The 72089-nt window shown below is 37.1% G+C and overlaps 3 protein-coding genes across 4 annotated transcripts; all 3 read left to right on the forward strand.

Annotated features, from left to right (window-relative positions):
* Window positions 1-3272: 3272 nt before the first annotated feature.
* LOC140816543 (uncharacterized) lies at window positions 3273-6914 on the forward strand. The gene is made up of 8 exons (XM_073175879.1): window positions 3273-3532; window positions 4368-4512; window positions 4592-4760; window positions 4986-5256; window positions 5528-5793; window positions 5873-6088; window positions 6394-6496; window positions 6617-6914. Exons 1-8 carry the CDS (start codon window positions 3382-3384, stop codon window positions 6679-6681), a joined length of 1386 nt encoding a protein of 461 aa, XP_073031980.1. The 5' UTR covers window positions 3273-3381; the 3' UTR covers window positions 6682-6914.
* A 21419-nt stretch (window positions 6915-28333) lies between these two features.
* LOC140817240 (thylakoid lumenal 17.4 kDa protein, chloroplastic) lies at window positions 28334-30080 on the forward strand. Its single transcript, XM_073176880.1, has 4 exons — window positions 28334-28533; window positions 28651-28775; window positions 29113-29359; window positions 29602-30080. Exons 1-4 carry the CDS (start codon window positions 28374-28376, stop codon window positions 29823-29825), a joined length of 756 nt encoding a protein of 251 aa, XP_073032981.1. The 5' UTR covers window positions 28334-28373; the 3' UTR covers window positions 29826-30080.
* Window positions 30081-33629: 3549 nt separating this feature from the next.
* Window positions 33630-35397, forward strand: LOC140816861 (glucan endo-1,3-beta-glucosidase). 2 transcript variants are annotated; one of them, XR_012114668.1, is made up of 4 exons: window positions 33630-33739; window positions 33820-34796; window positions 34907-35188; window positions 35282-35397. XR_012114668.1 is itself a non-coding variant. In XM_073176342.1 (3 exons), the coding sequence occupies exons 1-3, from the start codon at window positions 33652-33654 to the stop codon at window positions 35105-35107; spliced, it is 1266 nt and encodes a 421-aa protein (XP_073032443.1). In that variant the 5' UTR covers window positions 33630-33651; the 3' UTR covers window positions 35108-35245. The 2 variants fall into 2 exon arrangements, 1 of the variants encoding a protein (XP_073032443.1); XM_073176342.1 differs by lacking the exon at window positions 35282-35397 and having other exon boundaries at window positions 34907-35245.
* Window positions 35398-72089: the final 36692 nt, after the last annotated feature.

Genomic DNA, 72089 nt, shown 5'->3' on the forward strand with positions numbered 1-72089 from the left:
ACATGTGCAACAATCAAAGAAATTTGGGAGAAGCTAACCCAACTCTATGAGGGCAACGATTAAACCAAAGTAAACAAGCTAACTGTTGAAATCCAGAAATTTGACAATGCCAAAATGAAGCCCGGCGAAACTCTTAATGAGTTTGATGGACGGTTTACTAGTATTTTTATTGAACTAGCATATTTCGATAAGAATACTCTAACCATGAAATTATGTTGAAGGTTATGAGAGCATTGCCCAGAGAATTGAATGTAAAGATAATGACTATGAAGGAGTCCAAGGATCTCACCAAACTCGAGTTGCACGACATGTTTGCTGATCTTAAAGCCAATGAGTTTGAACTGAGAATCTGGACATAAGAATAACCATCCACTTATCAAACATATAAATCTCTAGCCACCAAAACCCCAATTTCAACCGCCAATGAAAAAGCTTCCAGCAGTCCTTATTTGTTAAAAAAGTAAATTTATGAAGAAAAATCAACTTAAATTAAATTCTTATTGTAAAAAGACCAAGCTGGTGATAATTAAGCTTGTTTTAATCGTGTAAAGAGAGGTCACTTTATTGCATACTGCAACAGGCCGAATAAAGAAGATAAGAAGTCATTCAAAAATATATATGGTCCAAAGATGACAAAAGATCTTTCAAGAAAAAGAGAGATCAAAGAGTACTTATTGCTGAGGAAACGAAGAACAAATGAGCCAACTCAAAATTATATCAATCAAGTTCAGAGATATCCTCATGTTAAAGTGATGATGATAAGATCTAGTGTCTCATGAAAGATGTTGAACCGGATACGTCATACATTGAGATGAAAATTGCTGATGACATGGTATAATTTTGATTCAGATGAATTCACACAAGATGATCTTGTCACGGTACTGTATGATATGGTAGATGAGTTTGAAAGACCCTCACAATTATTTAATTAAGCTAAGACAGAAAGCAAAAAGCTAACAGATAAGTAAAACATTTCTAGTTGTTTGAGCGAAAGGAAGTAAGTGAAAATCAATTTGCTAGCAGTTGAAAATGATGACATCCAAAGAATCATTCCAAGCAACTATCAATGAGAGTCAATTCTTGGAACAACTCTTCTATCTCCATTGAAAAGGTACACGAGTTGAAAAAACCAGCCGGTGATAGAACTGAACCATGGTTTGGCAATAAAGAGTGCAATATTTACGAGGTATGTACTCAATTGTGTCTAGACAAAAGCAAGTCTAAAATGATAAATTTTGTCCGATCTAGCATAGAAAATGAATATGATAAGTTGGAGTTCAACCTAGCCAGAATGCAAACTTTTGAGAACATGAGAAAGTACCATGGTTTAGTTTATATTGAACCACAGAGTTCTATGTTTAACCAAACATACAAAGAAAAGCCTGTCACAATAGCTCGAAATTAGTCAAGCATGACCACTTACATATTTAATCATCTGCCTAGTGTTTATCTTTCAGATTGCTGAATCCGACGTATACCTAGGGATGGCAATGGGCCGAGGCGGGGGCGGGGCGGGGCGGGGGCGGGTTTGCCATTCCCATCCCCATCCCCGAATGCCATCCCCACCCCCATCCCCGCCCCCATCCCCGCTTTTTCGGGTTCGGGGAATCCCCAAACCCGAAACTTCGGGGATCAACTTACTATCCCCGTCCCCATCTCCGTTTCAAAAATATTAATATGGCAAGACGATAACGGATTCGGAGATTTTCTCAAACCAAAACTTATTATTATCTATTATTATTATATATAATTTTAATATTAATATCAATATCAATATTAATAATAATAATAATAATAATATTATTAATATTTTAAAAATTATATTATTAATACTAATAATATTATTATTTTATTATTGATAATATATTTTCGGGTCGGGTTCGGGGATTTCGGGGATGGGGATAGTAATCCCATACCCGCCCCGAACTACATCGGGGATTTAAAAAAATCCCTGAACCCGAACCCGAAAAAATCGGAGATCCCCATCCCCGTTTCGGGTTTTCCCCGTGGGGCCTCAAACCCGCGGGGAAAATTGCCATCCCTACTTATACCATCTTAGAATTTACATGGATTAGCATGTGCGACGAAAGAAACAATTCCTGTTTCGTTCAGAATTTCCTTCGGTCATCCTCAAGTTTCTTAAATGTTCTTTTTTTTCGTAACCAGCAATCAATATTATTTATAATCCCTCCCTCATCATTCATCCAAGTTCACATCTTCAATCCAAATAAAGTCAACAAAATGAGATGGGGGAATCATTATATAAGTCAAGTTACATTAATTGTTTTCTCATTCAATATTTTACCAATTGGCCTAATTATTTTGTTTTGTTTATCCAAATAGCTAGTAGATCTGCAAATCGAGAATAATAATAATAACAATAATAATAATAATAATAATAATAATAATACAAAATGTGGGAAGTTGTATAGTTTGAGAAATGTTCATTTTCAAGTGTTATTTTGGCCACAAACTTGGGGTTAGGCTTTGTGTCGGTGCATTTGGTTCGATTCCCCCATACATTCTCTCATTTTATATTTTACCCATACAAATAATTTATATATATATATATATACATATTTATACCTCTGAAATTTAAAATGATAATTATACATCATAGTATCCCCATATTGATTTCTCAAGGTTTACTGTTGACTCTATTCATATAATTTTTTTTAAAAATGAATTTAGCTTGCGTTTCAGACTGAATGATTTCGATTTGAAAAATGACCCGGTATGGAAATGAAATGAACTCGAAATCAACTAAAAATAACTATTTGAAATCTATCGTCGATTGGATTTATCCAAACAAACATTAATCCAAATACAACATATTCGAAATTATATTATAATAATTAATGAAATTCAATATTTATTACTATCGATCTTTCGATCTGATATTAAAAATATCAAATTTAAAAACAAGATCTGACTCTCTAAGTCGATTACACCCATCCTAATAATAATAATAATATTATTATTATTATTATTATTATTATGTTGGTAAAAAAAAAATGGCACCGCCAATCAGTGGACAGTGATCATACACTTCTAAACCAACGGCTGAAATCCATAGATCGCGGAAATCTAAGATCTAAGATCCAATAACGACCTTCACCAACACACCGACACTACTTTACCAATGGAAATCCACCACGTGTTAAAAACGCAAAAATATGAAAAACGCGGTTTCATGTTCCTAGCTACTTTCACAGAAAACGCTTTATTGTGTGTATTGTGGCGTATTCGTGATATATATATATATATATATATATATATATATGACATTTTCCCAGCTATACTGAGTCTGCTGTCTCTGTGAATCTGCGATAAATATCTCTCAGTTTATCCTCATTTTCCGTGAGGAAGGAGAAAGGGAAGATGGAGCTGTTTTATTATCTGGTGTTTGGGGCTTTGGCTGCGGTGGTGGCAGCTTTGGAGCTGAGCAAAAGCAACAAAGATCGGATTAATACTTCCTCGGTCTTTGAATCGTTCAAGAATAATTACTTGCTTGTTTACTCGCTCATGATGGGTAGGTCAAATCTGTTGTGATATATGGGATCCGAGGAGTGATCGGTTCGGCATTTTATGTCTGAGTGTGATTTGATTTGGTCAATGTTGTTGCTTTGTGTGTGTTTTGATTTGATTCCCTTCTTTAGCGATTCAATTTCGTTTGACAGTTTGTGTGTGCTTGGATTTTCCTTTAGAAATGCTTTTGATCCACTCGATGTGGGGTTTGTGAGAGGTGATATTGGGAGAGTGAGCTGTCGATTTGTGTTTATTGTTAGTGAATTGGAGGTTGCGGTGGGTGATCTGATGTACTGAATGCTTGGACTTTTGGGATTCGAGCTATATGTTTTGAATCTGATGTTTGTGGGTGGTACTGAACTTGGTGGATCTAGATGTTGGTTTCTGGGTTAGTGATTTTGGCTGAGGAATGTATGTTGCTCAGAGTGTTGGATTTGTGGAATTTTATTTTGGATTTTAGGAGAGGGAGAGAAACCTTAATTGCTCGAATGATTGGTTTTGATGCTATGATTTATTGTAGTCAAATAGAGTTGAATATTTCATCCTCAAAATGCATTGAACTACTTAGTACTGATTATTTTAGTAGTTGTATAAACTATAATGAGGAATGTGATTCTGCGCTCAGATTTCATTGATCCTTTATGCTTTTTTTCCAAACAGTAATTAAGACAGATGCAATCTACATGATTCGCCCTTGGTGGGAGCTTAAGCAATTATCTTTTTGGTTCTGCGAAATATTTGTAGATTATGATTCTTTCTTTTCAATTATTTTGGTCCATTGAAATGTTTGCAAACATTTATTCTTGCTTGTTCTGACGTTTGATTTCCACGTGAAACAGCTGGTGACTGGCTGCAGGGTCCATATGTTTACTATCTTTACACTACTTATGGGTTTGGAAAAGGTGAAATTGGACAGCTCTTTATCGCTGGATTTGGGTCTTCCATGTTGTTTGGTACAATTGTTGGATCTCTGGCAGATAAACAGTATGACATCCTCTTCAAATAGTATATCTGTAATCATTCTGGGAAATTTTTTTATTCGATTATTATGTTGAAATTGCAGGGGGCGCAAGAGAGCATGTATTACTTACTGCATTACGTATACACTGAGCTGCATTACCAAGCATTCTCCTCAGTACAAAGTTTTGATGATTGGACGTGTTTTGGGTGGTATTGCCACATCGCTCTTGTTTTCTGCATTTGAGTCATGGCTAGTGGCAGAGCACTTCAAGGTGAGATGTCCATGTATATATGTGAATACAAGGAACTTGTCTGTACCTTTTCTATCATCTTGTTTCTCTTGCGCATCTGAAAAATTGTATTTGCTAACTTTCTTATTTACTAAAATCTTTATTTATTATACTTATCCAACTCTTTTGTTGTCGAGTCTAGAAATTACAGCCTTCTAGTTCTGGATAGTTATTGATTGAAATCTTTGATTCAATATATATCTGCAGAGGGGTTTTGATCAGCAATGGCTCTCATTGACTTTCTCCAAGGCAATATTTCTTGGCAATGGTCTTGTTGCCATTTTATCTGGGTTGTTTGGAAATCTACTGGTTGATACCTTGAATCTTGGACCAGTATCTCCCTTTGATGCTGCTGCCATATTTCTATCCATCGGAATGGCTGTAATATTAGCGTCATGGACAGAGAATTATGGAGACACTTCAGAGAGCAAGGACTTGCTTACTCAATTCAAGGGCGCAGCTGTAGCAATTGCCTCAGGTATTCCTAAATTCTTTACATGAAGAATCTTCTATTAATTAATCAGTAGCCTGTAAAGAGAAGTAAAAGGTTTCTGTTCTTGCCATCTTTCCATTTAATCACCTAAGAATTTAAAGAAGTCAATGCAGTAATCTGATGTCAATACCTTTCAGCGGCTCCCCTTGAACTTCGGTTGTTTATTTCATTTGTTTGCGACCACCAAGCAGCAAAACATGCTAAGATATTTTCATCTCTTGTTTAATTCAAGTCCTTGGAAATTGACATTTGTCAGATGAGAAGATTGCGTTGCTCGGTGCGATCCAGTCTTTGTTTGAAGGTTCGATGTACACATTTGTGTTCCTCTGGACACCTGCTCTTAGTCCAAATGACGAGGATATTCCACATGGATTTATTTTTGCGACTTTTATGTTGGCTTCAATGTTGGGAAGCACAATTGCAGCTCGTTTATTGGCCCGCAATACAGTCAAAGTAGAGAGCTACATGCAGATTGTTTTTGTTATATCTTCTGCTTCGCTTTTGCTTCCCATAGTGACCAATGTATGTCCTGGTTTCTTTTATTTTTTCACATGATTTTATATTGTTGGGCAATATATAACTTGTTACTTCTCTATGGCAGTTCTTCATAACTCCTTCAAATGTTATAGGGGGTGGTATCTCATTCTCAGGCTCTCTCCAGCTTCTTGGTTTCTGTACTTTTGAAGCTTGTGTAGGTATCTTCTGGCCATCCATTATGAAGATGAGATCCCAATATATACCTGAGGAGGCCCGAAGCACCATCATGAACTTCTTCCGCATCCCACTAAACATCTTTGTCTGCATCGTGCTGTACAATGTATGTCTGTTGCAATTTCTCCATTTGTGTCCCTAAACCCCCCACAAAAAAGAAAAAAAGAATTATTTGTTAGTTTTGTCTTCCCCACCCTGCCCAAATATCTTTGTATCTTAATCCAAATCAGTCTTCCTTCGAAGGTTGATTGCCACTTGCTGAACCAGTTGGGTTTTTAAAATAAAATGATATAAAATTTGATCTAGCTGATTTATGCGCGGATGTGAATCCAGATGACAAAATCCCATTTCAAGATTACGATTTTGATGTTGTGGCCGGCTATTGGAAGCTAACAATCTCAATATTTGTAGGTTAATGCATTTCCGATCACTGTTATGTTTGGTATGTGCTCCATCTTCCTCTTTGTGGCTTCAATCCTACAAAAACGGCTATCAGCAATTGGAGAGAAGCCAAGTAAGTAAAATGCTGCCTACAATTGACAACTCTTTCAAAGTCTATTGCAGCAAGTTTTCAAATAAGCGATAAAATCTTTATGCTCCCTTGTTCTGATGAGTTTGTTTTCCCCAATTCCAGAGACAGAAGAATGGACAGCGTTGAAAGAAAGAAACATCGAGGATGAGCCATTAGATTCTGCTTGATGATTTTATATCATCATTTTATTAAGTTGAAGCATCCATTTAGCAATTTTATCCAATACGTATTATTTTTTGATGATTTATTTTTTGTTCAAGTGTATAATATGTCAACCATTTGTTCACTCAAATGTTCTCTTCATATATACACTTTCAGATAATCTTTTATTTTTTAGAAAATAATATAATGATTTTGTTGAAACTAATGATGGGACCTTTTACAAAGACATGGTTGAACATTTTCTGGAGTCGGTCTGCTCTCTCTTTCAAAAGGGGGAGATTTTATGTCACTACACTTGAATGGCGGTTAACCGTTAATTTAATGTGAATATTGTATTATATATGTTGTGAAAAAGTAAAAATTTATGGTAAAAAGTAAAAATCTCAAACTCTCAAAATTTACCAAACTACACACTTTATAATATTTTTCTCTCTACTCAATTGTGATTTTCTTCACAAATGAGAGATCTATTTATAGAGTTTCATTACACATAATCCAAAAATAAAATACATCATTACCTACATCATCACACACAAATTTCTAACTTTACAACTCTTATTTTCAACATTCAAATATTCAACTATTACTTTTTCAATATTCAAATATATTATTTCAACACTCCCCCTTGTGATGATGATCATGATACGATAATGTCTTCATTACGTGTTTTGTACTGCCTCGTTAAAAACCTTACTTGGAAAAACCCATTGGGATAAAAACCATAGTAAGGGAAAAAGAGTGCAGTCACGTAAACTCCCCCTGATGTTGACATGAACAATTCTTCACAAATTTCGTAGATTGCGCATCCCAATATTATATATGTGCTTTCTGAATATTGACGTAGGAAGTGCCTTTGTGAAGAGATCTGATGAGTTTTCACTTGATTGAATATGACGAACATCAATACATTTATTCTTCTCAAGCTCCTTGGTGAATGCGAAGAACTTAGGAGGAATATGTTTAGTTCTGTCGCTTTTTATGTATCCTTCTTTCATTTGAGCAACACATGCAGCATTATCTTCATATAGTATCACAGGTTTCTCATCGAATGATAATCCGCATGAGATTTGGATATGTTGGGTCATTGATTTTAACCACACACATTCACGACTTGCTTCATGTAGTGCAATAATCTCAGCATGATTTGATGAAGTAGTTACGAGCGTTTGTTTCTGTGAACGCCAAGAAATTGCAGTGCCTCCACGAGTAAATACATATCCAGTTTGGGAACGTGCCTTGTGTGGATCAGATAAGTATCCAGCATCAGCATAACCAATCATACTTGAATTAGCATCTTTTGAATACAAAAGTCCCAAGTCTGTCGTTCCTCGTAGATAACGGAATATATGTTTAATTCCGTTCCAGTGTCTCTTTGTTGGATATGTGCTAAATCTTGCCAACAGATTTACGGCAAAAGATATATCAGGCCTTGTACAATTTGTAAGGTACATAAGGGCACCGATGACACTTAGATATGGTACTTCTGGACCAAGAATATCTTCATCATCTTCACATGGACGGAATGGATCCTTTTCTATGTTTAATGATCTAACAATTATTGGAGTACTTAAAGGATTTGCTTTATCCATATTAAAACGTTTAAGGATCTTTCTGTATAATTTGTCTGGTGAACAAACATTCCATATTCTTTTTGTTCAATTTGTAAACCCAGACAATACTTGGTTTTTCCAAGATCCTTCATTTCAAATTCTTCCTTCAAGTATAACACAACTTCTTGAATTTCCTTATTCGTTCCAATGATGTTTAAATCATCAACATATACAGCAATAATTACGCATCCGGATGTTGTTTTCTTAATGAAAACACAAGGGCATATTGAATTATTTACATATCCCTTTTTTATCAAGTGATCACTTAGTCGATTATACCACATTCGACCTGATTGCTTTAACCCATATAATGATCTTTGTAATTTCACAGAATAACATTCTCTGGGTTTTGAACTTTGTGCTTCAGGCATTTTAAATCCTTCAGGGATTTTCATATATACTAGCTACTCTGCACACGCACCGCGTGTGTGTACAATTTTTTTTTATAATTATTTATGGACTAAAATGAAATTTGACAAATTATCGAGGTACTAAAGTGCTATTTGAATAATTGTAATAAAAAAAATAAAATCAAAAATGTTTTTTGAAATTTAAAAAAAAAACAAAAATGTAATTTTGATATCAAATAGGGACAAAATAAGGAAACCAAAAACAGACCAAAGACACCAAAAACAGTTATTGTAATATGCTTAAACTTAATAAATAGTAAAAGATATTACTATCAAGTGATCCATATAAGTAAGCTGTAACAACATCCATAAGACGCATTTCTAAATTTTCAGATACCGCTAAGCTAATCAAATACCGAAACGTAATTGCATCCATCACAGGAGAATACGTTTCTTCATAATCAATTCCAGGCCTTTGAGAAAAACCTTGTGCAACAAGTCGAGCTTTATATCTTACTATTTCATTTTTCTCATTTCGCTTTCGAATAAAAACCCATTTGTATCCAACAGGTTTTACACCTTCAGGTGTAAGGACTATAGGTCCAAAAACATTACGTTTATTTAGCGAATCCAATTCAACCTGGATGGCTTCTTTCCATTTTATCCAGTCCTGCCGATTTTTACATTCACCAAAAAATTTTGGTTCATGATCTTCATTATCATTTATGATGTCGATTGTCACATTATAAGAAAATATATCATCAATTTCATCTATATCTTTTCGGTTCCATATTTTTCCAGTATTAATGTAATTGATAGAGATTTCATAATTCTCGTCAGTTTGTGGTTCTGACAGAACATTTGCATCATCATGTGTTTCTTCAGGAACATCATTCTCTATTTTGTGATCATCATGTGTTTCTTCATAAACATCATTCTTTATTTTGTGATCATCGTGTTTCTCTATGAATTTTCTTTTTCGAGGATTTTTATCCTTGGAACCGACTGGCCTTCCACGCTTCAGGCGTTTAATGACATCATGAGTATCTTCCATTTGTTTATTTGGAATTTCAATTCGAGCAGGGGCATTTGCAGCATATATATATGATTTAGTTACCCCTTTTGTGTCTGCAAATGCATCTGGTATTTGATTGCTATTCTTTGCAAGTGTACAATTTGTTGTACATCTTTTTCACATTGTTTTGTTCTTGGATCCAGATGTAACAATGATGATACATACCATGTAATTTCTTTTTCGGTATGTTTTTGTTCTCCCCCTAACATTGGGAAGATTTCCTCATTAAAATGACAATCAGCAAAACGTGCTGTGAACACATCTCCTGTCTGAGGTTCAAGATATCGAATGATTGATGGACTATCATAACCGATATAAATTCCAACCTTTCTTTGATGTCCCATTTTTTTTCGTTGTGGTGGTGCAATAGGCACATACACCATACATCCAAAAATTCTCAGATGAGAAATGTCTGGTTCTTTACCAAATGCAAGCTGCAATGGGGAGTATTTATGATATGCACTTGGTCTGATACGAATTAATGCAGCAGCATGTAAAATTGCATGTCCCCATATAGAAATAGGGAGCTTTGTTTTCATAATCATTGGTCTAGCAATCATTTGCAGACGTTTAATCAATGATTCAGCCAATCCATTCTGTGTATGTACATGAGCAACAGGATGCTCAACAATGATTCCCATAGACATACAATAATCATTGAAAGTCTGGGAAGTAAATTCACCAGCATTATCAAGTCTAATTTTCTTGATTGTATAATCGGGAAATTGATTCCTCAATTTTATTATTTGAGCAAGTAATCTTGCAAATGCAACATTTCGAGTTGACAATAAACATACATGTGACCATCTGCTGGAGGCATCAATCAATACCATAAAGTATCTGAATGTTCCACATGGTGGATGGATTGGTCCACAAATATCACCCTGAATACGTTCAAGAAACATTGGTGATTCAGTTTGGATTTTGGTTGGTGATGGTCTTATAATAAGTTTTCCGAGAGAACATGCTTTACATTGAAACTTATTATTCTGAAAGATCTTCTGGTCTTTCAATGGATGACCATGTGTATTTTCTATAATTCTTCGCATCATTGTTGAACCAGGATGTCCTAATCGATCATGCCAATTGATCAGTATTGAAGAATTATCAACTACCATGTTTGATTCAATTGGACTTATATATGTATAATGCAATCCAGTAGGTAGCATTGGTAGTTTTTCAACTACATATTTCTTTCCTGATTTATATGTGGTAAGACACATATATTTCTCATTCCCTTCATTCATTGTTTGAGTATCATACCCATGGGAATATATATCATTAAAACTCAACAAATTTCTTTCCGATTGTGGTGAATATAAAGCATCATTGATCAAAAATTTTAGGTAACAAAAATTGTGCTTTACCACAACCTTTAATCAAGTCTACAGGACCTGATATTGTATTCACCATTGTTTTTGTTGGTTTTAGTTCCAAGAAATATCTTTTATCTCGGAGGATAGTGTGCGTTGTACCACTATCAGGTATGCAAACTTCATCTTTGTTCATAGGATTTTCCATATTTGAACTTCAAAAAAATATGCAATGAAATAAAATTACTGACAATACATTTATAAAAATACAATACAATACATATGCCAAAATATAACACACGATAAAATATTATCATACAATTACATGAAAAATAAAATGTTTTACATATTTATTCCACCCGCAAATTGATCATTGTCTGAGAAATCAATCAGAAAATCTCCAGCATCAAAATGAGTTGAATTACTCAAAGGTTCACTGTTTTCAGCGAAGTTGGTCTCCTTTTCTTTCCCCTTTATTGATTCTTTATAAAGTTTGCAAAGGTGCTCAGGGGCTCGACAAATACGGGACCAATGTCCTGGAGTACCACATCTGAAACAAGAACTTTCAATTCTTTTTGAGTGATTTTCATTTACACTCATGTTCTCTTGATGCCTTTTCGGTGGATGATTTGGGACGTTCCTTTGAGATGAGTTATTGAAGTAACTATCTCGATTATTTTCAAAACCACGGCCGCGTCCACGACCACGACTATTTCCACGTCCCCGACCACGTCCACGACCACGACCATGACCTCGATTTCGTCCTCGACCAAAATCTTGTCTATAACTTTGATTTTGGTTGCCAGATTTAAATTCATTTTTGCTTACGACATTTGCTTCAGGAAATGCCGTTGAACCAGTAGGTCGTGCCTGATGATTTCTCATTAATAGCTCGTTATTCTTTTCCGCCACAAGGAGACAGGCGATAAGTTCAGAATATCTCAAAAATCCACGCACTCTATATTGTTGTTGTAGAGTTATATTCGATGCGTGAAAAGTGGAAAATGTTTTCTCAAGCTTTTCCAATTCTGTCATCTCGTGCCCACAAAATTTCAACTGCGAGATTATTCTATACATCGCCGAGTTGTAATCGCTGACTTTTTTAAAGTCTTGGAATCTTAACGTATTCCATTCATCCCTAGCGATCGGAAGTATAACTTCCCTTATATGTTCGAATCTTTCTTTTAATCCCTTCCATAAAGCCATGGGATCTTTTTCAGTCATATATTCACATTTTAATCCATCGTCGAGATGTCGACGCAAAAATATCATGGCTCTTGCCTTTTCTTGTGATGTGCATATGCCATTTTCTTTTATGGTCTCATTTAGACCTAATGACTCAAGATGCATTTCTACATCGAGAGTCCATGGCATATAATTTTTCCCAGTAATGTCAAGAGCGATGAATTCGAGCTTTGTTAAGTTTGCCATGGTGGTACTAAAAATCACGATGCATTTTATTAGTTAATGAATATTGCAATACAAAGTAATGGATAAACAACAAGTACAAGTATTCGTAAAAATAAAGAAAACACACGAGGAGGATATTCTCCGATAAATACAAGACTCGTGAGTATGATAACTTAAAATAATTAAAAATAACCTTGCGAAAGCCATCTTCTTTTTTCTCCGAAAATTTGATGAAGAATAATTTTTAGAGAAGAAGAGAAAGTTGGGGTGATTGAATGAGTTTGAGAGATCATATTTATAGGGCAAAAACTAGCCGTTTTGTTACCGTTTATGACCGTTGGTGAATAAAAGAATAAATGTATATATTTGTATAATTTTATGGTAATAATATGGTATATATAATATTAGACATGTTTAAATAATTATATTTATCATATCATAATATTATAACGACTGTCATAATTTATTTTGTTTAAAAACCTTATAGGCTTTTATACTTGTCGTATCCCTTGCCGGGAGTGTGGGATGTCGTCTTAACATCCTCCCATGATTTATAACAAGTTTATGAAAAATTTATTTTTATTATTTCTAATAATAACATTATATTGTATATTAAATAAATACACAATAAACAAATAACAGTAAAATAAATATAATTACTTTTGTTACCTTTTTCTTCTGTTTGGAGCTTGGAAAAATATGTAGGACTTTTAGAGCTTCGTGCTGATAACGTGTTGTGAAAAAGTAAAAATTTATGGTAAAAAGTAAAAATCTCAAACTCTCAAAATTTACCAAACTACACACTTTATAATATTTTTCTCTCTACTCAATTGTGATTTTCTTCACAAATGAGAGATCTATTTATAGAGTTTCATTACACATAATCCAAAAAATAAAATACATCATTACCTACATCATCACACACAAATTTCTAACTTTACAACTCTTATTTTCAATATAGTTGAATATTGAAAAAGTAATAGTTGAATATTTGAATGTTGAAAATAAGAGTTGTAAAGTTAGAAATTTGTGTGTGATGATGTAGGTAATGATGTATTTTATTTTTTGGATTATGTGTAATAAAACTCTATAAATAGATCTCTCATTTGTGAAGAAAAACACAATTGAGTAGAGAGAAAAATATTATAAAGTGTGTTGGTTGGTAAATTTTGAGTGTTTGAGATTTTTACTTTTTACCATAAATTTTTACTTTTTCACAACACGTTATCAGCACGAAGCTCTAAAAGTCCTACATACTATTCCAAGCTCCAAACAGAAGAAAAAGTACCACCATGTCAAATTTAACAAAGCTCGAATTTATTGCGCTCGACATCACGGGAAAGAATTATATGCCATGGACTCTAGATGTAGAAATGCATCTTGAGTCATTGGGTCTAAGCGAGACCATTAAAAAAAATGGCATATGCTCGTCACAAGAAAAGGCAAGAGCCATGATATTTTTGCGTCGACATCTCGACGATGGATTGAAATGTGAATATCTGACTGAAAAAAATCTCATGGCTTTGTGGAAGGGATTAAAAGAAATTTGAACATATAAGGGAAGTTATACTTCCGACCGCCCGGGATGAATGGAATACACTGAGATTCCAAGATTTTAAAAAAGTAAGTGATTACAATTCGGCGATGTATAGAATAATCTCGTAATTAAAATTTTGTGGACATGAGGTCACAGAATCTGAGATGCTTGAAAAAACATTTTCCACATTTCATGCATCAAATATTACTCTACAGCAACAATATAGAGTACGTGGATTTGCGAGATATTCTGAGCTCATCGCCTGTCTTCTTGTGGCGGAAAAGAACAACGAGCTATTAATGAGAAATCATCAGTCCCGACCCACTGGATCAACATCATTTCCCGAAGTAAATGCTGTAAATAAAAATGAATTTAAACCTCGGAACCAAAATAAAATTCAAAGACAAGATCGAGGTCGAGGTCGTGGACGTGGACGTAGACGTGGAATTGGCCGTGATCGTGGACGCGGTCGTGGTTTTGAAAATAATAGAAATAGTTATTTTTATAACTCATCTCAAAAGAGCGTCCCAAACCATCCACAGAAAAGGCATCATGAGAATACAAGTGTTAACGAAAATCACTCAAAAAGATATGAAAGTTCTTGTTACAGATGTGGTACTCCAGGACATTGGTCCAAAGTTTGTCGAGCCCCTGAGCATCTTTGTAAACTTTATAAAGAATCATTAAAGGGGAAAGAAAAGGAGACCAACTTCACTGAACGCAGTGACCGTTTGAGTGATTCAACTCATTTTGATGCTGGTGATTTTATGAATGATTTCTCTGGAAATGATCAACATGTTGGTGGGATAGAAATGAACAATTTTGATGCTACAGATTTTCTCAATGATTTTTCTGAAAATGAACAATTTAATGGTAGAATATAAATGTACAATAATTGATTTTTCATGTATTCATGTAATAATGCTTTATTGTATAATTATAATATGTGTTATATTTACATATGTATTTTCAGTAATTTTATTTCATTGCATATTTTTTTGAAGTTCAAATATGGAAAATGCTATGAGCAAAGCTGAAGTTTGCATACCCGATAGTGGTACAACGCACACTATCCTCCGAGATAAAAGATATTTCTTGGAACTAAAACCAACAAAAACAACGGTGAATACAATATCAGGTCCTGTAGACTTGATTAAAGGATGTGGTAAAGCACAATTTTTGTTACCTAATGGTACAAAATTTTTGATCAATGATGCTTTATATTCACCACAATCGAAAAGAAATTTGTTGAGTTTTAATGATATATATTCCCATGGGTATGATACTCAAACAATGAATGAAGGGAATGAGAAATATATGTGTCTTATCACATATAAGACAGGAAAGAAATATGTGATTGAAAAACTACCAATGCTCCCTACTGGATTGCATTATACACATATAAGTCCCATTGAATCAAACATGGTAGTTGATAATTCTTCGATATTAACCAATTGGCATGATCGATTGGGACATCCTGGTTCAACAATGATGCGAAGAATTATAGAAAATACACATGGTCATCCACTGAAAGACCAGAAGATCTTTCAGAATAATAAGTTTCAATGTAAAGCATGTTCTCTTGGAAAACTTATTATAAGACCATCACCAGTCAAAATCCAAACTGAATCACCAATGTTTCTTGAACGTATTCAGGGTGATATTTGTGGACCAATCCATCCACCATGTGGACCATTCAGATACTTTATGGTATTGATTGATGCCTCCAGCAGATGGTCATATGTATGTTTATTGTCAACTCGAAATGTTGCATTTGCAAGATTACTTGCTCAAATAATAAAATTGAGGAATCAGTTTCCCGATTATACAATCAAGAAAATTAGACTTGATAATGCTGGTGAATTTACTTCCCGGACTTTCAATGATTATTGTATGTCTATGGGAATCATTGTTGAGCATCCTGTTGCTCATGTACATACACAGAATGGATTGGCTGAATCATTGATTAAACGTCTGCAAATGATTGCTAGACCAATGATTATGAAAACAAAGCTCCCTATTTCTGTATGGGGACATGCAATTTTATATGCTGCTTCATTAATTCGCATCAGACCAAGTGCATATCATAAATACTCCCCATTGCAGCTTGCATTTGGTAAAGAACCAGACATTTCTCATCTGAGAATTTTTGGATGTATGGTGTATGTGCCTATTGCACCACCACAACGAAAGAAAATGGGACCTCAAAGAAAGGTTGGAATTTATATCGGTTATGATAGTCCATCAATCATTCGATATCTTGAACCTCAGACAGGAGATGTGTTCACAGCACGTTTTGCTGATTGTCATTTTAATGAGGAAATCTTCCCAATGTTAGGGGGAGAACAAAAACATACCGAAAAAGAAATTACATGGTATGTATCATCATTGTTACATCTGGATCCAAGAACAAAACAATGTGAAAAAGATGTACAACAAATTGTACACTTGCAAAGAATAGCAAATCAAATACCAGATGCATTTGCAGACACAAAAGGGGTAACTAAATCATATATACATGCTGCAAATGCCCCTGCTCGAATTGAAATTCCAAAGAAACAAATGGAAGATACTCATGATGTTATTAAACGCCTGAAGCGTGGAAGGCCAGTCGGTTCCAAGGATAAAAATCCTCGAAAAAGAAAATTCATAGAGAAACACGATGATCACAAAATAAAGAATGATGTTTCTGAAGAAACACATGATGATCACAAAATAGAGAATGATGTTCCTGAAGAAACACATGATGATGCAAATGTTCTGTCAGAACCACAAAATGACGAGAATCATGAAATCTCTATCAATTACATTAATACTGGAAAAATATGGAACCGAAAAGATATAGATGAAATTGATGATATATTTTCTTATAATGTGGCAATCGGCATCATAAATGATAATGAAGATCATGAACCAAAATCTTTTGGTGAATGTAAAAATCGGCAGGACTGGATAAAATGGAAAGAAGCCATCCAGGTTGAATTGGATTCGCTAAATAAACGTAATGTTTTTGGACCTATAGTCCTTACACCTGAAGGTGTAAAACCTGTTGGATACAAATGGGTTTTTATTCGAAAGCGAAATGAGAAAAATGAAATAGTAAGATATAAAGCTCGACTTGTTGCACAAGGTTTTTCTCAAAGGCCTGGAATTGATTATGAAGAAACGTATTCTCCTGTGATGGATGCAATTACGTTTCGGTATTTGATTAGCTTGGCGGTATCTGAAAATTTAGAAATGCGTCTTATGGATGTTGTTACAGCTTACTTATATGGATCACTTGATAGTAATATATATATGAAAATCCCTGAAGGATTTAAGATGCCTGAAGCACAAAGTTCAAAACCCAGGGAATGTTATTCTGTGAAATTACAAAGATCATTATATGGGTTAAAGCAATCAGGTCGAATGTGGTATAATCGACTAAGTGATCACTTGATGAAAAAGGGATATGTAAATAATTCAATATGCCCTTGTGTTTTCATTAAGAAAACAACATCCGGATGCGTAATTATTGCTGTATATGTTGATGATTTAAACATCATTGGAACGAATAAGGAAATTCAAGAAGTTGTGTCATACTTGAAGGAAGAATTTGAAATGAAGGATCTTGGAAAAACCAAGTATTGTCTGGGTTTACAAATTGAACAAAAAGAATGTGGAATGTTTGTTCACCAGACAAATTATACAGAAAAGATCCTTAAACGTTTTAATATGGATAAAGCAAATCCTTTAAGTACTCCAATGGTTGTTAGATCATTAAACATAGAAAAGGATCCATTCCGTCCATGTGAAGATGATGAAGATATTCTTGGTCCAGAAGTACCATATCTAAGTGCCATCGGTGCCCTTATGTACCTTACAAATTGTACAAGGCCTGATATATCTTTGCCGTGAATCTGTTGGCAAGATTTAGCTCATATCCAACAAAGAGACACTGGAACGGAATTAAACATATATTCCGTTATCAACGAGGAACGACAGACTTGGGACTTTTGTATTCAAAAGATGCTAATCCAAGTATAATTGGTTATGCTGATGCTGGATACTTATCTGATCCACACAAGGCACGTTCCCAAACTGGATATGTATTTACTCGTGGAGGCACTGCAATATCTTGGCGTTCACAGAAACATACGCTCGTAACAACTTCATCAAATCATGCCGAGATTATTGCACTACATGAAGCAAGTCGTGAATGTGTGTGGTTAAAATCAATGACCCAACATATCCAAATCTCATGCGGATTATCATTCGATGAGAAGCCTGTGATACTATATGAAGATAATGCTGCATGTGTTGCTCAAATGAAAGAAGGATACATAAAAAGCGACAGAACTAAACATATTCCTCCTAAGTTATTCGCATTCACCAAGGAGCTTGAGAAGAATAAATGTATTGATGTTCGTCACATTCAATCAAGTGAAAACTCATCAGATCTCTTCACAAAGGCACTTCCTACGTCAATATTCAGAAAGCACATATATAATATTGGGATGCACAATCTACGAAATTTGTGAAGAATTGTTCATGTCAACATCAGGGGGAGTTTACGTGACTGCACTCTTTTTCCCTTACTATGGTTTTTATCCCAATGGGTTTTTCCAAGTAAGGTTTTTAACGAGGCAGTACAAAAACACGTAATGAAGACATCATCGTATCATGATCATCATCACAAGGGGGAGTGTTGAAAATAATATAGTTGAATATTGAAAAAGTAATAGTTGAATATTTGAATGTTGAAAATAAGAGTTGTAAAGTTAGAAATTTGTGTGTGATGATGTAGGTAATGGTGTATTTTATTTTTTGGATTATGTGTAATAAAACTCTATAAATAGATCTCTCATTTGTGAAGAAAAACACAATTGAGTAGAGAGAAAAATATTATAAAGTGTGTTGGTTGGTAAATTTTGAGTGTTTGAGATTTTTACTTTTTACCATAAATTTTTACTTTTTCACAACAGTTTAGATTATTGATTGATAATATTATATTTTTATTTCCGATCATTCCTTGTAGTAGTTAATATTATTATTATAACTTTGTGTAATGTTCATTTGTTAACCTGCAAGGAAATTAAATTGGTGGATTGATCATATAGACTGAAATCTGATGTCCTCCTATACGTAGACTGGTGATTGCAACTTTATACATGGTGCCTGTGATTTTCAATTTTATTATTTTGATCGAGATGTGCTGACTTCCAAACAATATCCACTTGAAAATCATGACTAAATAGATGAGAGAATTATGGCTATTTTCTAGTTGAAAAGCCCCGACAATGCTTAGAACGGGTATTTTATTGTTAAAAAATGTGGAAAATATGTAGGCTCAGGATAAAAGGTAAAAGAGATTGAAAATGACTTGAACTTTAACTTTGAAGCCTATTTTTTACATGAAAATAACGAAAAAACCTGAATCCTATAATTTTCTTCATTTTAAACCATTGTTTGAAGGTAAATTTGGTGATAAATCCCCAAACTCAAACTTTTATTTATCCTAACTCCCTACACCTAAATTTTTTTGCCCAAACTCCCTCCAAAAGAAAATGTTAACAAAAATACCCTTATTACTTTCAATGATTGTTTTCCTGGGAGAAATGGTATCAGAGCTTATAAACATCCGTGATCCTCTATCGTGTGATCTGACACAAAGCACGACTCTCTGTAGGAAACAACCTAGGCTCTGTTAAAGAGTTTGAGGTTAGCAAGCTGACAGGTACCCTTTTGTGTGTCACCCTACGAATGATCATATGATCGCCTAACTCCTTTAGCGTGGAGCTCTGGGTTGGGTACTGAGCAAAAATGATATTCATCCACGAAACATAGATGGAATTCGGGGGTCGAAAAAGATATGGCATTGCAACTTTTCTTCGCCAAAATGCTCAGTCCCTGGAGAGTAATGTTAATAAGGGAATATATCACTAGCAATCCAGATATCTTGGCACGAAGAGCCTCTTTTCTCAAAGGAAAATTGGCAGTGGTGTCATCTGGAAGTATTACAAAAGAATTACAAACGACTAAGGGTATTAACAAACGTACTCCTTTGTGTTGTAAGGAAAATGATCTTCCAACAATTATTGGAAGTAAACCACATAGGCATAAGAGAAAAAGTTTTAGAACTCATCCTTATGCTAGAAGTGAAAGAAGTTCTTGGAAATCAAGAACAGTATGATCCAGACAAAAAGCTAGATCTTACAAATCTGGACAAAGAAGTGGACCATCAAGAAGTAGGATATCATCTCAAGCATCAATTACATCTCAAAGCACATGAAGAACACCTACATAGAAAACTTTCAGAAGAGCTCATACTCGAGCTAAGAAACTTTTAAAGATTGTAATTGATGGACATGTCGAGAAAGAGGTCATATCTCAACCAACTGTCCAGAAAATGAAAAAAAAGGTATTAAACGCTTTGTTCCAACACCGGATATTGAAGAAGCAATTTATTATAAGGATCTCATTCAAGTATACTAGTTTGATGATATTCTAAGACGAAAGTATATATGAAGAAGAAGTTTTGAGTCAGGAAGAATCTAATGGAATTGAATCGGAATCTGACTGAAGACGAGTTGTTTTGACACGAAACACATTAAGATTTTTCTGGTTTCTTTAACCAGACAACAATATCTCATAACATGATCCAAACGATCATGAGAGAAAATCCTAGTCTTCAAAGATATCAGAGATTCTCTGTAGGACATGTAGAAAAGTTCTTAGGAAGTATTGGTCTAAGAAACAGAAAACATGTAACGAACCGTACTTTTCATACTTAAAATTTGCGGAAAAATTAAAAATTTTCTTAAATAAAAACATCCACACGATCGTCACTCATCATTCACAAAATATCTTTGAAATCAACCATCACAATTAAAATTTGCTAAAAGAGAAGCTGTCTCAAAAAGTCTCACAACCCGATCATAAAATCAGAGTATAAATGTATTTTCTTAAAAACTTAAAATAGCGTATGAGGTCCTCGGGTCTAGCCTCCCGCTCAGTCCAAGCCTGCCCCTTGGTCGCCACCTCCCGTCTCCTCATCAACATAGTCACCTGCATCGATCAAGTCTAGTGAGTCTAAAGACTCAACACGTATAAACTGGGATAATGAGTACTATATAATAAAATCGCATGCATCTTAAAAATAGAACGTACATAACTTGAAACTTGAGCTTGCATAATAAACTTGAACTTGCATACATAAATAGACATGTCATAGCGTGAAACTTTCATAATCATAACTGCATACTTGAGCATACTAAAACATACATGACTTCATCATTTTTCGTAGAGGATGTTTCAAAGCAAGTGACCCATAGCATAATAAACGCCTGATCAGACACACCACAGTACTGGGCTGACAGGGACGTATCCACTGCCGCATACATGAGATCCCCGTTCATAATTTAACGGGCTGGTTGGTCCCCGTTCATAATTTAACGCTTTCCAACCGCGATCTAACCCGTTCATAATTTAACGGGGCGGAGAGGTCCTCGGCCACGTTCACCGACTTCCAAACCCATTCATAATTTGGTCACAAGACATTTAGCATACCTCAAAAACTTAAAAGATTTTCATTGCACGTCATACATACTTACTTGGCGTTGAGGGATTCGTTGGACTTCGATCGGGGCCATTGCTGCACATACTAACACGAATTTGCATACTTAACTTGCATAACTTAACGTAAAAATCATACTTACTTTCGAGTTCATCATTACTTAGGACGTTCTAAAATTTCCCATGACACGACCTTGATAATCCTTGCACTAAATCATGACGTCACGCTTCAAAACATGTTACAAATATTTTCCCCAAAACATGCAAGACACGGACCCCGTGCCCAGGTCCGGCTCCGGGTCCGTGTAGGCACTGTAAAGTGTGTGTGCAGAAAAGGGGAGACACGGACCCCGTGCTTAGGTCGTGTTGGGGTCCGTGTAGACTCTGGAAAAATACATCGAAAAGGAGGAGGGGCACGGACCCCGTGCATAGGTCCGTGTGGGGGTCCGTGTAGCCTCGGGAATTTGGCACTGCGAAAGAAACAAAGGCACGGACCCCGTGACTGGGTCCGTGTGCGGGTCCGTGTACCCACTGTGATCGCGAACTCACGAAAATCTTGTACATGCTTCGCTCAACTTTCTAGACTCGGTTGCACGGACTATGAATCGACACCCCGAGACCCACCTTATCATTCCATAACATCAACCAAATTCGTACAAACACCCAAAGCAATGAGTTCACCTTACAACATATACAATTCAAAGCATAGCAATTGACACCAATTCGTTTCTCACGACTCCTAACGCATTCGAGTGCCTATCGACACTATACGACGTATCAAATGACATCCCAACATCGTACTAATCATACCTAGACGCAGCAACGATCACCCGTCGATCCCCAACAAAGCCTGCAACAAAAACTTCAAGAACACAATTTTCGTAAAAGTCGCAGTTTGAGCAGTCCCACGAAAAACATCATAACTCACTCAATTTTCATCCAAAAATCTCGAATTTTATATCAAATCGAAGGCATCAAAAAGTTCTAAAATTTTGTAGTTGAAAGTTTTCTCAAAATCTCGACAGAAAAATCGCAGATTTCAACAGAACAGTGAGTTACGAGTTTTCAGATCTAAAAAGTATTTCAAACTCATTCAAACCATTTTCCGCTCAAACGACGAACGTCACACATGGATTTTCACGCATAAAATAACACAACGCATACTATGACAAGATCGATGCAGAAAGAACAGAATATACATGCCTTTTGATATTTAAAGATACCGTAACGACGATACCGAAGCGGAGACGGAGCGAGGCTTGATCCGGGACGATGGCGGCTCGATTTTTCTTTGAAAGAAACCAACGAAATTTGCTGGAATATCAGAGGGAGGGGGCGGCTGCTCTAGGCTAAGAACCCTAAGGTGTTTTTCTCAAAATTTAAAAGAGTTTGAATGAAATATGGGTGTGTGTGTGTGTTTAGGCGTGAATAGGTGGGTGTAAAAGTGTGTAGTGTGTGTGTGTGGCGTGAGTTAGAGATAATTTAAGGATAAAAAAATTTGTTTAATCTCTCAATTAAAACTGTTAATAACATGCTAATTAAAATTACAAATAACTTGATAACTCTTTAAATAAAATGCTAACACCCCACTAGAATACACCAAAACACTAGCATTACTACATTTAAAATAAAACACACACAAGTGAGTAATTTTAAGAGTTTTAAAATTTCTAAACTCACTCAAATAAACAACTTAAGCTTTAAAATGCTAAACTTAATAAATTACTTAAAACGCCCCATTCTCAACTTAAAAATAAAATTCCACCTTTAAGTAGCCAAAAATCGTCACCGGGTCTTTTCCTCAATCTCGCCTCGAATAGTCGCCTGAAACATGAAACTTGAGAAAGACATTTTAACGTGCGTCACATGAACATAAATAATTTAAAACAATGCATTTCAATAAATCATGCACTACTAAGACTCGTTTTAAAATCTAATACATGCTTCAATAATCAAATAAATGCATGGGTTATACGTGTACTGAATTTGGGCACTACAAAACATCATCTAATCTATAAAGTTTCTAGAAGGAAAATGGAAATTTCAATGGAACTGACAAGAAATAAAATGGAGATGCAACTAATTTCTTATGAAGAGATTAATGAGGAATTACAAAAACTCAAGATAGAAGTAGCGCGGATCATGCCCTGGATTCATATTGGAGCAATCCAAATTATGATAAAAGATACTTTCAAAGAAGGAATAGATTCATCTATTGATATTGCTACATGCGATAAAAGAATGGAGAACCTTCAAGATTCAGTACTGGGAACTATCTCAGGAAATATCTGCGCAGGAAAGATTGTATGAGTAATCTATCCGAGAATTGCCTACAACTTGGCAGATCGTGATTTTAGTTGAGTCTTGATATTATATCAGAATTTCAAGGAAAAAAGATTGATGAAAGAAGGTAATAGATCATATTCTATTACCTATAAAATTTCATATGCTCTATCTAATACACATAATCAGAATTGTTTATTAGAAATGAGTTCATTGAAATAACTGAGATATTTGAAAAAGTTTCTCAGACAATTTATCCAGAAAGAGTTGAGTTTCCCTTAACATAGGAAACATATATCCAAATACAAGACAAACCAATTCTACAGAGGAATCCAAGTTTTATATTAGAATCAAGAAGACTATCCTTTCAAGGGGATAAAATTACAAGTTACAGGTGGGGAAAAAAACCTGTCCAAGAAACCCAACAAGAGCCAAAAAGCTTCTCCACAATAGGAAAGCTCAGATGCCCAGAAGGATGGAAAGAATTAGAAATAGTATTTGATATTACAAAACAAAAGAATCAATTCCCTTGTAATACCATATACTATTTAGAACAATCTATTATAGGAACTTACCAAAGTATGATCAATATCGGAGAATTGGAAATTTATATCAAAGGATTTCCAAGGAAAGAACCAGATCAATTGGTTCTTGGACTAGAGTTTCTCAATGAATATAAACCATGGAAACATCTAGAATATGGATGAAGTTTATGGTGGAAGAAAAAAAGTGGAAAATCCAATGACCACAAGTCCATTCTCGATATACATTCCAGTAGGAATGTTAAACGAATAATATAAGACAAAATATTTTGCTGCTTATATTGATTCAGGTGCTGGAATCTGTACCACAAAAAGAGGGGTTTTTCCAAATAATTTGGAAGAAGAACTACCAAAAATTGCTGAAAGAGATTTCTCTAAAAGAATATTAATCTTATGTAAGAAGATTAAGATGACCGAAAACGTAATCGGCGGTGCTGGACAAACATATTGGTATAAGGTAAAAACACCACCGATTTATTTTCATGATACATGAGCTGACATTCTGTTAGGAAATAATCTCCTATAGATGTTTAAGTTCTATACGCAAGAAAATGAGACTAGAAGGTTAGTATTCACAAAACTTTGTGATAACAAAATCGTAGTCCAGTGATTAAAAGAGTCATTTTAGCGCAAATTGTCAATCCAATTTCGCAACAAGCGTGATGATGAAGGAAAATTTCTGAACCCAAAAATGAAGGATTCTGGACGGTTTGGAGAAATAATGCTTCAACTGAGAACAGATAAACCTTTCAAACCAGAAGAAATATAATACCTTAATATTCTGATGTAGGGTTTGAATCAAATGTATCATTAGAGTATGTCAAGAAAATGATTAAAGAAAATTACAATGAAGATCCATTGGCATGGTGGGATAAAAATCAACTCAAAGCTTGCCTTAAAATTAAAGAAGGAAAAGAGTATGAATTCGTCATGTGCAAGCCTATCCCAATGAATATAATAGATCAAATGGATATGCAGATTATAATCAAGGAACATTTAGACCTTGGTCTGATTAAAGCAGAAATTTCACCATACAGCAGTCCAGGATTTCTTGTAAAAAATCATCGTGGGATAAAAAAGAACAAACCCAGATTAGTTATCAATTATCACGAAATTAATAAAATTCTGGAGTTTGATGGGCACTTCATACCTAGTAGAGAACATTTAATTAGTTGCATACACAATGCAAATATATTCTCTAAATTCGATTGTAAGTCTGGTTTTTATCATATTCCGATGCAGGAAGAAAGCAAGAAGTTCACATCTTTTTCCACGCCAGAAGGACATTATATCTGGGATGTATTACCAATTAGATTGGCTAATTCACCTCAGATATTCTAGAGAAATATGGATAATCTTTTTAAATATTATTTCAATTTCATGTTTGTCTATATTGATGATGTGTTAATATCATCTAAAAACATGAAAGAACATATTAAGCATTTAGAAATTTTCTCTGATGTCTCATATCAACAAAAAAGAATTTTATGCAGTAAAAAAGGCTTTTCAGAAATGATAATTATTTTTACTTATAAGGAAATTTACTTTAAAAGTTGATAATACACAGATGAAAGCTTTCTTGAGGAATAAAATGAAGTCTAAACTTGAGAAAACCATATTATTGAGATGGCAAGCGTTATGTCAAAATTATATTTTTGATATTGTGATCATTAAATCTCATGAAAATATTCTTGCAGATTTTTTAATAAGAGATGGACAACAGTGATATCGATGTCATCATAAAAATGCAGAGGCATTTAAGGTTTACCAATGAAGCTACAATTTATCCATTTCAGGTTTACCAACAAAGCTATGAGAAATTAAACAAGAGTAGACATTAAGCCAGCTACAATCATGGTTAATGTTTCAGGAAATATCATAGGATATGGATGAAATCCAATTCATATCCAAAGTAAGTTAAAGCATTGTATTAATTCGGGGCTCTTGCCTCAGTTTATACCACATCACCAAACTTCCCACAAATTTCAGGACTACCTAAATGGAATCAAGAAGCCATGCATGAAGCATGGGCAAATAACGACTATTTGTCCAGAGGAGACATTATGGAGCTATACTTTTTCAGTACAACACCAGAACCACTAGTAGGAAAAGGCTCTCACGAAGCCTTTCATTTCATCAAGTTAAGGAGGTCGGATGTTAATGTTTAAAAATTTATCAAAGATCCTCCGATAGAAGAAACACCCCTTGTTGCTTCAATAACTGAAGATGACATTTCAATCAGAAGAGCATGAGGTTTATGAGTCTTTCTAACTGAGATGGACAAGGTCAAGTTTCCGTTTAAATTTTATCACAATTCAGTAAACGGATCATTCCTATTAAATACTATGACGGGAAAAAAAAACAAGTTTTGCATAAGATTTATTCGAAAAGAAAAGAAATCTTTTGCGGAACAACAAGCTGCCAGGGAGTAAAGAGACTCGTCAAGAATTCTGCAATATGACTCATGTGGAAAGATGGTCAGAACAGATCTGCCCAGAATGCCCAAACTAGAAGGAGCCAGAAATTGGCAAGTGTTTCAGACCTCGGTCAGACAAGAAGCATCTTGCAGAGACAGGACCAAGTGGTGAAGGACTTCAACCACGTTTTTCTCGGGGACACCAAAAGTATAAGATTCCTCGACAAAAATAAGTGGACATGTGAATACCATAACTTTTCCTTGGGGATTACAAAATTTAAAAGATTCCCCGACATGAGATAGTGGGCATGTGATAAACCCACTAAATAACCAAAAAAACTTGGACCCAAACAACTATAAATAAAGAATAAATGGGAACAAGAAAATCACAAAAGATTTAAACCGAAATTTAGAACCAAAGAAAAATGTACGATACATATCTTAAGGATTTTAAAAGACAGATTAAAGAATTAAGAAAGCAGCTGATGAATTTTAAAGATCTCTACAAACTTTTAAAAGAATAAGGGAACGAGATATCAGCTGATATAATACAAACACATATCTACTGGTTATACCAGGAGATAAGATCAGAAGAACGAGATATTTCTAGATTAATGATCTAGAAAAGAGACAAATCAAGAAAAAGTGGAGAGACAATTCAACCACCCACTCAAGAGATAATGCCAATCACAGCTGGATGGCAATAAAGAAAAGCTATGGCAAGAATTAGAAGTCCGAAAATCAAATCCGAAGGGATTTTATAAATAAGAAGGCAGAAGAAAGATGAAGGCATCATTCAACCTCTTCATTTTCTTTCAAACATTGAATATTTTTTCTTTCAAGTTTATGTGTGTTTTTTATTTCGGCTACTATAAGTAGCTAAAAAAGTTTCTCCTACTCTACAGGAGGTTACTATGTAATACTAAATTGTTATGTTTGAATAAAAGAACCAAAGCATTTGCCCTCTCATGTATTAGTTTCAGATTGAACTATTTTACTATACACCCAGAGGTAGAAAACGAAACAGGATTGTGCTAGGTGTTGTTGAAGAAATCTGCATCAGGAACCATCTATGCGACTGTGTGGTTAGGTTGTGAGGAGCAGTCTGTAAAACCCGGTGGATATAACCCGTCGTCACTTTGGTCAAAGAGGTAAATAGTTCGATCTATTATATGGAAGCATGATGAGCCATGTTAAAAAAAAAACTATCATTTGAGAATGATATATAAGCTGGAAATCTTGCGTAGCTGTATGTCTTGGGGCTATATGCTTTCAAGAACATGTTCGATGGGTATAACAATGTCACGTACCGAAATTATAAGAATTAAGGATGTTTTTGAAAATTTTAGAAAATTAGGGAGTTAAAACAAAGAAATAGAGGGATGTGGAGTGAGGAGAAAGTTGAGAATGAAAATGGGAAGTGATTATAAATTTCTCCTTGTTTGAATTCTCAACTGGCCACTCATTGGATAAATTCTTGATTATATTTCAATGTCTATTTAAAATATAATCTTATTTATTTCGAAAATTATAAGTTTTATGTACAAAGACATCAAATTTGGCAATTGGCATGCTTGACAAAGGCTAATGAAATGGATAAGTAACCAATGACTCCAAAAGAAACTGATACCAACCAAGAAAACATGGCAACCTTCTCCAGTCCTCTTCCGCAAAGAGCTCTCTCTTTTGGAAAAAGTTCAAGAAAACACAGATACGCTACTTCCACTCTCGAGGACCTGAATTTGAAGTTCACAGTCAAATGTTCCTGTAAGCTGCATCCTTGAATTTTTTCCAGCTACAGAACTTGTCAAATTTACTTGATTCTGTACGTGGAATTCTTGTTTGAAACTGTTTATGGGTTTTGATTCTTGCGACAATATGCAGCCATGACGGATGGATCCAAATCAGTAGAAAGCTTATCCCTGTTTAAGGAATTTAGAAATGTAGGTTGTGGGATGCTTGCTGTTTGGGCTATCACTGGTGTTTCTCCCGTAATTGCTGCTGGTCAGGTTAAGATTCAAGAACCCTTTTGCGTTTCTTGATCTTTCTTTTTCCTATGATGATAATTTTGTTTTTTAGTTGGTTTTTCACTAAATTAATTTTTGAGCAGGCTTTAAGAAAACTCAGGGTGGGATTGTGATTTCAAAATTTTCAATAGCCAAAATAGATTAATTCTCCCTGAGAATAGAAGCAGTTTTAATTGCTAATGAACAGGCTAAGATTGAAGAACCCTTTTGTCCTGAATTCTTTTTGTATAATTTTCAAGACAAATACAAATGACATGATGATTGAGTTTAATTATTATTATCAGTTAGATTTGATGTTTTGCTTGGGTTTGAACTGCAGAGGCTGCCCCCATTGTCAGCAGAGCCAAATAGGTGTGAGCGAGCATTCGTAGGTAATACGATTGGTCAAGCAAATGGAGTTTATGATAAACCACTCGATCTTCGGTTTTGTGATTACACGAATGAGAAGTCCAACCTCAAGGGGAAGTCTTTGGCTGCGGCACTCATGTCAGATGCCAAGTTTGATGGTGCGGACATGACTGAAGTGATCATGTCTAAGGCTTATGCTGTTGGAGCTAGTTTTAAGGGTAAAACTTCATTTTTTCCTGCCTATCGATGGTAAATCATGCCCAACTCCATTAAAGGAGACGAATATCTGAAAAACTTAGTATTCATAGCTTTAATGTTATCGTTCAATCAATTTGAAGGATCTACTTGGAGTTTCTTGGATCCTATTTTCAACTTGAGAATGATAGCACCAGCCTTTGATCAATCCCAACTAGTTATGCACATATATAACTTTCAAAATTGTAACGAGTTTTGGTTGTAGGTACAAATTTTTCCAATGCTGTTTTGGACCGAGTGAATTTTGGGAAGGCAAATCTTGAAGGAGCTGTGTTTAACAATACTGTCCTGTCAGGATCCACGTTCGACGATGCACGACTTCAAGATGTCGACTTTGAGAACACCATCATAGGTTATATTGATCTTAAGAAACTGTGTCTGAATAAGACTATTAACAATGAAGGAAGAGCCAACTTGGGATGCCGATAGCTAATCTCGTCACATTGGCTTGTGTTTCTTTCTTTTGTCCCCCCCATAATCGTGTTTAAGTAGGATGAAAACGAGTTGTATTTGTTGGAGGGATTGTGCGTCTTCTCAAAGCTCATGCCTTTCAGTTTTTGTAACCTTGGAGAACCATTGATGATGCTTGTCCATGATTCTCTCTTCTATTTAAACTGAACCATGTATGCTGAACTCTCTACTCTTTTTATTTCAAAACCTGATTTACGAAGTCAGATTCAAGCATCTGAAATGGATTAGCATACTCTTATCTGTTAGGCATAGAAAAATCTATAAACGTGCATTACCAACTAAGTTCTTCGTCGGCCACCTATGTCAATCAACTTGGTCTTGATAGTTTTCTCATACATACTCCGAAAGATTGTGTCGATCATGGTATTCGAATACATGATATTGGAGTGTCGTCTAAACTACAACTCATGACATGGTCCAAAGTCCGGAATTATACACGAACATTAACTTCTTACAGTGACGAAACAAGGATGTATTTGTTGGATCTGGTTTTCTACACGCCCAAACGCAGCGGAAGTTTTAAAAATTTTTAGATCTTGACATTCAAGATGTGTTTGGACGCTCGTATGATTTTAAGAAAAACATTCATAGGATGTTAGAAATTATACCTTTGTGAATTTAATTCACTTGGACACCAACCGATCCGGTATTACAGATCTGGCTCTTGATGATTCCCTACGAACTTTCTTCAAAGAAATCCTCTAGTTCCTCTTCTAATTTGCACTAGAAAATATGGAAGATATTTTGCGTATGAGAGAAATTAATTGAGAGATGCTCAACCTTTGAAAACAAAACATGGAGGCCGAATTTTTCCAATATTTGGATGGAGGCATACGTTTGTTTTGGGTGGTGGGTTCTAGGGTTTGACTTTCAATGTATTATTTATAATTAATTAAACCCTAATTACATAATTAACATTAATGGACTCGATTTAATTAATTGAACTAGTCCAACTAGTTTAATTAATTTAATCATAGCCCATTAAAACTTTAATTATTTATTATGTTGGACTTGTACTCCTACAAGCCCATTAAACATATTACCCACCATATTTAATTTATTAATTAATCAACTCAACTCTTGAGCTTAATAAATTAAATACATTATAAATTCAACATTTGAATTTATTATTTAAATTATAAATTCAACTCTTTGAATTTTTATCACCTCCAAAATTTAATATTTAATAAACACAACATTTGAGTTTAATAAATTAAATTCTCAAATTTTATAAATTCAACTCCTTGAATTTATTCTCTCAAAATTTAATTATCATAAATTCAACTCCTTGAATTTACTATATAATATAAATTCAACTTTTGAATTTATTCTCTCAACGGGAACAAACAATCCAGTACTTGTGTGACCCTCAATGGTTCAGGGATACAGCTAGCCGTGGGTTCACAACTCTTTGTGATTCAGGACATAATCCTTTATTCGGGCTTACCCTATTTAGCCCCATTCTTTCTATCAACACCTTGATCAAGAATGTCAGAACTCATTTCTGATTGCACCCATCGGATCATGGTAAGAGCGTCTAGTAGCATCGCCCCATGATCCCCTAGGTATCACTGATAGTGCCTGCAAGAACCAGTCGATTATGATTAACGTACAGTACGGTCCCTTCATCTCATATATCCCGATCGAATTGCAACCATTGGTTCATCGAGGGTTGCACATTAATTCGATAACTATGTGATAACTATAATAGTGGCATCGCGTGTACTATTTGGAGAACTCTTTCTCCAACGTACATCTCGTACTCTGGCCAGAGATTCCATGCACTATTATTTCATTAGATCACATAGGATATCCACACCCGTGGGTGAGCGGTGAATCCCCGACTACAATGCACTGGCTCCTATATATGTCGCAACTGTACCCAACCTCGCCACCTGATGACTCTCCTGGAGCCGGTAAACGAGTCAAAGCACAGCCCTAGCATATAGAGCCTCAGTGTTGTCCCGGGTCGTAAGGACTAATGGTGTACAATCATAACCACGGACTTATCCTCTCGATGAGTGATAACCACTTGGAAAGTCCGAGGGAGGGTTGTTCGGTATAATCATCATATGACTACCCATCTGTATGTTTGGACATCTCTATGCCCTTACCAAGAAACGCAGTACACAACATCACAGATGCTAGTCTTGAGCTCAAGCGACCTTTATCCATATTTTAGGCGGCTGAATCGACTAGGAACGAATTTAGAATATGCAGTGTTTACAAATGAGTTTCAACATCGAATTACGATTCATTTGTATTAAAGCATAATCAAGGACTTTATCTATGCTGCTTGCATGGGTATACAGATAAAGTATTACGAAACCATTAAAAGTTAAATTATATTAAAATGAAGATTGTTTATTTCACTGGAGTCAATAAATTCCCTAGCCAACTGTTGACTTGTAGGGCATCTACTCTAACAGTATTATATCACTCCACTTTTATTGTTGAACTTACGATGCTCATATAGTATGCATACATACTTAAATGAACATTTATAGTACCTTTCTGTCAAAAAAAAAAAAAAAAAAATCACCTTCCAACCTATGCAGGTATGAAACCTCCTACCAAGGTTATCATTTGTCCAAGAATTCCACAATATTGCTAGTTTCGCACACTTACAGAACATGAAACCAGTTTCGGATGCTGAAGACATCTTCTTATTTCGAATTAATTCAGGAACTGACGTGATCTTCTAACTTCTGTGAGAAAACTAGATTTAGAGGTTTTGGAGGATTTGGTTAATGGCTCATAAATGCATCGTGATTTGGAGAATATTATGGCTTGATATTTGATGTTCAAAAAAATTGTGTACTCTTTTTCTAAACGATTTTTTTTTAAATATGTTTGTGATTTATTTTTAAAAGTGACGCAGATTTAGTTTTATTTTTTTTTTTCATATTATATTACTTTCCTATGTGGAGTTTGAAAAAGTCACCAAAAATCAAAAACCTCCCATTCAAATTACAACTCAACATTCCTACCGTCAGCTAAGTATTTTACGGTGGAAGATTTCAATTTTGGGGAAAAAGAATTGAAATTGAAAAATATTATAAATTACTAGATCAAAAAAAATATTTTTCTCTTTCAGTAATAAAAAATTTAAGAATTTTTTTAAAAAAATATTAATAATCATGAAAATTGCATAATCAATCACACAATATTTTAAAGCCATTTTCACTTGAACATATTAATCAATGAATACCGCAAGTCCAAGAAACTTTAAATATGCAATTTATTCACTAATAAAATAAATATACAAAAATCAATAACATTTTTCTGTCACTGCATGACCATCAAGATAAATTGGACTTAAAATCCACAAAATAAATTGAAGATCTTAATCCATTTGTGATTCCATTGTTTCGGTAAAATAGTCACTTATTTAACCTATAAAGAAGCTATAGGTGGTGTGCCCACAAAGTAATTGAGAGATACAAAAAAAGCTAATATTTTGTGTTTCATAAATTAAAGACCAACCTCATATCATATATATATATATATACTAGTTAAAGTGGATTATATATCGTGGTTATGAATACAAATTATATGACTTATCTAAATGGATAAGGTATTTTTGTAAAAGTGTCACAAAGTCGGACCATTCATGTACTCGAATTGGGGTATTTGTATGTATAATAAACATCCAACCAAGCCCTTTTTCTTTTGCACAATACACTCTTTCTCCAAAAGAAACTCCTCAAGACAAAGAAAAGCATCTCTTCTTTTGACATGCCTGATTACTTCAACTCACGCAACCATCACTTTCCACACAAAAATGACGATGGAGCGAAAAATCTTGATCCCTTCTCTCTTCGAAATCTTCGGACTAGCTCTCTCTCTATTTGTATCGATTCGCACCTCAGGTAAGTGCGCCGCCCTCCCGCAAGTATCTTGCTCGATCTTTGGACGTGTAACTAAACGATTAGTTTCCCTTCTCTTGCAGGTGTGGAGGGGTCTATTGGCGTGAACTTTGGCACGGTGGCGAATGACCTCCCTCCACCGCGACAAGTAGCGCATTTTTTACAAGAATCCACTATTATAAGCCATGTCAGGCTGTTTGATTCCGACTCGGAAATGCTTAAAGCATTCGCGGGTACCGATATAGTCATTACGGTAACCATTCCGAATGATGAATTCCCACAGCTGACAAAGTTGGATTACGCTCAAAAATGGGTGAAAACCAACATTTTGCCGCACATAAATGCTACAAACATCGCCAGGGTTCTCGTCGGAAATGAAGTACTTTCCACCGGAAATAAGCTTCTGATAGCAAATCTTGTCCCTGCAATGCACGGTCTTCATAATGCCTTAGTTAGAGAGTCACTGAATCAAAAGATCAAGATTTCGACCCCGCATTCATTAGGCATACTGTCCAACTCGACTCCTCCTTCATCGGGGACGTTTAGGCGGGGCTACGACACTTATATCCTAAAGCCACTTCTCGAATTCTTGAAAGCCACCGACTCACCCTTCATGATCAATCCATATCCATTCTTTGGATGTTCCGAAAGCACATTAGATTATGCTCTTTTTAGGCCGAACCTTGGGGTGTTCGATGTAAACACCGAGCTTACTTACGGTAACATGCTGGATGGTCAGCTAGATGCTGTTTTTTCGGCTATAAAACGTTTGGGATTCATCGATATCGATATTGTTATAGCTGAAACAGGGTGGCCATCAAGAGGGGATACAGGGCAAGTCGGGGTTGATGTAGAAAGTGCAGCAGAGTACAATAGGAAACTGATGCAACATGTGAGATCAGGCGTTGGGACACCCCTCATGCGAAACAGAACATTCGAGACATACATTTTTGCACTTTTTAATGAAGATTTGAAGCCCGGCCCGACGTGTGAGAGGAACTTTGGTTTGTTCGAACCGAACTTCACACCAGTTTACGACATAGGAATTCTGAAACCGATGGTAGCTGATGCAGCCAACAAAATTCAACACTATACTAGAAGTAGTTCATGTCTGTTGATTTTCTTATGCATATTCTTGATAGGTTTTTGTTAAATATTTGGGTCTGGCAGGCAACCGAAACCGTCCCACCGGGCAAGAAACAGAGGCCCCAAAAACAACATTGGTGTCTACCCAAACATGATGTAAGTGATAATAGATTGCAGATGAATCTTGACTATGTGGTGGTTTGGGCTTCGATTGCAGCCCGATTCAGGAAGACGGGACGTGGTTTTACCCGAATACGTTCCGGGACCATGCATCCTACGCCATGAATAAGTACTATCAGGCCATGGGAAGGGATGCATCTGATTGTGATTTCGTGCAGACTGGTGCAATCAATAATATTGACCCAAGTATGTAGAGTTTCTTAAATCTTGATATCGGTGCATTGTGTGGGATTTAATTCCTGAAAAGGGTGTTTAATGACATTTTTGTGTCGTATCCAGGTTACCGTGGGTGTAAATATGAAGGGAAATTATAATTGGAGATTGGGGCTGATGATTTTGAAGGAATGAGACTTTTATTATCGTTTTGTTTTTCTTTTTTTTTTTGAAGGTCGTTTTGTTTTTCTTAAGGCATAATATTGTTCGACTTAAGTTTGCATCATAGTTTTTACGGAAACAACTTTGATATATTTGTGAGTAATTGAATTGACCAAACATGAAGAAAATTATGAACACAAAAGACTTTTATTAACCACCATCACAAGAGAAAAGATCTTGATCCACGATTCCCAAGCTCTAACGCTAGGTGTTGGATCAATTTTATTTATATTAACTTATATATCAATAATTATACGTTGTGAGTTATCTATTAAGTTAAACTCAAATTTAAAGTGTTCAATTGAAGTTTTGGCTATTGGACTTTAATTAATCTAATATGTATTGCCCAAATTTAGTACACGTAAAACCCATGCATTTATTTAATTATTAAATCATTTAATTAAATTTAAATGAGTTTTAGCCATGCATAAATTATGAAAGTTCATTATTTTAAATTATTTATGCTTTTGTGATGCACGTTAAAATGTTTTTCGAGCTTCATGTTTCAGACGATTATTCGAGGCGGGATCGAGGAAGCGACCGGTGACGATTGTGACGATTTAAAATATGGTATTTTATTTTAAGTTGTGGATGGGGCATTTTTAATAAGCTATTAAGTTGTAATATTTTAAAATAGTATTATGTATTTAGTGATTTAAGAGTTTGAAACTTTTAAAATTAGCGTTTTTGTATGTCATTTTTCTTATTAGAGAGTTTTACTAAAATCAACGTGTAGTTATTTTAATTAAAGTTTGTTGTTAAGTTAAAGGGTGAGTTATTATTTTAATTAGAGACTAATTATCATTTAAGCAATTTATTTCCCTAATTCCTACTAAAACTCATGCTTTACACACACCAAACACACACACACACACACCGATACACATACACACACACGTTCAGATTTTGAGTATTTTCAAAGGAAGAAAACTAGGGCTCTCTACTCTTATAGCAGCCGCCCCTCCCCTAGACATTTCCAGCAAGATTTCGGTGAATTTTATTGCAAGAAAACCGTCCCACAGGCGTTCCGGTTCAACCTCGCATCTTTTCCCGCGTCGGTGTCGTCATTACGGTATTTTTAAATATCAAAAGGCACGTATATTCTGTTCTTTTTGCATCGACCTTGTCATAGTATGCGTTGTGTATTTTTATGCGTGAAAATCCATGTGTGACGTTCGTCGTTTGAGCAGAAAATGGTTTGAATGCGTTTGAAATATTTTTTAGATCTGAAATCTCGTAACTCACTGTTCTGTTGAAAACTGCGATTTTTCTGTCGGGATTTTGAGAAAACTTTCAACTACAAAATTGTAGAACTTTTTTATGCCTTCGATTTGATATAAAATTCGAGATTTTTGGATGAAAATTGAGTGAGTTATGATGTTTTTCGTGGGACTGCTCAAACTGCGTTTTCAGAAAAGTTATGATATTGATGTATCCTTGAAGTCTAATTGTTGCAGGCTTCGTTGGGGATCGACGGGTGATTGTTGCTGCGTATAGGTACCTTGTTTATGTTATTTGGACGGTCACTAATGGTTCATTCGGGTCGATAGGCACTAAGTTGAATCAAGAGTCGTAGGAAATAACATTGTGACGGATTTTGAGTTGTGTCATTGTTGTGGATGGTTTGTTACTCTTGGGATAATGATAATGTTTACTTGGGTTTGGTATAATGCCTTAGTGTTCTAGGAACGACTCATGGTGTCGTTTCATAGTCCGTGTAATCGAGTCTAGGATGTTCAGCAAAGTATATACAGAATTTTCGTAAGTTCGCGATCACAGTGGGTACACGGACCCTGACACGGGGTCCGTGCCTATGTTTTCCTTCTCGACGTCTTTTTCCAGTATCTACACGGACCCCTACACGGACGAGGGCACGGGGTCCGTGCCTTTGGGTTTCACTTAGTGTATTCTTCGAGTGCCTACACGGATGTCCACCCGGACCCTGACACGGGGTCCGTGCCTTTGCTTTCCTTCGGTGTCTATTTCCAGAGCCTACACGGACCCCTACACGGATGTAGGTACGGGGTCCGTGTAGTAACCCGATTCCTAATTTGAGTTAATTATTGGATTAATTATATTTCGGTGGGATCGGAAAGACCGAACCAGGTTCGGATCGTCCGAAGAGGGTTCGGATCATCCGAAGTGGGTTCGGACCGTCCGAGACAGGTGGCTGGACACGTGGAAGGGTTCTGGACACGTGGAAGGGTTCGGATCGTCCGATCAAGACTCGGATCGTCCGGGACAGGTGACTGTACTCGTGGAAGACATGCAGGGTTCGGATCGTCCGAAGTGGGTTCGGATCGTCCGAAGTGTACCAGATCGGAGCTTCCGAAGTGGATCGGAGCGTCCGAACATTGGCTATAAATAGAGGCGCGAGGCTTCATTTGTGACTCGCCATTTCAGAGAGTTCCAGAGCATTTCAGTCGTTTCTGACAGGTTTCTAGTCTTTTTCCGAGGTTCGGGCACTAGCGGGGAGCTACTAGTGTTGTAGCGGAGCTGTGCTCTAGTTTGGAGCTAGCGGCACCAGTAGGCTGACTGCGGACGCAGGCGTGAGTCTAGGACTGATTGTTAGGATCTGCTGGTTTGAGGTACGAAAGTACTATCCGAGATATCCTGGTCGAGTATACATCCTTATATGTGTTGCATGATTATGTGGTGCATTGATATATGTCATATGATGCATGCTATTATGTCACGTTTTATGATGCATGTTGCATTTCATGTTGAGCCGTATCTCCTTCGAGATAGCCTTTACTGTTGAGCTGTATCTCTTTCGAGATAAGCTATATCTTGTGGGGCCGCTCAGCCCTGTCTTGTCTTGTGGACGCATGGACACCGAGAGTACACAGTGGCCGACGGGTCCGGAGGGCTTCGGTGATCCGGGACATTTTAGGTCCACGTCTGTTCTTGTAGTGGATGCAGTGACCCAGAGGAGTACCGCGCGGCACTATCCACTTGGCGCCTCTAGACTGAGCATTTTGAGATCCTTTGTTACTCCTGTTTCTTGACTACCCTGGTATCATATCATAGCATGTGCATTTCATATAGGCTTGTATACTCATGCTTTTGTACTGGGCGTTCTTATCGCTCACGTCCTCGGTTTTGTTTATCTTGGACACCCCATTCCCTCGGGGCAGGCCTCAGGTTGGACAGCTCAGGAGGAAGAGGAGGAGGACGTGAGTAGCTGGTTGGTTTAGTTTTCAGTACTATTTCTATTCGATATGGTTGTACAGTATATTTCCTTTTAGTTTAGTTATCCTGGATTTTCGATTGGGTTGTATAACTATCTTTTGGTGTCAGTTTTCCGCCTTTATTTCTGATTGTTTTTAATTAAGTTAATCGCATGCTTAGTTTCTTGATTAGTAGGTGATTCTGGAACGGGTCACTACATTTATGGTATCAGAGCATGCTTACGATTTTGGGATATAGATTCTGTTTTGGGATTTTCGTTGACCATTTTACCATTTTCCCCATTCTATCTTGTAGCGATGGCTGACCATTTTGGTGATGAGAGTAGTCAGGGAAGTGTAGGTCGTTGGGGTGACCAGGACGATCGTTGGCGTCATCGTGAACATCGTCATCGTCGGGATGGTCCTAGGCGTTTTGATTTGCACCGTTTCATTCAGATGGGGCCTAAGCCTTTAGTCGGCGGTGAGACTCCCGATGATGCTGAGGATTGGTTAGAGCGCATGGAGAGTTGTTTCCGTGCATTCCAGTGCACCGAGGAGCAGCAGATGGAGACCCTTAGTTTTCTTCTCGAGGGCCGTGCGCGCAAGTGGTGGCGATCGACTTCTGCGCCGATAGTCCAGTCCCAGGGTAGGGTGACTTGGGCCGATTTCCGTGCCGCTTTCATGCAGCTGTATTTTCCTCCAGCCCTTCGTCAGGCAAAGACGATTGAGCTCCTGAATCTTAAGCAGGGGAGTATGTCTGTTGATGAATATCAGCAGAAGTTCTTTGAGTTGTTACCTTTTGCTCCTCATATCAGTGGCAGTTCTGAGGCCAAGTATGATCATTTCCTCCAGGGTCTTAATCAGGAGATTTTTGATCGAGTCACTGTCTGTGATAATCCTACTTCGTATGATGGGTTAGTGAACCGGTGTCGCCAGGCAGAGATCAGTCTCCAGCGTGGTAGGGCTATTCTTTCTTCTAGACCTCCGAGTACTTTGAGCCCTCGATCTCAGTCTTTCAAGAAATCTGGTTCTTCTTCTTCTGGATCTGGATCACGGTCTAGCGGTGTTTTCCGCTTTGGTAAGAAGAAGGTTTCTTGTGTGCATTGTGGGAAGAACCATCCATCGGAGCAATGCCGATCAGCCGCGGGAGCTTGTTTTCAGTGCGGAGAGATGGGTCATCTCAAGAAGAATTGTCCTCAGTTGCGAGGTGGAGCAGGATCTGGTTCCGGATCTCAGACGACTGTTCAGCAGAGGAGGCAGGGTCAGGCAGTGGGTAGTTCAAATCTTCGACCTCGTGCCCAAGGTCAGGTTTTTGCGCTGAACCAGGATCAGGCTGCAGATGAAACGGAGAGAGTCATAGCAGGTACTTTTCGTTTATGCGGTATTCCTGCTTTTGTTCTTATTGATACCGGAGCATCTCATTCATTCATTTCTGCACGATTTGTTAAGCGTCATAAGTTACCGTATGTTTCTCTAGACGTCATTCTTTCTGTTTCTACTCCGATGGGTCATTCGGTGTTAGCGAAGCGTCTAGTGATGGGTTGTCACTTAGATTTTGAGGGTAACGAATTGATTGCGAATCTTATGATCCTGGAGATGGAAGATTTTGATTGTATTCTAGGTATAGACCTATTGACTACCTACCGAGCTACCGTGGATTGTTACCAGAAGCTTGTTCAGTTTCGTACGACTGAGAGCTCTAGTTGGTTTTTCTATGGTGAGGGAGCGCGACCTCCGATGCCAGTGGTATCTGCTCTGAAAGCCTGTCGTGCTTTAGAGTCGGGCGGGGAAGGCTACCTCATCTATGCGATTGATTCATCCACAGGTAGTGTTGGTATAGAGGATATTCCAGTGGTTTGTGAATTTCCTGATGTCTTCCCAGATGAGATTCCTGGTTTTCCTCCGGTTAGAGAAGTGGAATTTGGCATTGAGTTAATGCCAGGGACTGCACCGATTTCTCGTGCCCCCTATCGTCTTGCTCCGTCAGAGATGAGAGAATTGAAGCAGCAATTGCAGGATCTTCTTGATAAAGGTTATATTCGCCCGAGTGTTTCACCCTGGGGAGCTCCAGTCTTGTTTGTCAAGAAGAAAGATGGATCTATGCGATTGTGCATTGATTATCGCCAGCTGAATCGTGTGACGATAAAAAACAAGTATCCGTTACCTCGTATTGACGACTTGTTCGATCAACTTCAGGGTACTTCTGTTTACTCCAAGATTGACTTGCGATCGGGTTATCATCAGATGAGAGTTAGAGATGATGATATTTCCAAGACTGCATTTCGTACTCGATATGGGCATTACGAGTTTCTAGTTATGCCATTTGGATTGACGAATGCGCCAGCGGTGTTCATGGATCTAATGAACCGAGTCTTTCGGGATTTTCTGGATCAGTTTGTTGTGGTTTTCATCGATGATATCTTGATTTATTCTCACAGTGTGGAAGAGCATATCCAGCACTTGAGGATTGTGTTGCAGATTCTTCGCGAGAAGCAATTGTATGCTAAGCTGAGTAAGTGCGAGTTCTGGATTGATCGTGTAGTATTCCTTGGTCATGTGATTTCCAAGGAAGGAATTTCTGTGGATCCCAGCAAGATCGAAGCAGTGCTGAATTGGTCACGTCCTACGACGGTGGCTGAGATCCGTAGTTTTCTAGGTCTGGCAGGGTATTATCGTCGCTTCATTGTGAATTTCTCTCAGGTAGCTAGACCATTAACGCAACTTACTCGGAAGGATGTTCCATTTGAGTGGTCATCTGAGTGCGAAGATAGTTTCAGAGAGCTTCGTCGACTTCTGACTTCTGCACCTGTTTTGGCGTTACCGTCAGGATCTGATGGTTTCAGTGTTTACACCGATGCTTCTTTTCAAGGCTTAGGGTGTGTGTTGACGCAGAATGGTCATGTGATCGCTTATGCTTCCAGACAGTTGAAACCTCACGAGGAAAAGTATCCTATTCATGATCTAGAATTAGCTGCTATTGTGTTCGCGCTGAAAATCTGGCGTCATTACTTGTACGGGGTTAAGTTTGAAATTTTTACTGATCATAAGAGTCTGAAGTATCTGTTCACTCAGGCTGAGTTGAACATGAGACAACGTCGTTGGATGGATCTACTTAAAGATTATGACTGCGAGATCAAATACCATCCAGGTTCTGCGAATCTCACAGCCGATGCTCTTAGTCGCAAGGTGAGAACCTCTGCACTTCAGACCAGTGCTATGATTAGTACTATCCAGGATTGTTGTTCATTGGGATTTAATTTCAAACATCGGAAAGGTATGGAGAGCATTCGTGTTGCTACCATTTTATCTGAGCCAGCTTTGTTCGCTCGGATTCGAGATGCTCAGATGTCTGATCTCAAGACTCAGAGATTAGCTCGGTTGGCTGGTGGAGATAGCAATTTCCATTATCAGTCTAATGGTCTTCTGTGTTTGTCTAATCGGGTTGTGGTACCAGAGGATGATACTTTGAGGGAAGAGATCTTGGCTCAGGCTCATCGAAGCAAGTTGAGTGTCCATCCAGGAAGCAACAAGATGTATAAAGATTTGAGGACACGATTTTGGTGGAAAGGGATGAAGCGCAGCGTTTATCAGTTTGTTTCCAAGTGTCTTGTTTGTCAGCAGGTTAAGGCAGAGCACCGTCGACCGGGAGGATTATTGTTGAACTTACCTATTCCCGAATGGAAGTGGGAGCATATCGCGATGGATTTCATTACTCACTTACCATTGTCTTCGAGGAATAGTGATGCTATTTGGGTAGTGGTGGATCGACTCACCAAGTCTGCTCATTTTCTGCCATATAACCGTGATTTCACTTTCGATCGTATGGCTCGATTGTACATTCAAGAGATTGTACGTCTGCATGGGGTGCCAGTTAGTATTGTTAGTGACAGAGATCCTCGTTTTACCTCACGATTTTGGGGTAGTTTCCAGGCGGTTTTGGGTACGTCCCTAAGTTTAAGTACAGCTTATCATCCAGAGACCGACGGTCAGACGGAGAGGACTATCCGTACACTTGAGGATATGTTGCGAGCCTGTGTTATGGATTTCGGAATCGCTTGTCATGATCATTTGCCTTTGATTGAGTTCGCATACAACAACAGCTATCATCGTAGTATTGGTATGACACCATTTGAGGCGTTGTATAGGCGACGTTGTCGTACTCCATTATTCTGGGACGAAGTTGGGGAACGACATGTTGAGGGACCGGAGTTAGTCCAGCAGGCTATTGATAAGGTTGCAATAATCAAGAAACGGATTAAGATCGCTCAGGATCGACAGGCTAGTTATGCGAACACCAAGCGGCGACCTCTTTATTTTCAGCCAGGTGAGAAAGTGTTTCTCCGAGTTTCGCCTTTTCGCAGGATTTTGAGATTTGGTCTCAAGGGTAAGCTGTCTCCGAGATTTATTGGTCCATTTGAAATATTGGAAAGCGTGGGAGATTTGGCTTACAGACTTGCTTTGCCGCCGTACCTATCAAGTATTCATGATGTGTTCCACGTATCTTTATTGAGACGATACGTAGCAGATGAGTCTCACATCTTGCATCCCTCTGAAGTTCAACTAAATTCGGATTTGTCTTACGTGGAACGACCAGTGCGGATTCTCGATCGCAAAGACAAGGTATTGCGGAATAAGATCATTCCTCTTGTCTTAGTTCAGTGGCAGCGCAGAGGCACTGAAGAAGCCACTTGGGAGCTAGAGAGTCGTATGCGTTCGGAGCATCCAGAGCTCTTTTGAGTTATGCTTTGTATATGTTTGTGTTTTCAGTTATAATCGAAATATCAGTTGTATTCAACAACAATTGAGATGTAATAACAATGTTGTTATTTCAGTTTTTGTTCATCCTATAAACCTGATTTCGAGGACGAAATCTTTTTAAGGGGGGGAGAATGTAGTAACCCGATTCCTAATTTGAGTTAATTATTGGATTAATTATATTTCGGTGGGATCGGAAAGACCGAACCAGGTTCGGATCGTCCGAAGAGGGTTCGGATCATCCGAAGTGGGTTCGGACCGTCCGAGACAGGTGGCTGGACACGTGGAAGGGTTCTGGACACGTGGAAGGGTTCGGATCGTCCGATCAAGACTCGGATCGTCCAGGACAGGTGACTGTACTCGTGGAAGACATGCAGGGTTCGGATCGTCCGAAGTGGGTTCGGATCGTCCGAAGTGTACCAGATCGGAGCTTCCGAAGTGGATCGGAGCGTCCGAACATTGGCTATAAATAGAAGCGCGAGGCTTCATTTGTGACTCGCCATTTCAGAGAGTTCCAGAGCATTTCAGTCGTTTCTGACAGGTTTCTAGTCTTTTTCCGAGGTTCGGGCACTAGCGGGGAGCTACTAGTGTTGTAGCGGAGCTGTGCTCTAGTTTGGAGCTAGCGGCACCAGTAGGCTGACTGCGGACGCAGGCGTGAGTCTAGGACTGATTGTTAGGATCTGCTGGTTTGAGGTACGAAAGTACTATCCGAGATATCCTGGTCGAGTATACATCCTTATATGTGTTGCATGATTATGTGGTGCATTGATATATGTCATATGATGCATGCTATTATGTCACGTTTTATGATGCATGTTGCATTTCATGTTGAGCCGTATCTCCTTCGAGATAGCCTTTACTGTTGAGCTGTATCTCTTTCGAGATAAGCTATATCTTGTGGGGCCGCTCAGCCCTGTCTTGTCTTGTGGACGCATGGACACCGAGAGTACACAGTGGCCGACGGGTCCGGAGGGCTTCGGTGATCCGGGACATTTTAGGTCCACGTCTGTTCTTGTAGTGGATGCAGTGACCCAGAGGAGTACCGCGCGGCACTATCCACTTGGCGCCTCTAGACTGAGCATTTTGAGATCCTTTGTTACTCCTGTTTCTTGACTACCCTGGTATCATATCATAGCATGTGCATTTCATATAGGCTTGTATACTCATGCTTTTGTACTGGGCGTTCTTATCGCTCACGTCCTCGGTTTTGTTTATCTTGGACACCCCATTCCCTCGGGGCAGGCCTCAGGTTGGACAGCTCAGGAGGAAGAGGAGGAGGACGTGAGTAGCTGGTTGGTTTAGTTTTCAGTACTATTTCTATTCGATATGGTTGTATAGTATATTTCCTTTTAGTTTAGTTATCCTGGATTTTCGATTGGGTTGTATAACTATCTTTTGGTGTCAGTTTTCCGCCTTTATTTCTGATTGTTTTTAATTAAGTTAATCACATGCTTAGTTTCTTGATTAGTAGGTGATTCTGGAACGGGTCACTACAGTCCGTGTCCTTCGTTTTTGGGAAAAATAATTTAGTATGCTTTGAGGTTAGACGTCATGGTTTAGTGCAAGGATTATCAAGGTCGTGTCATGGGAAATTTTAGAATGTCCTAAGTAATGATTGAACTCAAGAGTAAGTATGATTTCTACGCTAAGTTATGCAAGTTAAGTATGCAAATTCATGCTAGTATGTGCAGCAACGGCCCCAGTTGAAGTCCAACGAATCCCTCAACGCCAGGTAAGTATGTATGACGTGCAAAGGAAATATTTTAAGTTTTTGAGGTATGCTAAATGTCTTGTGACCAAATTATGAATGGGTTTGGAAGTCGGTGAACGTGGCCGAGGACCTCTCCGCCCCGTTAAATTATTAATGGGTTAGATCGTGGTTGGAAAGCGTTAAATTATGAACGGGGACCAACCAGCCCGTTAAATTATGAACGGGGATCTCATGTATGCGGAAGTGGATACGTCCCTGTCAGCCCAGTACTGTGGTGTGTCTGATCAGGCGTTTATTATGTATGGGTCACTTGCTTTGAAACATCCTCTACGAAAATGATGAAGTTATGTATGTTCAAGTATGCAGTATGTTTATGAAAGTTTATGTGATGGCACGTCTAGTTATGTACGTACGTATGTTCAAGTTCATCATGCAAGTCAAGTTTTAAGTATGTATGTCTTATTTTAAAAGTTGCATGTGATTTTATTATGTAGTACTCGTTATCCCAGTTTATACGTGTTGAGTCTTTAGGCTCACTAGACTTGATCGATGCAGGTGACTATGTTGAGGAGGAGACGGGAGGTGGCGACTAAGGGGCAGGCTTGGAGTGAGTGGGAGGCTAGACCCGAGGACCGCCTACGTTATTTTAAGATTTTAAGCATTAAAACATTTAAACTCTGATTTTATGATTTGAATGTTAGATATTATGAGGCAGCTTTTCTTTTAGCAAATTTTAGTTGGCGATATTGATTTCAAATATTATTTTGATGAATGATGAGTGACGACCGTATGGATGTTTATGTTTAAGAAATTTTTTAATTTTTCCGCAAATTTTAAGTATGAAAAGTACGGTTCGTTACATAATAGGTCGTGGTCTTTTAATGTGTAAAGACGAAATTACAATTTATGTTTTATAATGGGTTAAAACAAAAATATTAGAAGATAATGATAGACATTATCTATATTGAAAATTCTACTCATTTTAAAAGTGCGTATGTAAAGCTCACTTTATATATATATATATATATATATGTAAAGCTCACATTTCGGGCAATAAACACTTAAATATTTTGCATGCATGCAAACCACTAAAGAAAAACGCCATTTAAAAATAATCGTAAACATTTGGCGTTTAAAAATACTGTACCTTAAAATGATCAAATTCAATCAAGTAAGAAATCGAAACATGAACGATTCAAAATACTAGTAATCAGCAGTAAAATAAACCAGTGAATAAAATATCCATGTCCTCTCATCTCTCCAAAAATCGTGATGTGCGAAAAATAATGATCCTCGGGTCATGTGCGCACATTCCGTTTGCCTACTCAGTCTTCGACAGCTCCGGTCTCCTGATCAAAATGCTCACCTGCATCACACACGCTTAGTGAGTCTAAAGACTCAAAACACCTGTACCAGAGATAACAAGTATATATATGTAGCACACAACAGTGAAAAATAGCATAATCAACATACATTTCATGACTGCAGTAAAAATCGTATGCGTAATCGTGACGGGTCAAAACCCGGTTTTAACCCGAATCGACTCGAAACTTAACCAAAATTTTTCCAACTCTTTTCCACACCTTAAAAACACTGTAGCGCTCCTAATAATATAATATCAGACCCAAAAACCCTCGGCTGATATTCCAGAAAAAGAACAAAACTCTCGGCCCTTCCTATTATGCAACCTCGTGCACTCTCCTTCCCAAAACTCATGCCACTAGCCTAACCCCGACATACCAGCCATGAAACAGTCCACCGTAGACCTAGACCAGTCCCTACTGGACCCACATGAGCCATGGTCACTGCACCATGCATCCTTCACAAGCCAATATCGCTAAAACCCCAAGAAATACACCACCCGAACCCCCACTCTTCAAAGCGTGTAGCCGGATCTTCGATGGACCCATCAGAGGTTGGACCTTCCAGGGCCGTGATTCAGACCCACCAGTGTCTGGTCAAGGCCTTGGTTTAGCCCTCGCACCACTCGTTCCACCCCAAGTCCGAACCATAGGCCCAACCGAGCAAAACCAAGAAACAACCTCTCGATCTTGAAAAGGGATCGATTACGGTGTCCGGTTGCGCAGCGGAAGTTTAAAATTTGTTTCAACAAGAACTTGAAAACCGAGCACCCACTAAGTGTGAAGCAAATACGAAAAACACAAAATGTCATACATAGGGTGTTTTAGAAATTACCTATCAATCATAAAGATTGATTATTGGCTCCAACTAAGTTGTAAACAACTTATCTCTTGAAGGTAAACAATCTACAAGCTTCCTTCTTTCCTTCAAAATAAGGTCCACCACTAACTAGGTAGATCCACTGTTGTAAACTAAATTCTGGAGTTTGACAAAATATGAACCAACTGAAAATACGAACCCACTGATCAAGCAAACTGAACTCAGCAACTGAATCTACGCAACTGAAAATTCAGTTACTCTCCTCACCAGTAACTGAAACACGTCTACCGACAAAGAGACATAAAAGACTGCAACTGAATGTGGAACGACGCACATCAATCAATACAGCTTGGAACAACGCATTTCGGCTAAAGCAGTAAAAACGCCGCATTACAATAAATGAAGCAAACAAAGCCCAAGAAATAATGAAGTGGCAATCAACCGATACAAAGATTCAAATATATCTCAAGTTACCATTGGAAGGGAAGCTTATAAATATGATAGAAGAGCAGCTGAAAAACAAAAAGATCACTCGATTCAAAAGCTTGCTGTCGTTCTGCCAAAATCTTAGCTCACTCTTACTTGATTTATTCGTAACAGTCAAGGCTACAATTTGAGCTCATTGGTACTTTGTATTAATCGTGCTAAGATCAGTTACGCACTGAGAATTCTCTGTAATACTAAGAGTTTCAGTTTTTGGCAGTGAGAAGTACAAACTGAAGTGGGTCAGTACAAATCTTGTATTCGATCAAAGTCTTTTAGTGGAAATCCTATCCTTGAGATAGAAGGGGTGACGTAGGAGTAATTTAAATCTTCGAACATCCAGAAACAATTCTTGCGTATTTTATTTTTGTATTATATCTTACAGTCAGTTACTTTCCGCACCTAATTCAGTTTAACTGATTGTCATTGACCAACAAGATTCCGAGAATCAGTTTGTCAACAAACTGAACTCAAAATTCAAAAGATCAGTTTTAATTGTGAGTGTTTATTCAACCCCCCCTTCTAAACACTCTTGATACGTTAATCGATCCTATCAAGTGGTATCAGAGCGGTTGAATCTTGTTCTTGAATACTTTTGATCTATAAACTTGCTAGCATGAATTCATTCAACAAAATTCCTATATTCTCCAGAGAAGAATTTGATGATTGGAAAATCAGAATGCAGGCTCATTTAGTTGCACAAGATGATGACATGTGGTATGTCATAACTGATGGACCCATGAAAATTCTAAAAACAAATACATCACTTGCTATAACAGAAGGGGCACCGCAAAGAATAGAAAAGCCCAGAGATGAATGGACAACTGAAGATAAAAGAAAAGAAAATCTTGATAATGTGGATAAAGACATTATGTTCAAAACGCTGGACAAAGTAACTTTCAGCAAAATAAAGATGTGTAAGACAGCCAAAAAAATTTGGGAGAAGCTGATCCAGCTGTATGAAGGAAATGATCAAACCAAGGAAAATAAACTTTCTGTTGCTATTCAAAAGTTTGATAACATCAACATGAAAGCAAGAGAATCAATGCACGAGTATGATGAAAGAGTAAGCAGTGTCATCAATGAGTTAAATGCACTTGGAAAATTGTATACCAACAAAAAGATTGCACTAAAGATAATGAGAGGTCTTCCCAAGGAATGGGATGTCAAGACCATGGCAATGAGGAAGTCCAAAGATCTAAACCAGATTGAACTTCATGATCTGTTTGCTGATTTAAAGGCTTATGAGTTCGAGCTGCAGACCAGAGAAAGAGAACCATCTACCCCTGCAGCCACAACTGCTCTAGCTGCTATCAGAACAGAACCAATCAGTTCAGTCGAAAAATCTGCTGATCAATTGAGCAGTGATGCTATGTCACTGTTCATCAAAAAATTTGGAAGGTTCATGAGAAAGAACCAAGGAAACTTCCAGAAGCCATACCAAAGGAACAGCTCCAAGGATGAATCAAATGCCTGCTACAACTGTGGCAAATCAGGCCACTTTATTGCTGATTGTCCTAAACCGAAGAAGGATAGTCAAGGCTCAACTGATAGAAGAAAGAAATCATATGAGCACAAAAGAAGACCCGAAGAAGATAAGAAGTCCTTTAGGAAGAAACATGAAGTACTCTTAGCTGAAGAAAACAAATCTAAATGGGCAGAAACTGACAGTGAGGAGTCAGAACCAGAAAGCTCATGCAGCTCCAGTGATGATGAGGAAGTCAAGTGTTTGATGGCTAATGATGCAGAAGAAGAGTCATCTAGCCAACATGTATTTGATTTCAGTTCAACTGATTTTACACGAGAAGAACTCATTCTAACACTACATGACATGGTAAATGAGAATCAAAGGCTTGCATCATCATTTGAAAAAATCAAAGCAAACTGATTTCACAGACAATAAAACCAAAACTGATGAATCAATTGATGGGTTGAGTCTAAAAAGGGAGATTGCTGAGTTAAAAGCAGAGAGAAATGAAAATCAGTCATTAATCCAGAAGTTGATGCTTGAAAACTCAAAACAGACTGAGCTCATTCAGTCTTGGAACAAGTCATCAACTGCAATGAGTGAGATGCAGAATTCACAAAAATCAGTTTCTGATAAAACTGGTTTGGGGTTCAATACTCAAGGAGAAATGTATTCAAATGATACTCAACTAAAGCCAAAAATAGACAAAAGAAAATACATTAACTTTGTCAAATCAACAGTGGTACAAGAACAAATTGTGCCCAGTAAACTGATTGAGCAACCTAATAAGATTATGAGTAAGGCTAGAAGATATGGGATTGGTAATAGCCAAAAATTTTCAACTGATTCACAAAGTCAGTCATCAAAGATGTTTCACAAGAGCTATTCGAATAGCTATTTCAATTACTATAACTGCAAGCCTGTTCAGAAGAGATATAGACTGAACAATCAGTTGAATAAAGCTAAAACACATATTGTATCATCTGTACACTACACACCAAGCACAAAAAAGCCGAGAAAAACCATTTGGAATACAAGCTACTGGAAACTCTGTTAGACTAATCCAAGTATGGGTTCCTAAGGGACTAATCAGTTCAGGACCCAAATAGTTATGGGTACCAAGTTATATTATGTGTGTGATTGCAGGTAACAGGTACAAACAATAACTCAATATGGTATTTGGACAGTGGATGTTCGCGGCATATGACAGGAGATGCAAGTGTGCTATCTCAACTGATCAAATACAGTGGTCCAAACATCAGTTTCGGGGACAATTCCAAAGATAGAACTGTGGGTAAGGGTAAGCTTATCCATGGTAACTTTACTTTTAAAGATGTTCTGTTAGTAGAAAACCTGAAGTACAACTTGATTAGCATCAGTCAATTATGGGACAATGGATTCTCAGTACAATTTGACAAAAATTCATGTTCAGTCAAGACTTCAACTGATAAAGTCATACTAACTGGCAAACGTTGTGGAAACACATATAAAGTCAGTTGGAATGATCAAACTTATGCACCAGTTTGTTTTGTTGCTTCCAAATCATCTAAAAACTGGTTGTGGCACAAGAGACTAAGTCATTTAAACTTTAAATCCGTTGCCTATCTGAGTAAACATGAACTTGTAACTAGTTTGCCCAAAATAGGCTTTTCAAAAGAAAAACTTTGCTCAGCATGTCAGTTTGGAAAACAAGTAAAATCTTCTTTTAAAAACAAAGGCTGTAAATCTTCATCCCGATGCTTAGAACTATTGCACATGGATCTCTTTGGTCCTATACCAGTCATGAGTTTAGGGGGAATGAAATACACCTTGGTGATTGTTGATGGTTTTTCAAGATTTATTTTGGTTATCTTTCTCAAATCAAAAGACCAAACTGCTGCACAACTGATCAAGCTCTATAAAAGACTTTTAAATGAAAGATCATTTGGAATTGATCAAATTAGATCTGATCGAGGAACTGAATTCATCAATCAAACTCTTTCAAATTTCCTAGAAAATGCTGGAATCAAGCATGAGCTCTCAGCAGCCAGAACTCCTCAGCAAAATGGTATAGCTGAGAGAAGAAATCGGACCCTTAAAGAAGCTGCTAGAACGATGCTTGCTGATTCTGGTATTTCTCAAAGATTTTGGGCAGAGGCAGTAAACACTGTGTGCTACACTCAGAACATATCAATGATTAATAAAATTCATATGAAAACACCATATGAGATCTGGCATGGAAGAAAAAGTATAATTACTTATTTCAAAATATTCGGCTGCAGATGTTTTATTCTTGATAATGGTAAAAATTATTTAAAAACTTTTTATGCTAAATCTGCAAGAGGAATAGTTCTTGGATATTCATCAGTTAGTATAGCTTATAGAGTCTTCAACAAGAAAACCTTAAATGTTGAAGAATTTGCTCATGTTGATTTCGATGAAACTGAACTAACTGATAAGACAACTGATCAAGTTGAGCTAGTTGATCGATTTACAGATATCAGTTTGGAGGATTATGATGAAGAAGACAATCATATTAATCAAAACAATCTCCAAACACCTGAACCAGAAGTTTCAGATCAGTCAGCTGAACCAGAAGCCATTCCTAATAATCAGTTGATAGAACAAACTGATGACATTCAGTTACCAACTGAAGAAATTGCTGATACAACAAATACTGAGTACAGATGGAGAAAATCACATCCACCTGAATTGGTAATAGGAAATCAATCTGATCCAAAGAAATCGCAATCAAATGCTAAATTTATTTATCTATTCAGCTTTTTTTTCACAAATAGAACCAAAGAAAACTGATGAAGTTCTTGCTGATCCTAACTGGGTAAATGCAATGCAAGAAGAGCTAAATCAGTTCACTCATAACAATGTCTGGAACTTAGTCCCAAGACTAATTTCAAAAACTATTATAGGTACAAAATGGGTGTACAGGAACAAACTGAACGAGGATGGTTCAGTTGTGCGCAATAAAGCGAGACTAGTAGCACAAGGATATAGGCAAGAAGAAGGAATTGATTATGATGAAACATATGCACCAGTTTCAAGACTGGAAGCTATCAGAATATTCCTTGCATATGCCTCATTCAAGAACTTCAAAGTCTATCAAATGGATGTCAAAAGTGCATTCCTAAACGGTCAACTACAAGAGGAAGTATATTTTGAACAACCCCCAGGCTTTGTAAATCACAAATTTCCTGATTATGTATAACATTTGAACAAAGCTTTATATGGTCTTAAACAAGCTCCCAGAGCTTGGTACGAAACTCTTTCAAAATTTCTAACTGATCATAATTTTTCTTTTGGATTAGTTGATAATATCTTGTTCAAATTTTCCAAGAATAATAACATTTTACTTGTTCAAATTTATGTTGACGATATCATATTTGGGTCAACTAACCCCAAATTATGTGAGAAATTTGCTAAGTTGATGCAGGAAAAGTTCGAAATGAGCATGATGGGTGAACTGACATCCTTTCTTGGACTGCAAGTGAAGCAACTGGAGACTGGTACATTCATCCGTCAGAATAAATATACAAAGGAGCTGCTGAAGAAATTTGGCATGGAGTCATGTTCAGCTGCAAATACTCCCATGAGCTCATCAGTAAAATTGGACACTGATCAAGGGGAATATCAGTTAAGGCGACATTATATCGAGGTTTAATAGGTTCATTGTTGTACCTAACTGCCAGTCGCCCTGATATTGTATTTGCTGTCTGTATGTGTGCTAGATTTCAAGCAAATCCTAAGCAGTCACATTTCTCAGCTGCGAAAAGAATTTTAAAATATCTTAAGGGTACACAAAATGTTGGGTTATGGTATTCTAAAAACTCATCTTTCAATTTAGTTGGCTATTGAGATGCAGATTATGCAGGATGTAAACTTGATCGAAAAAGTACAAGTGGTTCATGTCAGTTTCTTGGAGACAGACTGATCTCCTGGTTCAACAAAAGCAGACATCCATAGCTACCTCAACAACTGAAGCAGAATATCTTGCTGCTGGTAGTTGTTGTGCACAACTGATCTGGATCCAGCAACAACTGAGAGATTATGGAGTAATTACAAATGAATCGCCCATCTTTTGTGACAATACAAGCACAATTGCCATCACCTATAATCCAGTTCTTCACTCAAGGACCAAGCATATAGATGTCAGACATCACTTCGTTAGAGATCATGCTTTGAAGAAGGACATTAGACTGGAGTATATCTCAACTGAGCAACAAGCAGCTGACATCTTCACCAAACCATTACCCGAGACTAAGTTTTCTCACTTTCGCAATATTCTTGGTTTAATTGAATTGTCTTAAAATTATCATTGATGTTGTGTTGGTAAATAGAATTATTTGCAGAAAATAAGAACATAATAACAAATCGGAAATGATAATTTATTAAGAATAAAATCGATTACATCTTACAAAATATATTTCAGAACCAACTGAATCCTTCCATTCTCTAATCCAATTATTCAACTCATAAATTCGGATTCTAGAAAATGATTCAGTTGTAGAAATCTTTTCAATCACATACCACTCCTTTCAAAGCATTGCTTGCAACAGAAAATTGTCATCAATCAGGTCTGTAACATGCCTGACTTCAAAACGATCAATGTATTTTCTTGTTGTTGCTGCTTGACCACGAGTAGGAGCAGCACCACTACTGCTTACCCTCTGCAAATCATGAATTTTGAACCATGTTGACATCACTTTCGTAAAAACATATTCCTCCATCGCTTTCTTCAAATCTTCTAAATAAGGACTTAATTGATCATTAACTTGAATATGCGTACTGCTGCATGCATCAGAATTACTTGAGTCAGACATATTGAACTGTTATTGTCTCAGATTTTATCTCTCTCGTCTAATTTATAGACATGTGACATTAAATGTTGAAGAAACCAAAGAGTCTCAATTCAACTTAAGCGTTTTTCTTATTTTACCCAGACTTTTATTTTATCAGTTGTTAATTATCAACTGATATCGGTTTATCATCATCTATTACTTAATGCTTAACTGACTTCAGTTCATAGTCAACTTATATCAATTAGTCTTTCATAATTTAAATTCGCAATTCATATATAACAACTGATGAAAATTATCATTTGCAGAGAAGAGAAAAACAAGATTAAGCTTAGATAAATATTTCATTCAACCATACACATTTGCACGAATTACATCATCATATTTTTCCTCTACATCAATTATCCACATCTTCAACCAAGTGGATAAAGCAGAGGTAGATGTCTTAAGAAATCTATGAGAAACAACTATGCGATTGAGGATGTTCAGCTCCTTCCAAAGCATTAACTGATAGATATGACCCTCCTTAAAGACATCCACCCACACAGCTATGTTCAAGTGCTCCCGCACTTCTCTCAACTCTGCCATCAATTCTCGAGTAGTAGCCTCCCCAGTATTATACAAGTACTCAAGCTTCTGTAGTTTTTCCCAGTAGTGAAGACTCTCATAGAAGACTTCATCTTCTATGACAGCCTTCTTAGTCTCCAAAGAAAATGGCGAAGCACTCGAGCTACTCGCATCTGTCATTTTTTTATCTTGAATATTTTCACCAATATGACTGGAACTAACCGTGTTACTTCTATTTATAGCCAAATATCATGGAAGCTGAAGGGCCGTCAACGGTTCAGCAAACGATAATCTTTCTGACCTTTAAATTTATTCGCTTTAATTATTTTATGCACTGATTAAGGGGGAATAATGGTTTTAAGAGGTTAACTGAGAAGACAAATGTTAGTAAATTCTCAACTGAAAGGACACAGTCTTACAACTGATCATTCAGTTGGTTATTTCACTAATCTTCTCATATAAGTTAACTAATTAAAACATATTATATTCCAAATCAAGTGACGTGACTGTCTATATCTAATGATGAATCTTATTTTGAAAACGTGGAAGAATTTGAACCGTTTAAATTGTACACACGCTTACAGCACACGTACACACGTTTTTTTTAATGGACTGACACGTGTCCAGAATTTGAACAGTCACGAACAAATGTACTATGCCCGCTTCCATTCAATTTTTTTCGAATACAATCAGTTCCTAAAAGCATACTAATTCCAGAGCTTATCTTTTACGAATTTCAGATCGTTTTATTTTTCGAAATGGCGAATCAAATCCCAGCCCATGTGTCGAACGGTATGGCCATTGATTTTAACTCAGTATTATCAGTTCCAGAAGCAGAAGTTAAGAACGTTTTTCTGAAGATTGAATCTGCTGGTCTCAGGATGTTTTTGGGACAATCTTCGCAGGAGATATACCCCAAGGAAGTAAATGAATTCTATCTGAAGGAGTTCGTCACTACTGATGAAAGTATCTCTGTAACCCTCAATAATCAGCTGTTGATCCAATCTGAAGAGGACTTTGGAGAAATTTTCTCTTTGCCAACTGAAGGGTACGTCAGTTTTTCTGAAGTCAAAACATCTGACATTGAGGAAATGCAGTCTTTGCTGTCTGCTGATTGGCGGAAAATCAAAGTTTCCGATCCAAAGAAAGAGCTGAAATAAGAAATTCAATTACTAGCTGACATTTTGGCAAAGGGCATATTGGCTAAGGTTGGCTCCTATGCTGCCCTTACTCTTGAAAAGTTCCAAGTGATGACCATCATCATGGGAGAAAATAAAGCTAACTGGAGGCATATTATTTTCAATATTCTGAGAAATATGGTTCAATCTACCAAACAGTCAAGAGGCTTTGCTATTCCCATCAGTTATCTTCTGAAACTAAAAGGATTGGTAGCTGAAAATGCTGAAAAATCATCAAAGTTCAAGGTATTCAATGCCAAGAACATCTTGCCGCCAAAGACCAAACTGGACATTTATCCCAAACAGTTTTTGAAAACCAAACAGGAAGTTGGAATGCAACCACCTGCTCCAACACCAATCAAGAAGACCAAAACTTTGGCCCAACTGAAGACTGCAAAACGAAAACTGATTATCAGTGAATTAGATTCGGAGAAAACTCCTTCTCCTAAGCTTGTCAAGAGACCAAAACGCAAAGAACTAAACAAATAACAGTGGTGGAATTTATTCCACCTGCCCAACAGCCTATTCATGCTATCCCTTTGGAAGTTGTTTCACCTGATGATTCAGTTACTGAAGAAAAAGCACCTGCTAAAGCAAGAGCTCCCTTGACTCATGTAAATCTACCTACCATTTTACCTTTGGCCAGATCTAAAGGTGTTATATTGAGGGAACAAGTGGACACCACCCATTCTGGTTTGAATATCCCTCACATTCTTACTACTGATAAAGGAAAAGACAAGCTAGTTGAAAAACCAAGACCTTCTAATGCCATCCAAACTCACATTGACCTCGTTTGGGAACAGGTAAATGCATTTGCCACATAGAAACTAAAATCTTTTGATAGCTGGAAGAGTTTTAGGACTGAAATTTTTGCCAAAGAGCTGAAGCACAAATCCCAACTGAAATTTTTTATTAAACTTGAAGAGATTGTGTTAAATATAGTCAAAGCTGCTACTATTGCTCAGGCATTGGAAAGGCAAAAATATTTCTTTGATCAAATTCGAGTCAAAAAGCTGACAAGAATGGTTGAAAAGCTTAAATCCAACTACAATCCCATAGGTCCAACAGCATATCATGATAGAGCTGTGTTCACCTAACTGGAGTCAGATCTTAGTGGCCTACAAAGGGAAATCAGATTTTGAGAACAAGATCAGGAATCGGTTCTTCCTGAGAAATCCTCTTGTTCAAAAACAAAAGAAGATAAATTTTCCTCCCAGTAGAAAGAACCATCTCCACAACCGATTGCTGAAGAACCTGTTCAGGACATGCCATAATCATCTACTGAAAACCAAATGTATTCCGAGGCTGAATTAACTTTTGCCAATATTGATGAAATCATTTACACAGTAGCCCTGGAAACTCAGCAAGAAGCAAAACATTCTGAATCAATTGCTCCTTCAACTGAGAAACCAGAACAAGAGGTTCAGATATCATCTAAAGAACCAGTTGAGTCTCTTGTTGCTGAAAATGAAGAACAATCTGAAGTGCCCATCAAAACTTCAGAAAAAGAACTAACTGAATCGGAGAGAACTCAATTAATCATTGAGAATTTTCCACCTGAAGAGCAAGCCACAGATTTGGAGCAAGAACAACAAGAGGCACAAACTCTTGTAGTTACAACTCAAACTGTAGAAGAAGTCATTGAATCAGAAGTCCCTGATCTTACAACTGCTGAAATTTGAGTCCAGAACAGAACTCTAGTAATTTCTGGTCAAGCCTCTAAAGATCAAACATAGGGAACATTAGTCACCTCCTCTTCAATCCACAGATATGGATCTTGTCCTTGAGGAAATACAGAATATGCAACACAATATGCAGCAGATGCTTACCGAAATCAAGAAAATTCAATCCACACAATTTTCTCATACTGTCAAATTGGATTCCTCGATTGAATTTGATACAGCAAAACTGAAAGCCATCCAAGCCAACATGGAATCTCTTACCCAAACTGTGGATGGGTTGAAAAATAACAGAGGTCTAGCTCAAAGTCTATTTACAGCTCAAGATATAAACAGCAAACGAGTTGAGCGATTGAAAACTTCTGTTTCTAATAAAATGGAACTGCTCTAGACTTCCTTACAAATTGCTGTCTCAAGTATCTCCTCAGATGTCAAAATTCTTTCCACAGACGTTCGAAGATTATCTATGAAGATGGATGAGTTTGACAAAAAGGGGGAAGAAATCAAAGAGCATCTTGAGAAACAGCAGAAGAAACCATCTTGATAAAAAGCAGTTAATCAGATTATTAGATTCAGTTGTTATTAATTCAAGACTTCTATCAGTTCAAGAAATTCAATCTCTTATTTTATCTACAATGAATTCAGACGTTTAGTTATTATTTACTAAGTTTTGTCAAACACCATAAATGGGGAAATTGTTGGAAACTAAATTATGGAGTTTGACAAAATATGAACCAACTGAAAATACGAACCAACTGATCAAGCAAACTGAACTCAGCAACTGAAAATTCAGTTATTCTCCTCACCAGTAACAGAAACACGTCAACCGACAAAGAGACATAAAAGACTGCAACTGAATGTGGAACGACGCACTTCAATAAATACAGCTTGGAACAACGCATTTCGGCTAAAGCAGTAAAAACGCCGCATTACAATAAATGAAGCAAACAAAGCCCAAGAAATAATGAAGTGGCAATCAACCGATACAAAGATTCAAATATATCTCAAGTTACCGTTGGAAGGGAAGCTTATAAATATGATAGAAGAGCATCTGAAAAACAAAAAGATCACTCGATTCAAAAGCTTGCTGTCGTTCTGCCAAAATCTTAGCTCACTCTTACTTGATTTATTCGTAGCAGTCAAGGCTACAATTTGAGCTCACTGGTACTTTGTAATAATCGAGCTAAGATCAGTTACGCACTGAGAATTTTCTGTAATACTAAGAGTTTCAGTTTTTGGCAGTGAAAAGTCCAAACTGAAGTGGGTCAGTACAAATCTTGTATTTGATCAAAGTCTTTTAGTGGAAATCTTATCCTTGAGATAGAAGGGGTGACGTAGGAGTAATTTAAATATTCGAACATCCCGAAACAATTCTTGCGTATTTTATTTTTGTATTCTATCTTTCAGTCAGTTACTTTCCGTAACTAATTCAGTTTAACTGATTGTCATTGACCAACAAGATTCCGAGAATCAGTTTGTCACCAAACTGAACTCAAAATTCAAAAGATCGGTTTTAATTGTGAGTGTTTATTCAACCCCGCCTTCTAAGCACTCTTGATACGTTAATCGATCCTATCATCCACTCTAATTTTGTACTAGAAAAATTAGAGCATTTATCTTTGAGAAGTGTATATTTTCTCAGCCAAAATGAAGAGAAAAATGAGAGGAATTTTTATGAAAATTTCGGCCAAGCTTGTTGTAGGAGGAAGAATGAGTTGTCTTGGTTGTGCAAAAATCAAAAGCAAAAAGTTGCATGTGCATGCCATACCAATAACTCAAAAGTTGCCTCCAACCATTTACCTTCCAAGCATGCAATTTGTTTGGGCTTGTAACAATTACAAGGCCCATGGACTTTTATTTAAATGTCTCAAACATATTTGAGCCCATTTAAACCTTACTTGATTTTACTCAAGCCTACTAGTTGAATAATTATTTGCAATTGGGCTCTACATGGCCTAATGTTATTTAATTAATTCAACACTTGAATTAATTTAATTATTTGGACTCTACTAGATCCACTAGTGTTTAATTAATTCAACACTTGAATTAATTTAATTTAGTCCATAACAATGTTTATGAAAATCACAATTTTCAAATACATTATTCACTTGGCCAACTTTTAATTTAGGAATACTTCCACAAGTTAAAAGTTACATTCCCCTTATAGAATCATACTTATAATTTTTCCCTGCGCTTATAAACTCTTTTATAAGCCGTTCAACAAATTGAACTATTTTAACTTCTCAACGGGATCTAGAAAGTTAGAACTTGTGTTACCCTCAATGGTTCAATGATACAACTAGCCGTGAGTTTACATCTCAATGTGATCCGGGACTAAACATGTGTTTGTATGAGCATACCCCAATTGCTCCATTCTTACTTATCAACTCCCTGATAATAATAACGTCAGAACTCAAGTCCGATGTTGTCCAACCAATCATGTTAAACGCCTAGCAGCATCGCTTACATGATTCTCTAGGTATCAAATAATAGTTCCTGCAAGAACCATTCAATTATGGTTAGCGTACAGTATGGTCCCTTCAACTCATATATCCCGACTGATTCGACAACCATTGGTATATCGAGAGTTGTCAATGAATCGATACTATGTGTCATGTATTAGTTGCATCGATGGTGTAATCTAAGAAACTCTTTTCTTAATTGCCACCATACTCTGATAAGAGATTTCGAACTACATACACATAGGATATCCATACCCGAAAGTAGGGTCTTCTCTTCGTCGACGTCCTCGCATCGCCAAGTTGTTTTCGTGCGTAATAAAAGCAAAGACACGCCTTAATCTTATTTTCCTCATCTATCACACCATATTATATGTTTGATGCTTGTTGCATGAAAAATATGTTACCCTTTGTTTATTTTCGTTTTTGAGGTTTTATACAACCAAAACTTGTGTTTTCATGATTTGAAACTCTTCCTAATGATGCACAAAAGGGTTGCCATGGTAGGTGAACTTTAAGGGATGAATTTCAGAGGGTTTAGGAGTCGTATGGGAGGCGATCATAAGGTCTGGACGTGAAGGCATCACATCTGAACGAAAATTAAGAGTTTGCATAGGCTAGGGTTTCGGTTAGAACACCTTGAGAGCCACGGTTTTTAGCTAATGTTAGGGCATGCCAGGGGACCTAAGGGGGCTGCATGATGGTCCTAGATGGGTTGCACGAGGGCTGGTTCAAAGGGCAAGGGGTCCTGACACAAGGCATGGCCGCGCATGCCTTGGAGAGTGAAGGGTGAGGGATTGGCTTCTAGGGCCGTTAGGTTCTTTCCCACAACATTTTACGGGTTTGGTCTAGAGCCTAGGAGAGTCAACTAAGGCCTGGCCATGGTGGTTAAGGGGCTGGAGTCGAGGCAAGCTAGGAATCGAACCAATTAGGGCTAGGGTTTTATGTGCAGAAAATTTTAGTAGATGATCTAGGCTGGTCTGACGGTTTTATGGGGTTGAATTGGGTTGTATACGGTTTAGTTAGATCTTATTAAGCTATGTTTCAAGTTTGGTTAAGTTTCGAGTCAATACGAGTCAAAATCAGGATGTAAGTATAAGTTGAAAAACGAATTGGGAAATTAGTCGAGAAGCTTATGTTTGCGTCTAAGAAATAATTATGGGTGTATTTTAAGGTCATATGTTGAGTTTGGATGGAATTGGGTTGTCATTTTAAGGCCTAAAGATAAATTAGGAAAGTTAGAGTTCCAGGGGAAAAACGACAATTTTACACCTGAAAAATGTTAGACGTCCTGGAAGTGCTCTGAATGCTGTAATATATGTTAAAATATTTATTTCAAATGTGTACGGAATTTTATGATGAAAAGTTAATTCTAAAAGATATGTTGTATGCTTGATTTAAAAGAAAAATGATTTATACGTGCATGGATTTTTATAAGTGAAGGAAATATGAAAAGGTGAAGGAGGTGAATTGATTGTGACTGATACGATAATATGTGAGGCCAAGGCTCAGTTGACGGGTGAGAGTGTCGCTGATGTCCTCGCCGCTCGGTGCCGTGGTAATATGTAGATAGATCCATCAACCTTCAGCTAATACGAAAATCACAATGGAGGATCTGAATTCAATGAAAGAGAAACGTATACGTATATGATGAAAAGAAATATGATATGATATGTTGAAAGGAAAATGTTAAAGTTTATGTTCATGAAAATTTATTTTAAGTAAAATTATTTTCACTATTGTTTGTGAATGTATAATTATAAATTGTTATCATGATTAAGGATTGCTGGGCCAATAGAGTCACTAGGTGTGATCGATGCAGGTGAGCATGAGATTGAAGTTGATGGAGATCTTGATGGTTGATCTTGCTGGACTGAAGGTGCACACAACCCGTGGACCGTCGTTAGTTTTCCGTAAAATTATGTTTAAGATTTAAGCTATTTTAAAATTTTTTTGACTTATGATGCTTTTGAGAGGTTTTTGAAAGGATGTTAGAGTTAAGTTTATTTTTGAAGATGTCAGTTTAGGTTGGTTGACGTTTTACGATTTTATGCTTTTAATTACTTTCTTTTAGATGTTGGTTGGTTTATTTTTAAATGGTGCAAAATATTCATATTTTCAATACTTGTGTTTCGGCCGAATGTATTAGAAAGAAAAAAAATTCTAGTACTTTTTAAGAAAAACGAGTAGTGGATGTTTCACTATTAGTTGCAAATGGGTATTTAAAATCAAGATGGTTTTGAAAGTTAATATGGAAGAATATAAGACACGTCATGTCACTAAAAGTTTTACACACAAAGAAGGTGTTGATTATAAAGAGATTTTCTCTCTGGTTTCTTCGAAAAACTCTTTAAGGATACTAATGGTTTTGGTAGCTCATTTCGACTTTGAGATTCATTATATGGATATAAAAACTACATTTCTAAATGGTAACATTGATCAAAAGATTTATTGGTGTCCAAATACACAAATAATATGGTTTGCAATTTAAAAAAAATCCATCTATTGGCTCAAGCAGACATATCGACAATGATATTCAAATTTCATCAAGTGATCATCTCGTTTAGTTTTGAGATTAAATTTTCTATAATAGTGTGTACCATAATTTCTATGGGAGTAATCATATTTTTCTTGTTTTATATGTTGATGACATCTTACTTGCGTGCAATGATATAGAGAAATTTGAGATGAAAGATTTTGCTTATGCATCTTTTGTACTGGGTATTCAGATTTATCAGGATCTCTCTCGGTGTATTATTGGATTATCTCATAAAGACTATATCGAGAAAATTCTTAAGCGATATGAGATCCAAAACTGCAAACCAATAGATACCCCTATAGCTAAGGTAGACAAATTTTGTGAGAGCCCATGTTTCCCTAAAGTCAGCCCAATTTAATACTTAAGTTAGATAATAATAATAGTAATAATAATAATAATAATAATAATAACAACAACAGTAAAAGTTATCATTTTCATTTGTTTTGTCTTTCCCCGTAAACAAATCTCAACCATTTTTTCCAACTTAGACCGATCGTATCTCCGCCGTTGTCATCAATTTTTGAAAGTAAATATAGTTTCGGGAATCTCTTGACAAGGGTTATCCAATGGAACGTATTTTGCAAGGTTTTCTCGCTACCTATTCGAACCCATCGATTGTGACTCGTTCGATTTTTTTCTCTTCGCCATTGATTTTGTTTTTTTTTTTATTTTGGATAGCTATTTAATGGGTGTACTCAAAATTTGAATTTTTTGAGGTAAACATTCGGATTTTAGGATTTGAATTTTTGGTATTTTCATTCATTTGAATTCTGACAATTAATATATATTATATTATTAATTATAGGCTAATCATTGAGCCGATTGGAGATATTTTATTGGATAATATTTCGAATTTCAGCCTATTAATTTAGAATTTTTTATTTTGGAAGTGTTAAATTGTTACTGTGATGTGTTTATAGCATTAGAAATAGAAAATTATAATTTTGGAAATTCCTAGCAAATATATTCAGTACGATTGAATTTTCCAAATTTCAATTTGTATATTATTGAGGTAATTAAGTTTATTAATTTAAATAAATCGATGACTTTTTGATGAGTTTTATAAATTTTAAAGCCTATATTATGGATTTTTGGAATTTTAGGCTAAATAAGTGAATATTGTAAAAATAAATAGAAGTTGATGTGAAATGAATTATTTGTCACATGATCAGATTCTTAGGGAAAATGATATGTGTCGTTTTTACGTGTTTTATTGCATTAGTTTTGTTGATGTTTGCTTTGTGTGTGTGTGTGAATGTCGTCTACATTTTGTTCATTTTAGAAATTTCATATCTGATAATGGTCATATTTACGTGTTTTAGTGCATCATGTGAGTCTTAGTTTGCATCTTTTTGGTTGCATGAAGTCTGCATTTAGTTCATTTTATCTTAAATTATTGCATATGATCACAGCTCACTGAGTTGTAGGAATGTGCAGGAGAATGACGCAAAAGAAGAAAACTCAACCGGAAATGAGCTAATGACAGGGCCTCTCGCGCTAGGGCGGTAAAACTTGACCGCCCCAGCATGAGTACAACAAAAATAGGATGCCGGGCAGAACACCTCGCACTAGGACGATAAAACTTGACCGCCCCAGCGCGAGAGGATTAAGAATCAATAGAAGACCTCGCGCTAGGGCGATAAAACTAGACTTCCCCAAAGCGAGAGGCATGTGAAGCGACCAACATTGCAGAAGACCTCGCGCTAGGGCGGTAAAACTTTACCGCCCCAGCGCGAGTAAAAAAGGCAAATTTCTTAATTGGCCTGTATTAAACTTGGAAGTTGTATCGCTGCAAAAAGAAACCCTAGGGACGATTTGATGACACATTATTCAGCAGCCAAGGAGCTTGGGAAGAGAGAAAAAGCTTGGAGCAAGGCTTGGAGTAAAGATTTGAAGATTTCCGGGCACCGTTCTGCGCATTTTCGTCATAACTAGTATTTCTAGTTTAATTTCTGTTGCTTAAAAATTGTTTTGCTTATTTTAATCATGACATCGAGTAGCTAATTTACATTATTTGTTGGGATTTAATTGGATCATATCCTGAAACCGAGTTTAGTTAATTCATCTATCGACTTTTGATTTATTCTTGATTGTGCTATTGTTTTTATTGCGTTGTTGAAGTGTAACTAACTTTAATAACGATTTCATATTGCGAGTGAATTTTATAGAATAGCCCATGATAGGAACGAGTAGCATAGTCCGTGAATTTACAATTTACATAGAAATATGAATTTAGATATGCGTCGATAATCATAGTCTGGTAGGGGGAAAGCTAGGGGATTTCATAGAACGACATGCAATTCACCATTGATAAATAATTAAAGAGATTTAATTACTTCACTGGGTAGAATTAGTTTGGCATATCTCGAGAGGGCGTGTTCAATTGGATAGGAAATCCCGTCGGAAGCATATATCACTGTCGAACAAATTAAGTAATTGACGAGGGGTAGGTGAACTGAGATTCTCAATAAATTCATTTCTCATTGAACTTTAATCAACCATTCTAGCTTATTATTTTATCATTTAATTCTTGAACTATTCAACAAGCTTTTATTTAAACATTAGAGTAGTAAACAATCATCCAAATTATCGTTGCTAAAGATTTTAATAACTGAAAATAAAAATTATGAAATACAGTCTCTAGTGGAACGATACTCGTACTCTCGTACACTTATTATTACTTGACATCGTACACTTGCGATTATTTCGAGCTTGAACATTATTAATTTTGACCAAGTATTTTACAGTGCAAGTTTTGCTCGATCAAGTTTTTTGCGTTGTTGTCGGGGACTGTTAATTCCCAATTTTATTCTCGGTTATCTACTTTAGCATTATTTATTCTGTTTTATTTGATTTTACACCTTAAATTTCTTTGCTGATATCTCTTTCGGTGCATGCCAAAGTCTCTTGAATCTGAACTTGAGGTATTCGATCCCGATATTGAAAGAACCCTTCGGAGACAAAGACAATAACAGAGGCTTAGAGACATGATGAACAAGAACGAACGTGAGGAAAAGCATCATGAAGATCTGAGAGTCGAAGAACCAAGGCGCATACCCATGTTGAAATACGCACAACCTTCGCTGGATGGAACACGTCCAAGCATAGTGCGACCAACCATCTGGGAAAACATGTTTGATATCAAACCAGTCATTATTCAAATGATTCAGAACACAGTACAATTCGGAGGAACTGAGCTAGATAACCCAAACACTCACATCGCAGACTTTCTTGAAATTTGTGATACTTTTAAATTTTATGGAATGTTTGATGATGTTGTCAGATTGCGTTTATTTCCTTTCTCTTTGCGTGACCAAGCTAAATATTGGTTGAATTGTTTTCTTGTAGGTTCAATCACAACTTGGGAAGATATGGCCAAGGCATTCTTGAAATACTTTCCTCCATCAAAAACCATGAGGCTACGAGCGGACATAATCACCTTCTCTCAATTTGAGCAGGAGTCACCCTATGAAGCTTGTGAGCGCTACAAGGACTTACTGCGGAGATGCCCACATTATGAGTTGCCTCTTGGATTAGTTGTCCAAACTTTTTACTATAGTTTAATTTCGTCTAACCATACCATGATATACGCTGCGGCTTGTGGGAATCTGCTGAGGTAACGGCCGAAGAAGGTTATGAGTTACTGGAGGAGATGGCGGCTAGCAGTTATCACCCTCAACCTGAGAAGAACAATTAGAGGAGGAGTGCAGGAGCTCACCAGGTAACTGAATTTTCTGTTTTCACTGCACAATTAGAATCACTTAACATGAAAATAGACAGCTTGAATGTAAACGGGACAGCGATGCGCTTGCAAGAGATATTCTATGATAAATGCGGAGGAGAACATTATGTTAAGAATTGTCAAGACAGTAGTCCTTTCTATGTGCAAGAAGAGGCACCTATAAACCAATTGGGGATTCAAAACCATCCCGAAAATAATCCATATTTGAACACATACAATCCTGGAGGGAGACAACACCCCAACTTCACATGGGGTAGTCAAAACAATCAGGGTCGCCCACAATGAGGCCAACAATATGTGAAGAAACCGATGTATAGATATAAGCTTCGAGAAGAGAAATCTAATTTAGAGAAGATGATGACTCAATTTATGTCTTCAACAGAAATTAGACTACAAAATCAAGATACAACTCTCAAAGGCTTGGAAACTCAGATAGGACAGTTGACCAAGATACTTTCGAGCAGAGATCTGGGCACCTTTCCAAGCAACACCGAGACTAATCCTAAAGAGCAAGTGAATGAGATTGAGTTAAGGAGTGGGAAAACTTTAGAGTCAGAGGAGGACGCAAAATGCCACTCGCAAGAGGAACAGGCCGAAACACCCAAGGGAAAGTCTTCTTACTCTACACCTGAACCCACTACACAATCTAGTTGTTATTCCTCCGCATTTTTCAGCAGCATTGAAAAAGCTAAAATTGATGTGCAATTCGGTTGAAGGACATCTTAGAAAATAAGAGGAAGTTGAAAAACCATATGAAGGTAAACTTAACTGAAAACTGCTCTGCAATGGTCAAAAAAAAGATCCCACCAAAACTCAAGGATCCAAGGAGTTTTTCTATTCCTTGCATGATTGTGAAAGGGATCGGTTACGGTGGCGGAAGCGCAACAGAAGTTTAAAATTTTAATTTTTAATGGAAATTTTCGGCCACCTTGATTTTGTTGTGTAGCAAATACAATAAACACAAAATGACATTCATAGCGTGTTAAGAAATGTACCTATCAATCACAAGGATTGATGTATGGCTCCAACTAAGGTGTAAACACCTTAGCTCTTCAATGGTAGAAACTATCTTCAAGCTTCCTTTGAGCACTCCTTGCTCAACTATTAAGCCCACCACCAACTAGGTAGATCCCCTCTTAATTTGCACTAGAAAACTAAGAGCATTTTTCAATGAGAAGTATATTTCTTCCTCAACACTTGAAGAAGAAAAGAGAGGAAAAACTTGGAGAGAAAAATCACAAGAATTCGGCCATTGCATGTGTTGGAATGGGGGAAGGGAGACTTGTCTTGGTCTTGCAAAAAGCAAAAGGCAAAAGTAGCATGCCAAGCCTTGATATTTGAAAAAGTTGTCTCCAACTCTTCACCTCCCATGCATGCATATATTATATGGTTTTTAACAAATTAAAAACCTATGGACTTAATTTAATTATCTCAGACATTTTTGAGATTAATTAAACATTACTTGAATTTACTCAAGTCCACTAGTTAAATAATTTATTTAAATTGAGCTCCACAAGACTCAATATAGTTTAATTAATTCAACACTTGAATTAATTTAATTATTTGGACTCTACTAGGTCCACTAGTGTTTAATTAATTCAACACTTGAATTAATTTAATTTAGTCCATAATAATGTTTATGAAAATCACAATTTTCAAATACATTATTCATTTGGCCAACTTTTAATTTATGAACACTACCATAAATTAAAATTTACATTTCTCTCATAGAAGTCATACTTCTATTTTTCTTTACGCTTATAAACTCATTTATAAGCCGTTCAACACATTGAACTATTTTATCCTTTATAGAAATCATACTTCTAATTTTTCTTTACGCTTATAAACTCCTTTATAAGCAGTTCTACACATTGAACTATTTCTCTTCTCAACGGGATCTAGAAAGCTAGTACTTGTGTGGCCCTTAATGGTTCATTGATACAATTAGCCGTGGGTTCACATCTCCATGTGATTCGGAATAAACATGTCCTTATATGAGCATACCCCAATTGCTCCATTCTTACTTATCAACACCTTGATAACAAGAACGTCAGAACTCAAGTCTGATAGTACCCAACCAATCATGTTAAACGCCTAGTAGCATCGCTTACATGATTCTCTAGGTATCAAATGATAGTTCCTACAAGAACCATTCAATTATGGTTAGCGTACAGTACGGTCCCTTCACCTCATATATCCCGACCGATTCGACAACCATTGGTTTATCGAGAGTTGTCAATGAATCGATACTATGTGTCATGTCATAGTTGCATCGATGGTGTAATCTATGAAACCCCTTTCATAATTACCACCATACTCTGATCAGAGATTTCAACCTACATACACATGAGAACACATAGGATATCCATACCCGAAGGTAAGCGGTGAATCCCCAACTACAATGAATCGACTCCTATATGTTTCGACAGAACACCCAACCTTGCCACCTGATGACCCCATGAGAGTCGGTAAATAAGTCAAAGTGTAATTCTAGCACATAGAGTCTCAATGTTGTCCCGGGTCATAAGGACTAATGTGTACAACCATAAACTAGGACGTTTCCACTCGATAAGTGAGAACCACTTGGAAAGTCCTTTTATGGAGGGTTGTTCAGTGCACTCTTCCAGGAGCACCTATCTGCATGCTCGGACATCACAATGTCCCCTATCAATGAAACATGGTACTCACATCGCAGATACTAGTCTCGAACTCTAGCGGCCTATATCCTTCGTAACGGCGGCTGAATCGACTATGAACTGTTTAGAATATACAGTATTCCAAATATGAGTTTCATGATGCTCATCATATGAGCATCTCATATTCTTTATACTATTTGTATATTCTTATCTATGCAACTAGCATGGGTATACAGATAAAGATTTGCCAAAACAATAATTTCAAATATTATTAAAATAAAGATTGCTTATACATAGAGTTTCATTGTGAACAATCGGCCAACACTTGGCTCGACGGGAACCTACTCTAACAATCTCCCACTTGCACTAGAGCCAACTACCCATATGCTTCAAACCCATTGATTCGCGATGCATCTGGAATAATGGTCCAGGTAAAGGCTTAGCTAGTGGATCAGCAACATTATCTGCGAAGTCGACTATGTCAAAAGACACTTCTTCCTCTTTCCACAATCTCTCCGAGGATGTGGTACTTTCTCAATACATGTTTGGACTTCTGACGAGACCTGGGCTCCTTTGCTTGAGCTATAGCTCCCGTGTTGTCACACAACACCGGGACAGGAGCAACTCCATTAGGAATGACGTCCAACTCTTAGACGAAATTCCTTATCCAAACAGCCTCCATTGCTGCATCTGATGCAGTAATGTATTCGGCCTCTGTGCTGGAATCCGCAGTATTGTCTTGCTTGGAACTCTTCCAAGAGACAGCAGCACCATTGAGCATGAATACAAACCCAGAGGTTGACTTCGAATCATCGATATCGCTTTGGAAGCTAGAGTCGGTATAGCCTTCCAATTTCAGTTCTCCACCCCATAGACCAAGAACAATTTATTAGTCCTTCTCAACTACTTGAGGATGTCTTTCACAGCTTTCCAATGTGGAAGACCAGGGTACGATTGATATCTACTCACTACACTTAGTGCGAAAGCCACGTCAAGACGTAAAGATATCATTTCATACATGATGCTACCAATCGCAGATGCATAAGGAATGCTTGTCATCGCCGCTATCTCTGCATCAGTCTTGGGAGACATAGACATGGATAGGGACACGCCATGACACATTGGTAGATGTCCTCTCTTGGCCTCATCCATCGAGAACAGCTTCACGATGGTATCAATGTATGTGGACTGGGTGAGACCAAGCAATCTTCTTGATCTATCTCTATAGATCTGTATTCCCAATACAAAAGATGCTTCACCCAAGTCCTGTATCGAGAACTCACTTGCTAACCATATTTTAGTTGATTGCAACATTCCTACATCATTCCCAATGATTAGAATGTCATCAACATAAAACACCAGGAATGTCACAACACTCCCACTGACCTTCTTATACACACAGGGTTCCTCAGGATTCTTATCAAAACCAAACTCTTTGATTGTACTGTCGAATCTGAGGTTCCAACTCCTAGATGCCTGCTTTAGACCATAAATAGATCTTTGAAGTTTGCATACCATATGCTCACTTCCGATAGATGTAAAACCTCCAGGTTTGAGACATGTAAATCTCTTCCTTAATATCCCCATTAAGAAAGGCTGTCTTGACATCCATCTGCCATATCTCATAGTCATACCATGCAGCTATGGCTAGCAATATCCTTATAGACTTGAACATTGCAACTGGTGAAAAAGGTTTCCTCAAAGTCAACTCCTTGTCTTTGAGTATATCCTTTTGCCACCAATCGCGCCTTAAAGGTCAATACCTTCCCATCCGCCCCAAGTTTCCTCTTGTAAATCCATTTACACCCTATGGGAGCAATTCCCTCAGGTGGATCCACGAGATTCGACACTTGGTTCGAATGCATGAATTCATCTCAGATTCCATCGCTTCAAGCCACTTGGATGAATCGGCATCAGATAATGTTTCCTTAAAGGTCCTTGGATCACATCCATGGTTAGGCTCATCATGGCCCTCTTCAAGAAGCAGACCATACCTCATAGGTGGTCTCGAGACTCTCTCGGATCTTCTAGGTGCTTGTATCTCCTCTCTTGGCTCTTCGGGTGTGGGTTCTATAATTGTGGGTGTCTCTCGAACCTCTTCGAGTTCTATTATCTCGCCTTTTCTATCTAATAGAAATTCTTTTTCCAAAAAGGTTGCATTCCTAGAAACAAAAATCTTTGTTTCTTGGGGATGATAGAAATGATATCCAACTGAATTCCTTGGATATCCCACAAAGTAACATAAAATGGATCGACTATCCAATTTATCTCCCACTACCTGCTTCACATAAGCAGGGCTCCCCATATTCTAAGATAAGAATATTTGGGAGGCTTACCCATCCATATCTCATATGGTGTCTGCCTTTAAAAGGACATTTAGTGGAATATCTTTCAGTTTTAAGTTATAGAGATCGTTTTCAAGTTCACCAGTACCAATCAAACATTCATTCATGTAAATGTTGCAAACACCTTTGCAAAATAAACAAGAATATCCATTTTCATCAGCATAGAAATGGAAACAATGTTTTTCACAAAATTAGGTACAAACAAAACATATCATAAAATTAACTTAAAACTATTGTTCAATAATAAGTAAACATCTTCAACAGCCTTGGCAGCAAATCTTGCCCCATTGCCCATCCTTAAGAAGGTCACACCTTCCCTAAGCTTCCTACTTCTTCCCATCACCTGTAACTCATTACAGAGATATAAGCCACAACCGGTATCCAATACCCAAGAAGTAGAGTTAATTGAAATGTTTACTTCAATTTAGAACATACCGTTTCCAGAACTCTTCTGGGCAAGATATTCCTTGCAATTTCGCCTCCAATGTCCAGGCTTCTTGCAGTGATGACAAACATCACTAGTCTTGTCATCCTTAACTGGTATGGATGCCACAACGGGATTTGGAGATTCCCTCATCAAGGGCACGCTCTTCTTGGAACGTTGGAAAGAACGCTTCTTTCCCTTCCCATGTGGATCAATCTTCGTACCAGATGAAGAACCCACATAAAGAACCAACTTCTCTTTCTTGATGGTTGATTCAAATGTAATAAGCATATTAACCAACTCCTCAAGGGTCGGCTCCATCTTGTTAATGTTGAAGTTCACCACAAAAGGATCAAATGAGCTAGGCAATGATAACAGCAACACGTCGGTGGTCAACTCCGAAGGCAAGATCAGATCCATGCCAACGAGCTTGTCCACGAGCCCAATCAACTTCAGGCCATGCTCATGGACCGAGGCCCCATCTCGCATGCGCAAAGTGATCAGCTCCTTGACGGTAGCATGCCTAAGAGGCCGTGTTTGCTCACCAAAGAGCTCCTTGAGATGCAAATAAATGTTAGCAGCACT

The sequence above is a fragment of the Primulina eburnea genome, chromosome 16 (genome assembly GCF_022965805.1).
Source record: "Primulina eburnea isolate SZY01 chromosome 16, ASM2296580v1, whole genome shotgun sequence".
NCBI classification, from domain to species: domain Eukaryota; kingdom Viridiplantae; phylum Streptophyta; class Magnoliopsida; order Lamiales; family Gesneriaceae; genus Primulina; species Primulina eburnea.

Bases quoted from the DNA above. Each gene is read 5' to 3' on its own strand.
- LOC140816861 (XM_073176342.1), top strand. From the start codon at position 33,652: ATGACGATGGAGCGAAAAATCTTGATCCCTTCTCTCTTCGAAATCTTC. The intron at 33,740-33,819 runs GTAAGTGCGCCG...CTTCTCTTGCAG, and splicing joins TGTATCGATTCGCACCTCAG to GTGTGGAGGGGTCTATTGGC. The intron at 34,797-34,906 runs GTAGCTGATGCA...TGGGTCTGGCAG, and splicing joins TAGGAATTCTGAAACCGATG to GCAACCGAAACCGTCCCACC.
- LOC140817240 (XM_073176880.1), top strand. From the start codon at position 28,374: ATGACTCCAAAAGAAACTGATACCAACCAAGAAAACATGGCAACCTTC. The intron at 28,534-28,650 runs GTAAGCTGCATC...GACAATATGCAG, and splicing joins GTTCACAGTCAAATGTTCCT to CCATGACGGATGGATCCAAA. The intron at 28,776-29,112 runs GTTAAGATTCAA...TTTGAACTGCAG, and splicing joins CCGTAATTGCTGCTGGTCAG to AGGCTGCCCCCATTGTCAGC.
- LOC140816543 (XM_073175879.1), top strand. From the start codon at position 3,382: ATGGAGCTGTTTTATTATCTGGTGTTTGGGGCTTTGGCTGCGGTGGTG. The intron at 5,257-5,527 runs GTATTCCTAAAT...GACATTTGTCAG, and splicing joins AGCTGTAGCAATTGCCTCAG to ATGAGAAGATTGCGTTGCTC. The intron at 6,089-6,393 runs GTATGTCTGTTG...CAATATTTGTAG, and splicing joins TCTGCATCGTGCTGTACAAT to GTTAATGCATTTCCGATCAC.